We start from the raw sequence: 71,821 nt of genomic DNA on the forward strand, positions 1-71,821 counted from the left end.
TCGGCATTTCAGGAGCTTAAGCGGAGATTCACTTCGGCTCCAGTTTTACGGCAACCTGATGTCTCACTTCCATTTCAGGTGGAGGTAGATGCTTCTGAGATTGGTGCAGGAGCTGTTTTGTCCCCAAAAGATCCTGTGACTTCTAAAATGAATCCCTGTGCCTTCTTTTCTCGAAAGTTCTCCCCATCTGAATGTAACTATGATGTGGGGAATCGGGAATTGTTGGCCATGAAATGGGCATTTGAAGAGCGGAGACATTGGTTGGAGGGAGCTAGACATTAAGTTGTGGTCCTCACTGACCACAAGAATTTGATTTATCTGGTGTCGGCCAAACGCTTGAATCCTAGACAGGCTAGGTGTGGGCCTTGTTTTTTGCGCGTTTTAATTTTGTGGTCTCTTTTCTTCCGGGCACTAAGAATATTAAGGCAGACGCCCTTTCTAGGAGTTTCTTTGCTGATTCTCTTATTGTGACCGAGCCTACTACCATACTAGGTGAGGGGGTAGTTCTTTCTACCATTTTGCCCGATTTGAGATGCGCCCTGGAGGAATTTCAGGAGGATTAACCTGAGTGTTGTCCTATGGGAAAATTGTATGTTCCTGACCAGTGGAGGAAGAGAGTGATGTCTGAAGTTCATTGCTCCACATTGGCTGGTCATCCAGGTATTTTTGGTACCAGAGATTTGGTGAGTCGGTCTTTTTGGTGGCCTGCCTTATCTCGTGATGTCAGGAATTTTGTGCAGTCCTGTGGGATTTGTTCTCGGTCTAAACCGTGTTCTCGTTCTAGGGGGTTGTTGATGCCCCTGCCGGTGCCCAAGAGGCCATGGACCCATATCTCAATGGATTTTATTTCTGAACTTCCTGTCTGTCACAGAATGACTGTTATCTGGGTGATTTGTGATAGATTTTTAAAGATGGTCCATCTTGTACCACCCCCAAAGTTGCCATCTTCCTCAGAGTTGGTGCCCTTGTTTTTACAACAGGTGGTTCGGTTGCATGGGATTCCTGAGAACATTGTGTCGGACAGGAGTCCAGTTTGTTTCCAGATTCTGGAAAGCCTTTTGTTCCAATCTGGGAATTCAGTTATCTTTCTCCTCTGCGTTTCATCCTCAGACCAATGGACAGACTGAGAACAAACCAGACTTTGGAGTCCTATTTGAGATGATTTAAATCTGCTGATCAGGATGACTGGGTCTCATTTTTGCCCTTGGCCGAATTTGCGCTAAACAATAGAGCTAGTTCTGCCACTTTGATGTCGCGCTTTTTCTGTAACTTTGGGTTTCACCCTCGATTTTCTTCAGGGCAAGTGGAATCTTCAACCTGCCCAGGTGTGGACACTGTGGTAGAGAGAATGCAGCAGATTTGGGACCAAGTGGTGGATAAGTTGTCACTCTCTCAGGAAAAGGCCCAGTGGTTTTCCAACCGGCATAGGACCATTGGTCCCCAGTTTAAGGTTGGTGATATGGTGTGGTTATCATCAAAGAATATCTCTATGAAGGTTGCGTCTCCAAAGTTCAAGCCAAGATTTATTGATCCTTATAAGATCTTGGAGATTCTTAATCCTGTTTCTTCCAGTTGTGTTTAAAATCCATAACGTGTTTCATAAGTCTCTGTTGAAGAGGTTTGTTGAGCCAGTAGTTCCTGTGGCGGCGCCTCCAGACCCTGTATTGGTTAAAGGCAATGTGGAATATGAGGTAGAGAAAATATTGAATTCTCGTTTGGTTAGACGGAGACTCCAGTATTTGGTCAAATGGAAGGGTTATGGCCAGGAGGATAATTCTTGGGTCTCTGCCTCTGACATTGATGCCAATAGATTGGTTCGTGCTTTTCACCGGGGCCCATCCTGAACGGCCTGGTGGCATCGATGAGGGTTCGGTGAGCCCTCCTCAAGGGGGGGTACAGTTGCAAACTCATTTTCTGGTCTGCCTCTGGTTTCTGGTGAGGGAGCTGGGTGTGCTGACAGAGGAGTTGTGAGTTCTCTTTCTGGGCTCCCTCTGGTGGTGGCAGGAGGTAATGAAGCTGATCTAATTAAGAGACCTGACACCTGATAATGAGGATGAGGATTGGACATCTGGAGTCTCAGACTGGATTTAAGACAGCCGACTCCCTATTCCCATGCTGGTAATTTTTTTCCTGCCTCCTGAGGTCTTGGTTTCCAGTTCAGTTCCTGCCTTCTCAAGCTAAGTGTTCTCTGCTAATGTTCACATTTGTTTTGGTTTGGTCTATTCAGTTTTTTGTGTGGTCAGCCAGCCCCGGCTGGGGCTGTGCTGAAGTTCCATTCTTTTGTCACTGTATGTGCCAGTTTGCTTTTTGTCCCGTATTAGATTGGCCTCTTTTTGCTCTGTTCTCAGAATATGCCAGAGTGCTGATATAGTGGGAGAAGTCTAGTGACTTCAGGGTATTTTTTGCTATCAGAAGTATTCGACATTTTTGCAGGTTTTTTTTGGCATGAATGTATCTTTCCTTTCCTTTCTAGTTAGTGTGGGCCCCATCATTTGCTCAGCCTATTTTCCTACCTGTTTGTGCTTTCATCTTGTCTCACCGTCAATACATGTGTGGGGGCTGTCTATTCCTTTGGGGCCTGCTCTGGGGCAGTTTAGATTTCCCCTTTTCTTGTTTTTGGCTTATTTAGTCCTCCGGCTGTGATGAGGCATCTAGAATCATTGTAGGTTTGCTCCACGGCTGCTGTTAGTTGTGTGGTTAGGCTCAGGGTTCTGCAATCCGTGTAGTTACCAACCTCTCTGGTTTTCTGTGACTTAGCTTGGTCTTGTTTTCCTCCTCGGTGACCCATTCATAACAGGTACATTCTGTCTCCCATGCAAAAGACTGTGTGTGCTGTTCTGCCAGCACTGGAGAGGGGAGGGCTGTTTTCCTGTACATGTGTGCTGAGCTGAAGCTGCTGCAGGAAGCTGGCATGCCTGGATCTGTGAAAAGACGCGCAGACTGTGTCTGACTAAACTTATGAGATTGTGTAGACTCTTCTGGGGATAACAAAGGTGGCTGTCCTGTGTTATTGTGAGGAGCCACGAAGAAATACAAGAAAGGAATGTCATTTTCAAGGAGCATCTCCAGGACCCTCAAGCAAGTAGACTACGTTTCAGAGTTTCCAGAAAGACGTGCGCACCATCTTACAGTACTGCTGGGGGACCCCGAGACTTGACTGAGGCTTCAACGTTACTGCGAGTTTTAACCCCTTGTGTGTAACCCCTTGTGTGTATATGTTAGGGCTTAGGATAGGCTGCAATAGACAGAGCACGGCAGCTGTGGCCTGCGTAGCAGAGGCCAGTGAGGCTATAGTTAAAGTAGCATCATACTGCGTTTACTGTGTTTTGCCTGTTGGAAAATATATTGTTCTGTAATAATTGGAGCACCATGCTATTTGATGGCCCAAATTGTCTTGTGTCATTGCATACCTCTGCTTACACGTCTCTATCACTTCATTCCTTGCCTGTCCATAAATTAACAGTGTTGTTTGCACATCATCTTGTGTACCGTAGTCTCCCCAGCCATTGCTTCACATACACAACCTCCATATACCAGCTCACTGCTGTATATGCCACGCACAACCTCCATATGCCAGCTCACACCTGTATATGCCACGCACAACCTCCATATACCAGCTCACCCCTGTATATGCCACGCACAACCTCCATATAAAGTAATGAAGATAAATGTCCAGCTCCACGATATAGTGAAATATAATTCTTTATTCACTTAGTCCATACAAGTGAGGTTAAAAGCCAGCATAAATTACAAGGCTTGCGATCAGATCGTCACCTTCTCATTAATCTCATTTCCACCTTGACAGTGACACTCTCTTAGGATACATTTTACTCTATGATGGCACTTTTGCACAGTCACAAGATGGAGCTCCATTTGCCTGTATTTTTATATCTACACATGGTTTACACAAATAATATTTTCTTGTCCTAACTATATACTATTTAACATTAGAAGCTGTTATTTTTGTAATTACTTGTAAGTATACATGTTTACCAAACAATCCCCTTTAACCCCTCTCTGACATCAGGCGTAAATGTACGCCATTGTCAAACTCCCTTCATTTGATGTGGGCTCCAGCGCTGAGCCCACATCTTTTCTGGCACGTCAGCAAGCGTGCCGGAAATCCCGCCCTTCAGTGACCCCGTCATGATTGTGGGTCACCGATGCGTTGGCCTCCAGCAGAAGTCTATGGTTGTCACTGCCGAATTGCTATGAGCGCCCCCACTAGCCGAAAACGCATGGACCATGGATCGTCCTGCCGAACTCCCGCTCTCCTTATAACATGGGCAAAATGTTATTCAGGCAACACAGGGTGAGGGTAAAACAGAGTGGCAATGCTTTATTGTACCACAAAACAGGCAGATAACACATAGAACAGTCCCAGCACAGTACCCAAGATGATGCACATTACTGAGTCTCACCCTTCCACTGACTTGCCATGGTGGTAGCAGCTGTGACTACAGATCTTCCAGGGTCACTACCTCACCTGTGGCACGCACACAAAGAGGAGGTAATGACAAGCGTAGGAAGACGACAGTCCATACAAGGCCAGTTGATTTGAGGATCACAATCTGGCTTCTCCAAATGTATCCAAGGTTCAGTGATGGTCAATGGAGATCTGTATTCTTCCAACTCAGGCTGAAAACCCCTAGGTTGTTTCCTATAGAATGATACATCCGTGTCCCTCGTAATGGAGTCATGCTGTAAAATGGCTGCTGTCCTGTCTCTGGTCCTTTTAAGATGTATGGATGTCTTGGCAGAATCTCTGGCTGTTTCTCTCTCTCAGTCTCTTTATACAGAGGCATGTAACCTATTTTTAGACTTAACAAGTGTCCCTCATTCAGTATTTACATGAAGGGTAAGAATGGAGATGAGATCAAGTAGCATTACTTGATTATTTAAACTATTTGCATAGTTTTTCCCGCTCTGCTTTAGAAGTCAACAAACTGGCTCCATAACACAATGTATAAATTAGCATATCAGCAATCATCACTAGTGATCAAGGATAAGCGCACAATAAAAGTCAATATTACGGGCTTACACAAACAAAAGTCTGTTTTCTTGACCAACCAGAAATCTACACTTACATTTGAAAGCCAACATACAGATAACATTCTACTATTCTTCTTTTGCTAAAAATAGTCATCTGGTTAATTAAGATACAATGCTGTATGTCTTCGCAATGCCAAAAGTTGCAAAAAAGTATTTCGAAATATAGAAAAAAATATATAAAAGTTCAAATCACCCCTCCACCCCATTCAAAATAAAACAATACAAAGAAAATAAAACATGCACATATTAAACCAATCGCTAAACGGCATAATGAGAAAAAGCCAAAACACCAGAATTATGTTTTTTTGATCGCCGCAACATTGCATTAAAATGCAATAACGGGCGATCAAAAGATCTTATTTGCACCAAAATGGTATTCATTAAAAGCGTCAGCTCGGCACACAAAAAATAAGCCCTCACCCAACCCAAAATCATGAAAAATGAAGACGCGACAAGTATCGGAAAATGGCGCAATTCTTTTATACTTTACCTAATAAAGAGGAGTTATTTTTACTGAAAAATATTTGTTTTGGGTCGTTTATTTTCTGTTGATATTTCATTTATGCTATAAAAGTATTAAGTTACGTACCGGTAACGGTATTTTTCAGAAGCCCATGACAGCACCACGAGAGAGGGGATCTGCCCTTCGGGAACACGAAACCTACAGATACAAAAGGGCGGCACCTCTCCCACGCATCAGTTGGATTACAGAGCTTGAGAGGCTACCATGGTTAGTACACCGCATATACACAATATATACAATGACACAAAGCTAGGAGGGATAGCTAATACTAGAGAAGAGAGAGAGAGGATTCAAAAAGATTTAAATAAACTGGAGAAGTGGGCAGCAACTAACAGAATGGTTTTTAACAGGGAGAAATGCAAAGTACTACATCTGGGCAATAAAAATGGAAAAAGCATATATAGAATGGGAGGAATAGGGCTAAGTGACAGCACATGTGAAAAAGACTTGGGTATACTAATAGATCACAGACTGAATATGAGTCAACAGTGTGATGCAGCAGCAAAAAAGGCAAATGCAATTCTAGGATGTATTAACAGAAGCATACAGTCTAGATCACGTGAAGTCATTATTTCCCTCTACTCCTCTTTGGTCAGACCTCATCTGGAATATTGTGTCCAGTTTTGGGCACCACATTTTAAAAAAGACATCAACAAACTGGAGCAAGTTCAGAAAAGAGCGACCAGAATGGTGACCGGTCTGCAAACCCTGTCTTATGAGGAAAGGTTGCAGGATTTGGGAATGTTTAGTTTGCAAAAGAGAAGACTGAGAGGAGACTTAATAGCTGTCTACAAATATCTAAAGGGCTGTCACATTGTAGAAGGATCAACTTTATTCTCATTTGCACAAGGAAAGACTAGAAGCAATGGGATGAAACTGAATGGGAGGAGACACAGATTAGATATTAGAAAAAACTTTTTGACAGTTAGAGTGATCAATGAGTGGAACAGGCTGCCACGAGAAGTGGTGAGTTCTCCTTCAATGGAAGTCTTCAAACAGAGGCTGGACAGACATCTGACTGGGATGATTTAGCGAATCCTGCTTTGAGCAGGGGATTGGACCAGATGGCCCAGGAGGTCCCTTCCAACTCTACGATTCTATGATTCTAACCTATCTATCCTATTTACAATTCTTTAAACCATCTCCCACATAAGGTGAACTCGCGAAAACCATCCTCTAAAGGGGTGCACCCTTATACGTGAACAAGGAGGGAACTAAGGGTGCTGTCATGGGCTTCCGAAAAATACCGTTACGTAACTTAATACTTTATTCGGACTCCCATGACAGCACCACGAGAGAATTACAGAGATGTAAACTAATTTAGGGAGGGACTACAGCCTGCAGCACCCTTAGCCCGAAGGTGAGATCTAAGGAGGCACCCATGTCTAACCGATAGTGGTTAAAAAAGGTGGAAGGAGATGACCAGGTGGCCGCCTTACATATCTGGTCAATTGATACTCCCGATCTCTCTGCCCAGGATGATGCCATGGCACGAGTGGAATGCGCCCTCAGGTTCTGTGGAACCGGACCGCCACCTGCTGTGTAGGCAAGAGAGATAGCCTCCCTAATCCACCTTGCTAACGTGCGCTTTGACACTCTATACCCTTTCCTGGGACCTTGGAAGGATAAAAATAATGCGTTCTCCTTCCTCCAAGGATCTGTGGCTGCTAAATATTTAAGTAGGCATCTCTTAACATCTAGAGCCTGAAGTTTTTGTTCTTTAGGATTGGTTGGATTAGGGAGGAAGGAAGGCAGAACTATCTCTAGTGTCCTATGAAAATGAGATGCTACCTTGGGAAGGTATGTCGGGTCTGGCCTTAGGATTACTCTATCCTGTAAGAATTCTGTGTAAGGGGGCAATCTGGAAAGTGCCTGTATGTCGATTATTCTACGTGCAGATGTTATTGCTACCAAAAAGGCTGTCTTAAGTGATATCATTTTTAGTGAAGCAGAATCCAGAGGTTCAAACGGTTTCTCTGTCATGGCTGTCAAGACTAAATTTAAGTCCCAAGGCATACACCTATCTTTGAGTATGGGTCTCGATCTGGTAACTGCCTTAATGAATCTCGCTACCCAATGGTTACCGGCAATGTCGCATGCAAATAGGGCCCCTAAAGCTGAAACTTGTACTTTCAATGTACTAGTGAAAAGGCCCAACTCGAGACCCCTCTGGAGGAATTCTAGAATCTGTTTTACGGGTATTCCATCCCTGATATTAAACTCACAGGTGAACAGGAATCGCCTTCAGGTTCTAGCATATATACCTGTGGTGGTTTGTTTCCTACTTTTTAGGAGTGTATCGATTACATTTTTTGAGAACCCTCTATCCCTCAATAGTGTCCTCTCAAACACCATGCCGTCAAACGGAGTCCCGCTAATTGTGGGTGGTTGACTGGCCCCTGGTAGAGGAGATCTGGAAGGTTCGGCAGTACTCAAGGATCGCTTACTGACATGGTCCTCAACCATGCAAACCAGGTCCTTCTGGGCCAGAAGGGGGCAATCAATATGACTCTTGCCCTGTCTTCCCTGATCTTCCTCACTACCAGAGGTAGAAGATTCAAAGGCGGAAACGCATAAGCAAGCGAGAAGTCCCATTTTATTAGGAGGGCGTCCACGGCCAGTGGATTTTCCCTGGGATTTAGGGAACAAAGTTTTTCCTTCCTGTTTTCCTTGGTGGCAAAGAGGTCCACCTCCGGTTGACCCCATTTGCGGACAATCTGGTTGTAGATGTCTGAGTTTAAGGCCCATTCTCCCTGCCTTAGGGCCCTGCAGCTTAGAAAGTCTGCCTTCATGCTTTCTTTTCCGCTGATGTGGAGCGCGGTTAAAGATAGAAAATTTCTCTCTGCTATCTGAAGGAGACGTTCCGTTATCCGCATCAGGGCGTTGGAGCGGGTTCCACCTTGGTGGTTGACATAGGCTACCGCTACCTGGTTGTCCGAGAGTACCCTCACATGATGGCCCTGTAGATACATAATGAGTTTTTTAATGGCCAATTCAATCGCCAGCAGCTCCCTCTGGTTAGATTAGATCTCAGCATCAGAGTCCCACTGTCCCTGTACCACTATGTCCCCCATATGGGCCCCCCAACCCCAAGGATTAGCGTCTGTGGTTATTACGCGGGTTATCTGTATCACCCAGGGCACCCCCGAAGCTAAATTTCCGACATCGAGCCACCACCTAAGAGATGTAATAGTTGAGGGGCTTAGCAATACCTGACCCTGCAAGAAGCCCTCTAAGGTTCTGCTATTAACCAGGACGTCATTCTGAAGGGCCCTAGTGTGGAATTGTGCCCACTTGACCGCTGGGATACATGAGGTTAGGGAGCCTAACAGGAACATGGCCTGCCTGGGGGTCATGGAGGGTCTATCGATTGCCCGAAGAACCTGCTGCTGTAATTTATCTACGGGTAACAGACACTGCTGAGTTTCTGAATTTAACAGCAAGCCTAGAAACTTCTGGACCTTTAAGGGCTGAAATCGGGACTTCTCGTAATTTATTATCCATCCGAGGTTCTCTAATCTGGACTTAGCTTTTTTTATCTGAGATAGACAATGGTCCACTGAATTTCCCACAATCAAAAAATCATCCAAGTATGGGATAATTAAGATGTCAACTTCCCGTAAATGAGCCATAACTTCGGCCACTATTTTTGTAAATACCCGGGGAGCTGCTGAGAGACCAAAGGGAAGGGCTCTATATTGATAATGACGGATTATACCGTCTATTGATACCGCCACTCTCAGGAACTGCTGGAAATCTGCGTGGATGGGCACATGATAGTATGCGTCTTTTAAGTCCACTACCACCATAAACCACCCTTCAAACAGCATCTTTATTGTAGAACTAATGGATTCCATTTTAAAGGTGCGTTTAACCAAAAATTCTTTAAGGAAACGCAAATAATCGTTGTGAATGTTTTATCCGGCTCTTGGATTAGGAAGTAAGGGAGAGTAGAATCCTCTTCCTCTCTCAGACTCTGGAACCTCTATCAGAACGTTAAGGGTGTTGGTTTAAAGGTATCCCGTGGGACTTGAGTGAACTCCAACCTGAGTCCGGTGGATATCACATTCCGCACCCAGTCACTATTAGTGACCTGTAGCCATGCTGGGAGGAAGGATGACAGTCTACCCCCCACGGGAATTGCTAGTCATTGGTTCTGTCTTTTTCGCTCTCTCGACGAGCGTCTGAACATGAAGCCCGTACCTCTTCTCCTTCTATCCTCCCATCTGGGACGGTCTCTATTAGGTGAAGGGTTACGCCTTCTCCCTTGACCGAATCTCCTTCTATTAAACGGACGTCGGTAAGATGGGGACAAAAGATTTGGGAATTTCTTTTTATCATCCCCGGCCTTCTCCAGTAGTTCGTCCAGGACTGCTCTGAATAAATATTCCCCCTCACACGGGATAGTAGAGTTTCGCCCTGGACTGAATATCTCCCGGCCAGTACTTCAGCCACAGGGCTCTCCGAGCCGCATTAGAGAGTCCTGCTGCCCTGGCGGCCATTCTGACTGCATCAGCCGAGGCATCTGCTAGGAAGGCTGCGCCATCCTGGATTATTGGTAGGGCCCCAAGGATTTCCTGTCTAGATGTTCCTTGTTTTAACTGCGACTCTAACTGGTCCAACCAGACCATCATGGACCTGGCCGTGCAAGTCGATGCTACTGCTGGTCTTAAGGAACCGGCTGCCATTTCCCAGGTATTTTTAAGGAAGGTATCTGCCTTCCTGTCTAGAGGATCTTTAAGGGACCCCATGTCATCAAAGGGTAGCGAGGATCTTTTTGATGCTTTCACAATAGCTGCATCTAATTTGGGGGCCTTGTCCCAAGTATTCATTGCTGAATCGTCAAAGGGATATCTAAGCTTGAGGGCTGGTGGTAGCGACCCTCTTTTATCTGGCTTTTTCCACTCTCTGCGGATGAGATCCTGGATCTTTTCGTTTAGTGGGAAGACCCTACGCTTCCTCTGCTCCAGCCCCCCCAAACATCACATCCTGCATGGATAATTGAGGCTTCGGCTCCTCCACCTCCATTGTTCCTCTGACCGCTTTTACCAATTTGTCTACTCGGTCGAGCGGCAGGCAAAACCGACCAGAGTCCTCTTCTTCTGAGGACGAGGGAAATGAAATATGGGAGCCCTTACTTCTCCTCCACTCTGTCGAGGAATCCGACTCCACCAGGTCCTCACCCCTTACACTCTCTGGTTGGGACAGGGATTTTAGGGTTTCCTTCATCTCTGCCCTTACTATATCCCTTAAACACGCCGCTACTGCGGGCGACTCCTACGCCACTGTCTGCTGGATACAGGGGGGACATAACTTTTTGGGGCATGAATCTGGTAACGGGCATGCACAGAGTGCGCATTCCCTGTGTCTGGTTTTACTCGTAGCTTTCTTCCCCTAGAATAAAACACAGGAGGCCCCGTCACTGAGTGAACATTCACGAAGATCACTTACCAGTGCCACAATCAAGTACCGGAGAACGAGGGGGATTTTTCTCAGTCGCTGCTCCTGACCGCCTAGAGGAGCTTTTATGACTGGACTGGTCACTTCGTCCTGGATGCTCCTTACTGTCACGAGCCTCTTTCTTCTTCTGTTTGACCTGCCTAAGATCATCCAGGGGCGGCAGTGAAGATTGTCGCTGTTGCCGCCGTTGCTGCTGCTTTTGCTGCTGCTCCTGATTGCTCTCCATTACTAGCTTGCAATAATGTGGCCAAGGCAAGGCACCCATCTAGGGTCCTGCCTATATACCCCTCCTCCGGACAGATTTCCTCTTGCCGTGCCCTCCCCCCTAATAGGGCCCCCCTCCCCAGCTGGCGCCGCTTTGGGCAGGGGAACCGGCGCTTACCGGCGTCCTCCCGATGGGCGCCGCCATCTTGGGTCCCCGCGCCTACGCAGTGGCGCCGCTGACCCGGAAGCGCCCCGAGGCTCCGCCCCGACGTTACCGCGACTCCGACGTGACCTGAAGTCACGCGGGGCGCTCCACCATGGAGCACTCCCCGGCCCCAGCGCCCTGCAGCTGCGCTGGCCCCCCTCAATCCACCGCGATCGCGCCGCCGGAGCTGGGAGCCCCCGGGGGGCATACTTACCGGCGGCGGCGCACATATGGAGACGGACCTCCTCCGGATGCCGCTCCCTGCTGTATCCACTACCGCCGTGCCACCCATCCTGGGCCACAGTGGCGTCCTCCAGGAGCTCCGCACCAGGCCGAGGTAGGAGACCCCCCTCGCTACCTGTACCGGCCGGCCGGCCTGGGATCTGGTCTGTAGGATCCCGTCCCCTCAGGAACAGGAAACCAACTGATGCGTGGGAGAGGTGCCGCCCTTTTGTATCTGTAGGTTTCCTGTTCCCGAAGGGCGGATCCCCTCTCTCGTGGTGCTGTCATGGGAGTCCGAATAAACTCCCATATAATATTCATCCTTGAATTTATCCTATAAAACTTCCATACAATATTCCATCCTTGAACGCACGCCGCGTGCATCATGTTCTTGTACAATTTGTGAATAATATATATAGGTTCTCCTCGTCGGAGTTATTTTTGAAGGTCAACAAAAAATGATTTTCCTGTAATTCATTTCTCACGCTCTAGGTATAATAATGACTTTTCCCTGTGTGGGATTTTTGATAAAGAGGTTGACAACTAGTTGGACAACCCCTTCTCATTCCTCATGTTTGGTCCTGTTACAATAAAAACACTTACACAAACCTCCCATGCTGGCACCGTCTCAGTGGTGTCGGCACTTGTGTTCTTGGGGCTCTTTTGAGGTTTTTACATCATGTGAGCCCTGTGCCCAATCAGCGCTGACGTCACTGTCCCCACCTTCAGACAAATCAAGCATCATGAGGCCGTCAGAGAGCAGCCGCAGCCCTGGCCTCCTGTTGATGTTCAATACGTGTGAAGGAACAGTGAAAGCTGCTGCTGATTGGGTGCAGGGCTCGTGTGATGTGACAACCTCACATAAGCCCCGGGACAGTGAGTCTCGACACCGCTGAAGTGGAGCCGGCACGCCAGCGGAGTATGAGTGTTTTTATTTTAATGAGGCCAAACATGAGGAATGAGTCCTTTGAAAAAAAAAAAAATATATACCGTATTTTTTGGACTAAAAGATGCACCTAGGTTTTAGAGCAGGAAATTAGGAAAAAAATTAACGCAAAAAGTGTGGTCAATTCTGTACTTAATATCCCCTATCCTGGTATGTATGGTCCCCTCACCCCCATCCTGATACACATGGCCATCTCATCCTTACTTAGTATGCATGGATCACTCATCCCTATCCTGGCAGAAATGATCACCCTCATCCCTATGCTAGTATGCGTGGTCACATCCCTATCCTGGTATACAGTGCCCCATCCTTATCCTGGTATGCAGGGCCCCCATCTCGTCCTATTATGCATGGCCCCATCAGAAAATATTAAAAAAAAAAATTACACTTACCTACCCAGGGCTCCCTCACAGCATCCTGCTCCGATGCCAGCAATTGTTTTAGGCTATGTGCCCACGCTGCAGAAATGCTGCAAAATTGTCTGCAGCATTTCCACAACTCCCTGCCGTGGGTAAAATGCATGCGGAATTTGCAAGCGTTTTCCGGCAAAACACAAGCATTTTGCAAGCGTTTTTAGCTTCCATAATGCTAGCGCTTTCCAACCGATTTGAAGCATCGCTTGAAATAGTGATACAGGTTGGTCCCACTTGTCAAGCATAGTGCTTGACAAGTGCGACCAACTTTTTACTATTGATGCTGCCTATGCAGCATCAGTAGTAAAAGATAGAATGTTAAAAATAAAAAAATGTGTATACTTACCCTGTCAGCCCCCAAAGTCCTCCAGGTCCTTAGCGACGCTGCCAGCAACTTCCGTTCACAGAGATGCATTGCGCGAATGACCTCTGATGACGTAGCTGTCACGCAACCGTGACGTCACAAAGCTCATTCGCGCAATGCATCCCTGGGAACGGAAGTTGCTGGCAGCATCGCTGGGGGCCGACAGAGGGTAGATATCCATTTTTTTAATTTTAATTCTATTTTGTACAGAAATATGGTACACAGGGCATGGAGGAAAGTCTCCTCCAGACCCTGGGTACCATCCGCACATGAAGCACTCACTTTACGTATAGTGGGCATAGCCACATGTGTAAAGTGAGCGTTTCAATGCAATCCTATAGCAGCGGAATCGCCGAGATTCCGCAAAATGGACATGGTGCGGATTTTACTGCGATGCGATTCTACAGCGGAAAAATCCACGGCATGGGCACAGCAATTGCGGATTCCCATAGGATTGCATGGGAATGCGTTGTTATAGCGTTATTTGCACAGCTGCCGGAGTGCTCACCGGGACTGTTCATCAGAGATAGCGGTGAGTATTCATTACTCTTCAGTAGCGCGCAGTGTCAGCCACCGGCTTCCTGCTGCTGCTGGCGGTCACGTATGCCGCTACTTAAGAGAAATGAATATTCATTGGATTCATTCATTCATCAGGAGACTATTTGATATTGAACTATATTCAAGCGGGACTAGATGAAGAAAACCCTAAAATCATGTATCATGTTATCCGAAACAGTCAGAAAACTAGCCCCATATTGGCAGATCCCAGACCTCAGACTATATACTTTGTAAGTTTATAAGTCACTCCAGTGTCAGGAATAGATAGTATGTGACAATACAGTATATACCGCTCAGGGAACACTTACCTTTCAGAGATAATTTCCATATTCATACTAAATAATGGCACAGATCCCCCAGACATTATGATTGCACATATCCCTAGTCTTTATAACGATATTGCACTCATTCCCTGACAGACCGCAGCATGGCCATTAGTTAGAAGCTGCTAATGATCTTTGGAGCAGGTAAGTTTTCCCTGAGTGGTACGTATTGGGCCGTCTGAAGACTGAGTTTAGTCTAGGATAATTTGTCTGCACTACTAATTAACAGCAGTTACATTACCAAACTAGGGAAGTCCCTATAGGAGAAAAACACAAGAATTATACTGTATTTTCACATACTATCTATTCCTGACACTGGAGTGACTTATAAACTTACAAAGTATATAGTTTGAGTTCTGGGATCTGCCAATATGGGGCTAGTTTTCTGACTGTTTTGGATAACATGATAAATGATTTTAGTTTTTTTTTTGTCTAGTCTCGTTTGAATATAGGTCAATATTAAATAGTCTCCTGATGAGTCGTCTTTGGTGAGGACGATGAAACCCATAGAAATGAGAGGCTTGGAGAGTGAGTGTGTATACATCACCTCACCCTATGTACTGTACTGAACTGTGGGGTACATGTTTTTTCTATTAGTCACCTATTGACTAACCTTCAGGGGATGAATTATGGGTATAGTTTTATATTTGGAATTAATAAAACTTAGTTTTATCCTTTTGTCAGCAAACATGAGGAATGACAAGAGACAACCCATTTAAGAAGATTCAATTTTGGCTAAAACTATTCCAACAATATGAACATAAAAAAGTCTTCTCTCCTATGTGACATCTCTGATGTTTATTAACAGTTGATTTCCAAGTAAAACATTTCCCACATTAAGAAAATAAAAAAGGTTTCTCCTCTGTGTGACTGCTCTGACGTCTAACAAGAAGCACTTTCTGGTTAAAATATTTCCCACATTAGCAGGAAAAAGGCTTCTCTCCTGTGTGAGTTCCATGGTGATTAACCAATTGTGATTTCTGGTTAAAACATTTCCCACATTCTGAACAGGAAAAAGGCTTCTGTCCTGTGTGGACTCTCTGGTGCTTAACACAATCTGATTTATTGTTAAAACATTTCCCACATTCTGAACAGGAAAAAGGCTTCTCCCCTGTATGAGTTCTATGGTGATCAACCAATTGTGATTTCCGGTTAAAACATTTCCCACATTCTGAACATGAATATGGCTTCTCTGCTGTGTGAATTCTCTGATGTGTAACAAGACTTGAATTTTGAGTAAAACATTTCCCACATTCTAAACATGAAAAAGGCTTCTCTCCTTTGTGAGTTCTTTGGTGTTCATCAAGATTCCTTTTCTGGTTAAAACATTTCCCACATTCTGAACAGGAAAAAGGCTTCTCCCCTGTATGAGTTCTATGGTGATCAACCAAATGTGATTTCCGGTTAAAACATTTCCCACATTCTGAACATGAATATGGCTTCTCTGCTGTGTGAATTCTCTGATGTGTAACAAGATTTGAATTCTGAGTAAAACATTTCCCACATTCTAAACATGAAAAAGGCTTCTCTCCTTTGTGAGTTCCTTGGTGTTCATCAAGATTCCTTTTCTGGTTAAAACATTTCCCACATTCTGAACAGGAAAAAGGCTTCTCCCCTGTGTGAGTTCTGTGGTGACTAATAAGAGTCCCTTTGTGGTTAAAACATTTCCCACATTCTGAACAGGAAAAAGGCTTCTCCCCTGTATGAGTTCTATGGTGATCAACCAAATGTGATTTCCGGTTAAAACATTTCCCACATTCTGAACATGAATATGGCTTCTCTTCTCTGTGAATTCTCTGATGTGTAACAAGACTTGAATTCTGAGTAAAACATTTCCCACATTCTAAACATGAAAAAGGCTTCTCTCCTTTGTGAGTTCTTTGGTGTTCATCAAGATTCCTTTTCTGGTTAAAACATTTCCCACATTCTGAACAGGAAAAAGGCTTCTCCCCTGTGTGAGTTCTGTGGTGACTAATAAGAGTCCCTTTGTGGTTAAAACATTTCCCACATTCTGAACAGGAAAAAGGCTTCTCCCCTGTGTGAGTTCTATGGTGACTAATAAGAGTCCCTTTGTGGTTAAAACATTTCCCACATTCTGAACAGGAAAAAGGCTTCTTCCCTGTGTGAGTTCTATGGTGATTAACCAATTGTGATTTCCATTTAAAACATTTCCCACATTCTGAACATGAATATGGCTTCTCTTCTCTGTGAATTCTCTGATGTGCAATAAGAGTTGAATTCTGAGTAAAACATTTCCCACATTCTGAACATGAATGTGGCTTCTCACCTGTGTGAGTTCTATGGTGATCAACCAATTGTGATTTCCGGTTAAAACATTTCCCACATTCTGAACATGAATATGGCCTCTCTTCTCTGTGAATTCTCTGATGTGTAACAAGACTTGAATTCTGAGTAAAACATTTCCCACATTCTAAACATGAAAAAGGCTTCTCTCCTGTGTGGGTTTTTTGGTGTGCATCAAGATTCCCTTTGTGGTTAAAATATTTCCCACATTCTGAACAGAAAAAAGGCTTCTCCCCTGTGTGAGTTCTATGGTGACTAATAAGATTCCTTTTGTGGTTAAAACATTTCCCACATTCTGAACATGAAAATGGCTTCTTTGCTTTAGGAGCAGTTTGTGTTTTAATGCCTCTTTTGTGACTTTGATTTTCCTTAGTAGTCAGTAATGAATCAGAAGATGGGACCTGTTTCATAGGATCAGATGACAGATCTTTGCTGTGAATGGATGATGATATATCTGGAGTAATGGCATTCACTTCATCTGTCAATAGAAAAACAGATTAGGCAGGTTACAGTTAATACAATAGTTAGGGTTACTGTTAGGCTAAAGTAAGGGTTATTGTTAGGGTTACTGTTAGGCTAAAGTCAGACTAAAGTTAGGGTTACTGTTTGGGTTAAATGGTTAAAATGGTCCGTCAGTATTATAGTGCAGAGGAGGCTTATGCACTTTTATGTTCTGACAGTGAAGAAAGTGCAGTGTCAGATGGCGATGTGGATTTCGAGGGCTTTAGTAGCAGCGACAGTGATAGCTCAGAAATGAGCAGTGATTCTGGTCCATCCTCACACACAAGGACCAGTACAACAAGAAGGACAAATAGCGCTTCTGGAGAAATGTCTCCAACTCAGGGAACAATGCCCAGTACTAGCGCTGTCCCTAGTGCTCTTGAATTGGCGCACACCAATGACAAATTGCACTACAGCTTTTGGGGTCCAATTTCTCCTGTTACCCTTTGGAAAAAAAAATGGAGGGCGAAAAGATCATTTTTTGTGGAAAAAACATGACTTTTTATTTTCACGGCTCTACGTAATTAACTTCTAAGAAGCACTTGGAAGCTCAAAATGCCCATCACACATTTCCTTGGGGGGGGGGTCTAGTTTCCAAAATGGGGTCACTTGTGGGTTTCCACTGTTTAGGCACATCAGGGGCTCTCCAAACACGACATGGCAACCACTAATTATCCCAGCATATTTTACATTCAAAAAGTTAAATGGCGCGCCTTCCCTTCTCAGCCCTGCAGTGTGCCCAAACAGTAGATTTCCCCCACATATGGGGTATCATCGGCATGCTCAGGAGATATTGCAAAACAAAATGTATAATCCATTTTCTCCTGTTACCCTTGCGAAAATAAAAAAAACTAGGTCTAAAGGAAAATTTCTTGTTATAGAAATGTTTATTTTTTCCTTCCACATTCCATTCATTCCTGTGAAGCACCTGAAGGGTTAATAACCTTCTTGAATGTGGTTTTGAGCACCTTGAGGGGTGCAGTTTTTTTTTTGAATGGTGACACTTTTGGGTATTTTCTGTCATATTGACCAGGGCTGTGGAGTCGGAGTCGTGGAGTCGGAGTTAGTTTTGGTTGGAGTCGGAGTCGGTAGAAATGTACCGACTCCAGCTTTAAAAAAAATGTATTAATATTTCATAATTGAACTTTCATATGAATTTTATAAATGTTACTCAAATATATATGTTCTATCAAACTATGAACAACAGTGATAAGCAGTTCTGCTGGAAATAGAGACATTTCTTACTTCTTGTGTGTCACTGTTCTCCACTGCCCTTATCTAATCTTATACTTGGTTAACCTCATGCTGCCCCAACCCCCCTACTTACAATGTATGAAACTGAAAGTGAAAATGTGTTGCAAATTCTTAGTAGTAAAGCTCCTCCTCTAGACTAGATCATACTAGGTGTGCGTCTTCCAAGCATCTCACAGCTGCCTGCTACTCAGAAGAGGAAGACTGTAAGAAGTATTATCCTTTCAACAAACTTTGCATCAGTTAACTGTGAGTACATGAGGAATAATAACAGTATTACTGACCACTATATCAGTTGTACGACCTGGCAATAATTTTGTACAATTGTTTTTAGGAAAAACAATTGTCATTTGGATTGTGAATGCAACATTAAAAACCTGAGAATGTCAAAGAAGCATCACATTAAATCAGCTGTATTTGAACATTTCACCATCACTCAAGATATAAAACATTATGTCTGTCTGTGTATGACAAATGATCCAGACGAAAACAAATGCTGTGAAGCCAAGATGAGTGCATATTCAGGCAAAGATAAAAATGCTCCTACCAGAGCTTCTAATCTAAAGAGACATTTACAGCGCTTTCATCCAGAAGTACTGAAAGCAGTGGATGAGAAAGACTGCAGCCAAACCAATGAACCAGTGCCCAGCTCTTCCAGCCAAACAAAGGAGCAGAGAACTTTGCAGCCATCAGTTGCAAGATATTTTGTCAGTGACAAAGTTACTGTGACAATGACAGTAGATACATTTAAAAAACAGATCATAGAGCTTGTTGTAAAGGATAGTGTGCCTATTTCATTATTTTCACGACCAGCTTTTATGTGTCTGAATGGGGAAATGGCCCGCAAGCTTGGTGTTTCTCTGGAGAGAGAATTAGAAAATTAGTAATCGAAGAAGCTTTTAAACAAAAGGAAGAACTTAAAAAAACTCTCAAGGGACGCTTTCTGTTTCTTAAAATGGATGCCTGCACACGTCACAGAGTGAACTATTTTGCCATCAATGTCCGATTTGTTTGTGACAAAAATGAAATAGTTACCAAGACATTGGCCTTAAAAGACACCAAAGCTCATCACACCAGTGAGTTTCTCCAGGTCTTGGTGAAAAAGGTTCTGCAAGACTATGAACTTAAAAAAGAGCAAGTTCTTTCTGTCGTAACTGACAATGCTTCAAATATGATAAGTACTATTAAGCTAATGAATGAGAGTAATGATGGTGACCAGCAGCTAGAAGAACATTCTGGGTCCACAGACACAGAAATGTTTGAAATAGAGGAACACAGTATTGTAACTGAGGAGCAAACTGAAGTTGCTTCAGATGAACAGCAACATGATAGTTTAGATGATCTTGTTGAAACTGTGTCAATATGTTCTTTCATTCATCACATGCGGTGTTGTGCATACGCTACAGCTGGCTATAAGAGACAGACTGCAAGAAGGACATGCTGCTGCACTGATTGGCAAGGTGAGAAAATTGGCTACTGTTGCCAGAACCCCTAAAGTTGACTCAATTTTGAAGAGACGTGCTGGAAAAGGGGCAATTATTGATCAAGCCACACGATGAGGCAGTACTTACTTAATGATTCAGCGCTTGGTTGAACTGAAAACCTTTCTTGTAGACATGGCTAACCCTTAACTGACGCTAAATGAAAGTCAGTGGAATCATGTGACTGAGCTGGAAAAATTGCTAGAGCACCCATTTACAGTGACTAAAAAATTACAAGCAGAGGACTTAACTCCAGGTATTTTCTTAAAGGAGTGGAAGAACCTGATGTTTCGCCTGTCCCAAAGAGGAGGGTTAATTGCAAGTGGCATTGCTACATCAATGAAACGGAGAGAGGAGCTACTATTACAAAATAACATTCTTTTGGCAGCTGTTTATGTAGACCCAATGCATCGGATTCTTCTAGATGATCAACAGCTAAGTAAAGGAAAAGAAGCTCTGTTTGAAATAGCAGTAAGGATGAAAGGGTTGCAGAACAGTCAGGAGGAACAAGAAGAATTTGGTCGTCCTGCCACATCTTCACCCTCATCATCAACTGATGAAGAATTTAATTTTGAAAAATATTTGGATCACAAGGATCGTGCAAAGCGTTCCCGCATAGAAGAAGAGTCATCCCCATCAAGGAACACAGCCAGTACATTTCAGCAGAATTTTTCATGTGCACTAAAAGAAATTGAGAAATTTGACCGTTCATCAAAAATAACAGTGCAACAAGCGATTCCTCTGTATCCTGACATTGTCAGAGATGTTGCCCGAGTGGTTACTGCTTTGCCACCAACACAAGTTAGTGTACAGAGGTTGTTCTCTGCTCTCAAAATAATTAGATCAGATTTGAGGGCATCCATGAAGGAGGATCTGACAGAGGCAATACTTTTTCTGAGGACAAATTTATAGATTTCTTCGTATTAACTGCATAAAAGTGTTTATTGCATATTTACTTACAGTTTAGAAAAGTTTCTAAAAGTTATTTGCTATATTCTAATTGTATTCTAATAAATGTAGTTTTTGCTCTAAGTGGTCTGATTACTTATATGATGGTGAGAAACTGAATAAGCACGATGTTTAATATTTTACAACAGTAAATTTGTTGTTATGAATTGGCCATTTATGAAGGAGTCGGAGTCGGAGCCTGATAAAATCCAGGAGTCGGAGTCGCAACTGTGGCTTACCGACTCCACAGCCCTGATATTGACCCCCAAACTCACTTCAAATGTGAGGTGGTTCCTAAAAAAATGGTTTTATAAATTTCATATCAAATAAATGTTACCACTATCATAAAGTACAATATGTCACAAGAAAACAATCTCACAATCACCAGGATTCCTTGAAGCATTTTAGAGTTATGACCTCATAGAGTGACACAGGTCAGAGCTGAAAAAATTGGTCACAAAGGCAAAAACAGGTTCTGGCGTGAAAGGATTAATATTTTGTTGCACAACCTTTTGAGGCAATCACTGCGATCAAACGATTCCTGTAACTGTCAATGAGACTTATGTGGTGCTCTGATTACATGTTCATCTGTATTGGCTTATGACAGGTCGCTGATCCCTCACTGACCTGCCCCCATTATTACATAATGCATATAATAGCATTGATATTATTGGTGATAATGCCTATTATATTGTGGCTATTGTGAGGCATAGAAAAAAATTACATCCAGCAAATTGTCACCGGCGATGGCGGCGCCTGCGTAGTAGCATCTATTAGAGACTACACTCATCACTGTCCCCAATCTCCTCTTTTTCCTGTACGGATTTGGCTGTTCATCACTACAATGACACTCTTAGAAGCACCCTTGACCAAGTAGCTCCCCTCACCCTCAGAACCTCCAAGCACAGAGTGAAACAGCCCTGGCTCACATCGCAAACTCAACTTCTCCAGCGATGCTCTAGGAGTGCTGAACGCCTATGGAGAAAAACCTGCACACCAGAAGACTTCATCCACTTCAAATTTATGTTAAGAACCTACAGTGCCTACAAGTAGTATTCAACCCCCTGCAGATTTAGCAGGTTTACACATTCGGAATTAACTTGGCATTGTGACATTTGGACTGTAGATCAGCCTGGAAGTGTGAAATGCACTGCAGCAAAAAAGAATGTTATTTCTTTGTTTAATTTTTTTTTAAATTGTGAAAAGTTTATTCAGAGGGTCATTTATTATTCAACCCCTCAAACCACCAGAATTCTGTTTGGTTCCCCTAAAGTATTAAGAAGTATTTCAGGCACAAAGAACAATGAGCTTCACATGTTTGGATTAATTATCTCTTTTTCCAGCCTTTTCTGACTATTTAAGACCCTCCCCAAACTTGTGAACAGCACTCATACATGATCAACATGGGAAAGACAAAGGAGCATTCCAAGGCCATCAGAGACAAGATCGTGGAGGGTCACAAGGCTGGCAAGGGGTACAAAACCCTTTCCAAGGAGTTGGGCCTACCTGTCTCCACTGTTGGGAGCATCATCCGGAAGTGGAAGGCTTATGGAACTACTGTTAGCCTTCCACGGCCTGGACAGCCTTTGAAAGTTTCCTCCCGTGCCGAGGCCAGGCTTGTCCGAAGAGTCAAGGCTAACCCAAGGACAACAAGGAAGGAGCTCCGGGAAGATCTCATGGCAGTGGGGACATTGGTTTCAGTCAATACCATAAGTAACGTACTCCACCGCAATGGTCTCCGTTCCAGACGAGCCCGTAAGGTACCTTTACTTTCAAAGCGTCATGTCAAGGCTCGTCTACAGTTTGCTCATGATCACTTGGAGGACTCTGAGACAGACTGGTTCAAGGTTCTCTGGTCTGATGAGACCAAGATCGAGATCTTTGGTGCCAACCACACACGTGACGTTTGGAGACTGGATGGCACTGCATACGACCCCAAGAATACCATCCCTACAGTCAAGCATGGTGGTGGCAGCATCATGCTGTGGGGCTGTTTCTCAGCCAAGGGGCCTGGCCATCTGGTCCGCATCCATGGGAAGATGGATAGCACGGCCTACCTGGAGATTTTGGCCAAGAACCTCCGCTCCTCCATCAAGGATCTTAAGATGGGTCGTCATTTCATCTTCCAACAAGACAACGACCCAAAGCACACAGCCAACAAAACCAAGGCCTGGTTCAAGAGGCAAAAAATCAAGGTGTTGGAGTGGCCTAGTCAGTCTCCTGACCTTAACCCAATTGAAAACTTGTGGAAGGAGCTCAAGATTAAAGTCCACATGAGACACCCAAAGAACCTAGATAACTTGGAGAAGATCTGCATGGAGGAGTGGGCCAAGATAACTCCAGAGACCTGTGCCGGCCTGATCAGGTCTTATAAAAGACAATTATTAGCTGTAATTGCAAACAAGGGTTATTCCACAAAATATTAAACCTAGGGGTTGAATAATAATTGACCCACACTTTTATGTTTAAAATTTATTAAAATTTAACTGAGCAACATAACTTTTTGGTTTGTAAGATTTATGCATCTGTTAATAAATCCTGCTCTTGTGTGAAGTTTGAAGGCTCTAACTTATTTGCATCTTATCAAACCTGCTAAATCTGCAGGGGGTTGAATACTACTTGTAGGCACTGTATAACGCTGCCCTTCACCTCGCCAAACAGAGTTACTTCACCACCCTGATCTCCTCACTAGCCAACAACCCCAAGAAACTTTTTGACACCTTTCACTCCCTCCTCAGGCCAAAAGCACAAGCCCCTATCACAGACATTTGTGCTGATGACCTGGCCTCCCACTTTACAGAAAAAATAGATAATATCCGTCAGGAAATCTGCACCCAACCACCAAGTGCTGTGATTCCCATGGCTCACTTTCCACATTTGATCCCATCACAGAAGAAGTCTCCAGACTCCTGTCTTCTTCTCGTCCGACTACATGCACGACCGACCCCATTCCCTCTCTCTCCAGTCATCACAACTCACCTAACTACAATCTTTAACCTCTCCTCGGGCATCTTCCCATTCTCCTTCAAACAAGCCATCGTTACTCCATTACTAAAGAAACCCGCTCTCGACTGGGGCGTGGCCTGGCGCGGATGTGAGAGGACGTGAGGCTGAGGAGCTCCACTGTCATTCTGAAGAATAATCCTTAATAGGCCGACATAACAGAGACCCGTGCACACTTACTGCTGTGGTGGGTGCCCGAGGGCCGAGTGGAGACACCGGGAGTGAAGAAGAGTGCGGAGATGGGGAGGAGGAGGCAGAAAGACGTCGGGGAGGACGGCAGTGTGGCTGCACAAGATGGCGCCGGGAGAGTGGAGGAGGCACAGAGACTGACTGAGAACTATGGCAGAAGGTCACAAATTATCCAGAAGCTGCAGCGCTTTGCAAGGGAAGATGAGGGGGGCACCGGAGAAGGTACTGTGCTGGAGGGAGAGAGAATGAGCAACGAAGCTGCAGGAGAGGCTGAAAGCAGGGAGGAGGGGGGAGGGGGAGTCACTGTCTCTGAGTGTGCATCTTAAGAGGAGGATAGTGAAGCTGACGAGGAGGGCCCTGAAGGGGAACCAACTTTAAAAGATGTCTTTCTGGTGGTATTGTTCTGTAAAAAAACACTAAGTTGAGCAGCCGGGTTGATAATATTAAGGAAGAAATTATTGGAATTAAAGAGGCGCTAAACAAGGCGGATGCTAGGATGGGTGCTGTGGAAGAGAGAGTGAGCACCACTGAGGACACTGTAAATAAAATGCAGAAAACTCAGAACCAGCACACGCAAAAGAATTCAGAAGTGCACTTAAAACAAGATGATCTAGAAAATAGATCTAGGAGAAACAATCTTAGATTTGTGGGATTCCCGGAAAAAGTAGAGGGTAACGACCCCACTGACTTTACTGAGTAATGGATCCTATCTAAAATTGGCAGAGACACACTCTCCAGTGTGTTTGCGGTAGAGAGAGCACACCGCGTTCCCCTGCGACCCCTCCCTCCGGGTAGTGCCCCCCGTACAATGTTGGCCAGGATACTTAACTGCAGAGATAGAGAGACTATCCTCCGGGAGGCTAGGAAGAAGGAGGACCTCATATTTAATGGACGCCGTATTGAAATATATCCGGACTATTCAGCAGAGGTTCAGAAAATGCGGATGAAATTTGGCGAGGTCAAGAAAGGACTGAGAGTGCTGGGAGTGAAGTACTCTCTGTTATATCCCGCCAAACTGAGAGTAGCAGCTTTGGGGTCTGTTCAGTTTTTTCCAACCCCAGAGGAGGCCGTCAAGTGGATGGAAATCAACCACTCCAAACTAAGGGCTGAGAAAGAAGGAAAAGGCTGAAGAAGAAGAATTTTTCGGACATTTTTTCTCTATTTTTGAATCTGTGCCCCGCGACGCCTGGGTACTCAGATCTATTTTTGGGTCGTAGATCCTGGGTTTTTTTTTTTCTTTTATGTTTATTGAATTATCCATGTTAGAAAAAGTTATGTGGCCTATTGGGCATGTTTGTATGTGACGGTGGGAGCGATGTACGCCCAAGTGAAGGAGGTTCAGTGGCTATTCGAGGGCTCACAGTAGCTAGGTGCCAGTTGCACCCTCTCTCGTTGGAGAGAGAGAATCTGTTATACGAGGAAGGAGGGGAGAGGGGGGGCGGGGGGGATATGTTGTGGGAGAGTTTTCATACTGCAATGTGATAAAGGGACTACAAGAGACCGACTAGAACTGATGTTCATAGGACATAATGAGTGGTGATACAAGAATTCTAAGTTGGAATGTGAGGGGGGTTTCAGATCCAAGTAAAAGAGCGGCAGTCATGGCAGAAATTAGAAAGTACAATCCAGCTATTACGTGTTTACTAGAAACTCACTTGATTAAAGGAAAAGAAAAATGGCTGGAGAAAAAATGGATTACCCGGGCCTATCACTCTATGTATTCGGCCTACGCGAGGGGAGTCTCTGTACTGATACATTCTCATGCTCACTACAAGGAAATTGAATCTTACGTAGATAGGGATGGGCAGTTTGTTTCCCTGAGATGCCGAATTTCTGGTGTATGTGTGATTATAGTGGCACTTTATATTCCACCCCCATATTCGAAAAAGAAACTACAAGAGATTTTTGAGTGGACAGGTAGGGGAGGGGAATGTCCGGTGTTAATATTAGGGGACGTTAACAATGTCATGAACGAGTATTGGGATCGTGTGGGAATCGGGGGAATTAACCCCAGGAAGGATAGGATGACTCCATTCGGGACATATGTTAGTGAGATGGGTATGATAGACTTATGGAGAGTGCGGAATGAGGGGAACAAATGCTTTTCGTGTTATTCGTCCTCGTATCATGCCTTATCGCGCATAGACTTAGCATTAGGTAACAGGGGCATGGATGGATTAGTTGGGACGGTGGAATATTTACAGAGAGTTATCTCCGACCATAAGGCAATTGAAGTTAGTTTGAGACTGGGAGTGGGAAAAAGGAGGAGAGTAGGGGGGACAACACATCCGGAATGGCTCAAATGTCTTAATATGGAAATTATTAAAAAAGATCTTATTGAATTCTTCCAATTACATGAAGGTTCTGCTGACTCACTTATAGTGTGGGATACCATGAAAGCATATTTAAGGGGACTATTCATACGAGATATTTCGAGACGTAAGACACAAACGAGACAGGTAAACCAAGAGACTACAGACAGATTGAGCAGGGCAGAGGAGGAAATGATATGTAGGCCCAGTATCGCCACTAAAAAGGCATTAAAAGAAGCACAAGAAGAAGTAAATAAGTTATATTTACAAGGGATAGACAAGAAAAGGGCATTCCAGAGAGCACTGTTCTATGACGAAGGGGAAAAGGTGGGACACTTACTGTCAGTGATATCTGCGGCGCAGAAAGGGTCCACACAGATATATAAAATTGTCAAGGAGGATGGGGTAACTCATAACGCCACCTCTGGGATATTGGAATGTTTCCGGGAATACTATGTAAAATTATATACCTCAGAATTGGGGGTTAGAGAACAAGAAATGGATAGATACTTACAAGAGATAGAGATACCCAAGTTAGATGATACTGATAAACAGAATCTGGAAGAATTATTTACTGTAGAGGAAGTGGAGAAGGCTATTCTGTCATTGGCAAATAATAGGTCACCTGGCTCTGACGGTATCCCGGGAGAAGCATATAAGGAACTAATAGAGGTCGTAGCACCTAAACTTAAGGAGGTATTTGAAGATGCAGAGGAGAGAGGGGCTTTGCCGAGGTCTATGAGGGAGGCCGTAATTGTGGTTATTCCTAAGGAGGGGAAAGATGCCTCATCCGTTGAATCCTATAGACCCATCTCGTTATTGACGTCAGACGTTAAAATATTAGCTAAAATGTTGGCGATAAGAATGTCTGGGGTTGTTCAAAAATTGATACATCCAGACCAATCGGGTTTTTTACAAAATAGATCTACCGCCATTAACCTACGTAGACTCTTTCTTAATGTACAACTCCCGGCAGATAATGTAGGGGAAAGGGTGGTGGCCTCGCTGGATGCACGAAAGGCATTTGATAGGGTAGAGTGGAATTATCTATGGGCAGTATTGAAGTTAATGGGATTCGGACATAGATTTATTTCCTGGATTAAATTATTATACGCGGATCCAAAGGGGTACATTAGGATTAACGGGGAGACCTCGGAGTCGTTTGGGTTGTTCAGAGGAACTCGTCAGGGATGCCCCTTATCGCCGTTGCTATTTGCTACTCTGCAAGGAGTTTGTATGTTCTCCCCGTGTTTGCGTGGGTTTCCTCCCACATTCCAAAGATAGAGAATTTACATTGTGAGCCCCATTGGGGACAGTGATGATAATGTGTGCAAACTGTAAAGCGCTGCGGAATATGTTAGCGCTATATAAAAATAAAGATTATTATTACTGCAATGCTCTATTAATTGGCCTCTCAGTTACTCGACTATCCCCTCTCCAGTCCATCCTCAATGCAGCAGCCAGGGTCATCCATCTGGCTAATCGGTACTCGCCCGCTCTTCGCCAATCCTTACATTGGCTGCCCATTCATTATAGGATCCAATTCAAAGTACTTGTTCTCACCCACAAAGCTCTCCACAGTGCGGCACTCCCCTACATATCCTCCCTAATTTCTGTCTATCGGCCTGACTGTTGCGCTCTGCAAACGACTTTCGACTAGCATCTGCACTAATCAGTACCTCCCACTCCTGACTCCAACACTTCTCCCGCGCTGCGCCAATCTTTTGGAATGCTCTACCCCAAGAAATGACTATCCACAATTTGCATAGTCTCAGGCGTTCCTTTAAAACACATTTGTTCAGAGCGGCCTATCACGTTCACTACTCAAAGTCATTGTATGTGTAAGTGTGCGTGTGTATCCCATTCACTATCTCCATCCATTCCTCACTCCCACAAGATGGTTGGACCATCATTGTAAATACACCATTGTAAATACACACCAGTACTTTGTATCTCCCCCACCTCATTGTAGATTGTAAGCTCTCACCAGCAGGGGTGCCTTATTTTGCTTTAATTATTGTATTGTTAACATTGTTACTTATGACTTGTGTTTTGAAACTGTTAAACTGTAAAGCGCTGAGGAATATGTTGGCGCTATATAAAGATTATTATATAAAAATGGGGGGCAGGTCAGTGAGGGATCAGTGACCTGTCATAAGCCAATACAGATGAATATGTAATCAGAGCACCACATGAAGCCCCGCCCACAGCCCCACCACAGAGCACGAGAATCTCATTAACTGAAAGCTACAAATACAGATTAAACAGTAAACCAGAGTTGCCCTCATTTATGGTGGACCATTGGAGCTACTATGGATCCTGAGCAGAAGATTAGAGAAAATAATATTGCTCCCCATTTCAGGAGAGATTGTGCAGTAATCTGAATTCCTTAGGATCAAAAACAATGTAATGTATGACGTGGAGTGAATCCATGACACCAGGGCTGGAGCCAACACATCTCCTGCAGGCGGGAATAAATGTATATTACAGCCCTCAGCCACGCACAGCTTAGAGATCTATCAGGGCACAGGTGGAATGTTTGTCCTGTAGATTATCACAATCCTCCCTGAAGTTAGTTGGTTTTAATACAAACTGAAATGTCAGGATAAAGGGAAACTCTGCTGTTATTGGACAGAAATTCACACTTGGCCTCACTGCACATTTACTGTTGTCGCTCATAAAAGGGAAGTTTGGCCAGAAAGACTGGACCTGGTCTTGTAGGGACCATGAGACATTCAGCAGCACAGAAGGGAGAGAAGATTCATCCGATAAGATCTCAGTGATCTAGGAAGCCAGCAGCATCATTACCCTCCACTTTCTCTTACAGGCCCAGCATAAGATTTTTCTTCAAGTGATTTTCTATCTTGTCAGCACATTCTACGTACGCTGTCATTTGGCTTTATAGTTACAGATCTGGGCAGGTAACGGTCACCGTCTCCTAATGTGAAGGAGAGAATGGCTAATGAAATCAATTATTAACCCTTATACAAGTCAGTTCACATATGGTGTACCAAGATGGCGTCTGTGTCTTCAGACAACACCCTGGAAGGAATCCTTAGAATGCAGAAGCTGAGATACTGGATACCATATATGGAAGTGAAGCTGAAATGGACCTATCATAGACTGACACTGGCTCCTCAGAAGATTGTGCGACACCCATTTCCTGTCTCTCTGTCATAAGAATAAACTTCAGTTGTGTAGAAGCCTTTGCTGAGAAAGGAGTAGACATCTAAATCTGTGTTCGGTGTGACTCTTGAAGCGCACACTCAGCCTATATTGGGTCAGGTACAAGCAATCATATAGATCTCGCTTTAAGGGATCACCTTCACACTAATCCCAGGGGGTAGGATGATCCTCCAGGTTGTAAGTTCTATTGAAAAGGGCTTTCAATGCCCAAAGTCATTTGAACAGTTTTGGGTGAATGTTGTGGTCTAGAGGCAAAATGGTGATCATGGTAATACGGCCGGACTACACCACCGATAAAGCAGCCACAGCCGGTGACTGAGAGGAATCTGTGACGTCTCTGCATTCAGTGGTTACTACTCACCTGGGTAGTCATATGTGGGAATCTCCTCTTTACACCACTCATCTTCTCTCACATATGTCTCTGTAGTATTAATATGGGTCAGATCTTCACACTGAAACAAATATTGTAAAAGTCACAGACAGATGGAGAAGTCCCATCTATGATCAGCTCTAATCCTGCCATCTCCACCGTTCTCATTACACAAGTATAAAACATATAATACTGGAGGATAAAACAAGACTGAGCACAAGACCTTCACAGCCGTCTACACATCATAGGGGAGATCTCCTGACACCTTCTCTCCATCTACCTGATGATCCTGAGGAGCACTGGGATCTTCTTGGTTACAGTCCTGTGGAAGAAGAGGATGGGGACATCTCTCTGGTGTTGTTCTCTTACTGGATAGATCTGGAGGAAACACATACAGGGACTGAATTCATTCTCTACATACAGATAATTATAGGCCGTGTGTATTTAGTCCTGTCTATTACCTGGAGATGTGAGGGGCTGGGGAACCTCCATTATGACGTTCTTGTACAGATAGCTGTGTCCTTCTAAATACTCCCACTCCTCCATGGAGAAATAGACAGCGACATCCTGACACCTTACAGGAACCTGACACATACAATGATACCGTCATCCCCCCGATCCCTTCATAGTGTTACTGTATAATGTCCCAGCATTCCCAGCAGTGTCACCTCTCCAGTCAGCAGCTCAATCATCTTGTAGAGGAGTTCTAGGATCTTCTGGTCATTGATGGCCTCATGGATCAGGGGGTGAGGTGGAGGCCCCGTGATTGGGCTCAGGGGTCTTCCCCATCCCTCAGACACAGGGTCCTGACAGCGATCACTAGAGGTCTTCTTCACCACTGTGTAATCCTGGTAATGGAGGGACACATTAATAAATCTCACTACAGACATTTCCAGAGTCCTCACCTCTCCAGTTCTGTCCATCTGTTATTCCCATAGATGAGAATAATGTAATGTGACGTCATCAGAATCTCTCACCTCTCCAGTGAGACGGAAGAGGATCTCTAGGGTGAGGTGTAACATCCTCTCCGCCATCTTGTCTCTGTCCATATCCATCCTTGATGGGTAAATCAGGAAAATTCTCTTCTGTAGAAGATCTTCCCTGAGAGGATCCGATATTGTAGAGACCTGAATGAGAAGAAGATGATCCAATGTAACATCATAATAATCCTGTGTAATAATACAATTACTGGAGATAATAAGGGAAACATATGAGGAGATTTATTATCTTACAGGGTTTAGTTTTCTTCCCTGACATCTACTAATAAAACCTATATATTTAGGCCACAGACAACAAGCAGTTTCCTCCTCGGAGTCGGCAGCTGAACACGTTCCTCATAGACTCATCTTCCATAACGCTAATTCTCGTCTCATTACCAACACTGGAATCGGCATTAGCAATACTGCAGGAGATATTCATTACACGTGACATGAGAAATAACTCCTTCATGGTGAGGACGACATCTTCATCTTCTACTGCGGCTCTAGAAACAGATTTGGCCAGTCGGTCACTGCCTCCATCCCCACCGGCCGTCTATATGAAGGTTTCCCGTCTTCCCCGCACTGGAATCTTCTATCACGTTAGATCTCAGCTCTGAGTCATACACAGAAGTTTGAAGCTTTTAGAAAAGATTTTTTTGTTTCCACAAACACAACGGACAGAAATGATCTGATCCCAAAGTCTCCATGTACAGTGATTTATGGGGTTTATTTCTGGCCTTAGACTTTCCTATATAACAAGAAAAACTCAAGAAAAAGCCGACATTAAAACGTTTCTAATGAAAAATTGGCTCCAATAATTCTTGTAAAAAGAAAAACAAAGCAGAAGACACGTTTTACTATTTTTTAACAAGTGAAACATTTTTTTTTTTTTACAAATTAACTCTTTTTGGAACCATAAGGCTGAGTTCACACGTGGCGTTTTTCCGCGTTTCCGCGGCGGTTTTAACCGCGCGATTTTGCCGCAAAAACGCGAAAAATAAGCATCCCATGCATTCCTATGGGATTCCGCAATGCTGTGCTAATGCTGCGGTTTTTACCGCGGCGGAATCGCTTTGCGGTAAAAACCGCAGCATGCTCATTAATTTGCGGAATCGCGGCGATCCCGCACCCATAGGAATGCATTGTTCCGCTTATTTCCCGCATGTGGCTGTGCACACCATGCGGAAAGTAAGCAGAACAATTACGGATGGTACCCATGGTCCGGAGGAGAGGAGACTGTCCTCCGGGCTTTGGGTACCATATCCCTGTAAAAAATAGAATTTAAAATAAAAAATATTGTTATTCTCACCCTCCGACGTCCCGCGCAGCCTTCCCGCTTCTCTTCACGCTCTCGTTCCCAGTAGTCCTTTGCGAAAATGCTCGCGATGACGTCCGTTCTCGCGGGATCGCGAAGTCTCGCGGTCATTCGCGCGACGTCATCGCGAATTACCGCGAGACGTCGCGATCCCGCGAGAACTGACGTCATCGCGGGCATTTTCGCAAAGGATTACTGGGAACGGATGCGCGGGACGTCGGAGGGTGAGAATAACACCGTTTTTTATTTTTTTTTTACATTCTATATTTTACTACTGATGCCGCATAGGCAGCCTCAGTAGTAAAAAGTTGGTCACACTCATCAAACACTATGTTTGATGAGTGTGACCAACCTGTCAATCAGTTCTCCAAGCGATGCTACAGATCGCTTGGAAAACGCTAGCTTTTTTCAAGCTAATTACGCTTGCAAACTGCTAGTTTTTCCGCGGGAAAATCGCGGGAATTTAAAATGTGATTTTCCCGCGGACTGGAATTCCGGAATTCTCGCGGTAATTTCCGCGAGAGTTCCGGTACGTGTGCACTTAGCCTAACAGATGTACACCGCAGGGACGGCACAGGAGCGGCTGCAAAAAAAAACCAAGGCAGTTTAAAGGGAAGATGCCATCAAAGCCGGATGTGGCGTTGGCGTGCGTTCCACATGCCGCATGTGGCATTAGCGTGCGTTCCACATGCCGGAAATAAAAGGCTGTGGACCGCGCGTCATCAAGCCAAATCGGTTGCATATTCTACTTCTATGTGGTTCAAGAAACCACAAGTTATTTTGGCTTGCGTTCCACTTACTGGAAACACTAGGTTGTGGAGTGCACGCCTCTGCCTCATGGGACACAATTAGTAGTCTGCCTTCATTTGAGTGTCGCAGATTTTTTCCTTGCGGCTCACGCACCTTTATGGCATCCTGGCGTGCGTTTCAACCACCGGAAGTACTATGGTATGTATTTCATACCCCCCCTTTAGCTCAGCACTATGGCACCTCACCTCCTATCACAAGGATAAAGGGGGTTTTACACTAAGCGATATCGCTAGCAATATCGCTAAAACGTCACTGATTTTGTGACGTTATAGCGATATTGCTAGTGATATCGCTATGTGTGATACTTACCAACGACCGGCTCCCCCGCTGTCCATCGCTGATCGCGCGAGAATGTCCGGCTCCATTTCTCGTCGCCTGCTTCCTGCTGAGACTTCCTGCTGTGACGTCCAGCGACGCGTGGAGGCGGGCGGGAGGACGCAGGATCGCTGTGTGAATGGTAAGTATCGTGCGCTGCGTCGCTGCTGCATCGCTGTGAGATCTTTCTGTATGAAAGCTCACTAGCGATCATTTAGCGATGCACCAGCGATCCTGACCGGGTCGGATCGCTGGTTGGATCGCTGGTGCATCGCTAAATGTAAAAGGGCCTTAAGTCCCCTGATGACTCAGCTTGGAAGAAACGCTTTGGGCCCTTCCATGGGGGGTGCAGGGCTTGTTTAGCACAGGGGGAGCTGTGGACGGTCAGGGGGGAGTCTTGGGGATAGATTACTGTTAGCCATTTAGGGTCTTGTAGGGCATTTTCTTCCCCTTGTCCTATATGGAGCATCCTGGACCCAGGATCTCCTTTTCCTCCCGCACCCCCTTCATGAATTGCTGAGCTTGTGCCTTTCCTCACTTATTGCTCTGGCATATTTCGGGTGGTAACTCTATTAATGTCATCCAGATTCCAGTCATTACTGTTATATGCAGCCAGAATCTGTCAGTCGTTGTTTGCGGGGTTCTGTGGGATTCTCCCAGATCCACAACGTGAGATTCTGGGACTTGCTGATTGCAGTTCAGCCATTGCAAGTGGGAATCATTCCTCCTGATCGGGCTGTGCTCCTCACGCCCCTTTATTTGTGACTTCACCCAAACATTTATATTCACTCACTCTGGGGGACACAAAGTTGTTTTTATCCTACTATCTTACTAAAGGTTATGTTTTATCTCCTGTCCACCACACTCCAGCTGTGATGGAAATATATACATTTCATACAGATCTCACTTGCATATATCCTTATATACTGATAGACACATTTTCATAGCTATCTTGAACCTTATAATCAATTGCTGAAAATGACCTACTAACCCCATGAGCCAGTCTGGAGAACCAGCATAGTCTCGTGGTAGCATTGTCTTGTGATATATCAGCCAGCCATGGGAAAGGAGGAAGTTGGACCAGATGCACTAGCTGATATCGGAGGTTTGCTGACATTGCAAGACAATGCATAAGAGTAAACCATATGATGCTAAATCACCCTCATGTCGGACACTGCCATATAAGTTCATTTACTCAAATAGCCAATAGCATTAAAACACAAGCCTTATGTTAATTGACTAACCACTCCTTTCTGTATGTAATGAAAAAACCATATATGTGCAATAAACCAGCAGACTGGAGATACTGCTAACAAGGTGTTTAGGGTGTCTTTTCTGTTGAGCGCTCAATGAGACTGTTCTAATTAGGACAGGCCGCAGCACACAGAGATATATCTATCCAAATTTCCATATCATCTGGCGCAGAGACGCGGGGCTGTGGACAAAACGCACGGGGACCCTGTTGACCAGAGAGACGGAGGTGCCGACTAAGGCCTTGACTCATGGGGACGGAGATTTGCGCAACTCCATAAGGTAAGAAAATCTGGTTATCTTACATGAATGTCCCCTGTGCCCAGTCCGGGTCTGTACCTCTAGCGGGTCAGGTGTGGTCACCACCGCATTCCCAGGTAGTGTAAAAGTCCACACCCTTATCCAAACCCTGGGATAAGCCAAGGTGTCTGCTTTGTGTCCTGTTTGTGTCTAGATCCGGGAGAAAGCTGGTGGAACGGTGATTGATTGTGCATGTGGTTGCTGGGAAACCGATATCTGAGAGATTCGACTTCCCCTGCTAAGTCCTCACAAATAAACCTGTACACAGGGAGGACAGGAGAGGCCTATCCAGGTATGAGTTGTGGGGGCTTAGAGAGATATCACTAGTCGAGTCTCCTATCAAGCTATCACATATACACCCATGCATCGGAAGGGACAGGAGCACCCAGATCGCCAGGCACGTGGCGGTGTTTAGTTTGGGGGAGATATCGCAAGCCAAATCACTTGACAGGTTGCCACCGATTCACCTGTACATCGGAAGGACAGGAGAGGCCGGCCAGGTACAGATGGTGGCAATTTTGTGGGAGTTATCACTGATTCCTGTTACCGGCGGGACGAGTGTGTTAACATTCCCGGGTGACCGAGAGCAGTACACCCAGTGTGATTGGCAGTTGTCGGTTACCAGAGCTGCTTGTGCTACGTGTCACTAAAGAGGGCCTCGATTTCTCCCCGGACGTCTACATGTGCATCAACCTATAAATTCACTGCTGTTCTCCATGAAGATCTGAAGCAGAAAGTTTTTTTCCTTTCCTTTTACACTTCCTCTTTTGCCCGTGGGGTGCGTCTCTGATATTTTTCATATTGTCACATTTGTTCTGTACTCTGCTTTTCCCTTGTTTTATCTTGCATTTGGTGGAAGTTTTTTTTACTGTAGTGTGAGAATTTTTGGGAATGCTGGGTTGTTGAATATATACCATTGTCTCAGTTTGCTCTTTTGTTTCCATTGTTCTCAGAAGATTTTACTGAGAGACGCAGGCAGAGGAAAGGGGAAGTGTGTGTATCCTCCATTTGTGCACGGACATTTTATTGTTGGAAGTTTTACTGAATTTTGGATTTTTTATTTCTTTTTGGAGTGTTCTTTCCAAGTTTTACCAACTTCCTGATTATTCTTTTTGTTTTCTTTTTTCTCCATTTTCTGAGTTTTTATTAGTTTTCCATTTCCTTTTGAAGTTTTTATAAATATTTTGGGTTTTTTTTTTTGCTTTTTTCCTTTCCTTTTTAAGCAAGTTTAAAAAGGGTTATGAAGTTTTAATCACCTTTTTTTTAAGTTTTTGGAATAGACATAGTAAGTGTTATTCAGAAAGTTAAGTATGTAGATTTACAGGGGCAGCTTTTAAGCTGCAGCATGGCATAATGTATTGAGAAGAAAAAAGGGAAGTTAGTTAGTTGAGCTGAATTGAAGTCCGCGTTTTATAAAGTGGCAGCGGATTTACAGCATAGAAGTACTGAGAGTTAAGTGAACAGGAAAGGATTATTTTTACGTGTACAAGAGAGAAAAAAGTGTTTTCAGCGGAATTCTAAGCTGTGCCGTCTGTGAGGCACCCCGCTCCCCCCCCCCCCGGGAGAAGGCACAAGTCCAAGCATGCCTTCTCTGACTGCAGAAAAGGGGAAGGAGTCCGCTGCTCCTTCCCTCTCCACTCCTCCCTCTCTTACCTCCCCTCCCTCATCTATTTTTCCTCCTCCCTCATCTTTTCCCTGTCTTTCATCCTCCTTCATCCCCCTCGTCTTCTCTCTCCCCTCCTCTTCTATCACCTTCCTCCTCTCCTCCCTCTTTCTTTTTTCATCTCCCCACCTTTCCACTCTCTCCTCTACCCCTCCCTGCTCCTCACCCTCTCTCCCACCTCTCAGTTCATTGTCACCAGCTGGGCCAGTGTCAAATCCAGAAAATGAGGTGTCCTTATCGCCACAGGGCACCCTCTCTAAAGAGCCAGCTGATACCAGGATAAGATAGTGAAACACTCCCTACACATAACACCACAGGTGCCCCCCCAATACAACAGCTAGCAGAAGGGAGGTGCAAGTCATCAGCGTCTGCAGCTGCTGGGTCTTACAATGAGGATCCTAAGTGCCAGGCAGACCTGCAACCTCAGAAGGGGGGAGCACCCACACAATGTCACAGTTTCTCCTCTGATGAATATGAAGAGGGGACATCATACATGCTGCCCAGTACTAGGCGAATAAACCCACAGACACCAAGTAGGCAGGGGCAGATAGAGCCAGAACTCTTACACTATGTGCCCTTCACCCCTAGTCAGGTGTTCAGTATTCTGAAAAATCTGCCAGACCCAGATATGGACCCCATGCCATTTTACTGAAGAATGCAGCAGAGCCAGCAAACATATCTGCAATCTGGATTGATCTCTGGTCCATAATGGAATTAAAAGCAGGTGAAACACTCTGGCCAATCATGAAGGAACACTTCAAGCTTCCATCAGAATTAGATGTGCACTCCTGGAAGTCAGGATCAAAGCTAATTGAGCTGCTCAGAGAGTAGGCCAAAGCCAGACAAGCACTTAGCCTACATAACATGAGCCAGGCCGAGACAGAGTCTGTAGACAAGTTTCATGGCAGAGCGAGGCAAGTATTCCAAGACTTAGGCTTCACTATTCATGATCAGATACACAGACAAATGTTGGCAGAGGCTTTTAGCCTTGGACGAAGAGAACCAATCAAGAAGCTGCTGATAGTGACCAGGCCTGAGTACAGGTCAATAGCCGTAGATGCCCTGCTCGCAGTAGCCAGAAGAATTCAGTCCCACCCAGGAGTGCGGAAGACAGCCCCTCCTATGGTGGCCACCGATGTGGAAGAGCACCCACCCTGCAGGGACGGGAGACCCATCAGGTGTTACAACTGTGGCAACCTTGGTCATTTCCGGAACCAGTGCACAGCACCCCGGCAGCCCAGGACAAAACGCAGGGGAATAGGCCAAGCAAGAAACACAGAAAACAGTGAAGAACCCTGTCTATAGGACAGAGGCAAGCCAGGTCCACAAGACATCACGCCCCTGACATGTAAAACTCCATCAGCGGACCCAATACCTCAAATCTCCGGGGGTTGTCATATCTTTCCTTGTGGACACTGGTGCAGTCTGATGAGGCATGTGGAACTCCCCGACCCCACCAGAACACTGTCTTGTGTGGGGATTGAAGGTCAAGTCAGACATTCCCAGCTTAGGGCCCCGTCACACATAGCGACTCACCAGCGATCCCGACAACGATATCACCTTGTCAGGATCGCTGGTGTGTCGCTACATGATCGCTGGTGAGCTGTCAGGCAGCTTCACCAGCGATCAGTACCAGCGACACACGGGTAACAAGCGACGCACGTGGCTTAGTTACCCGCATTGTATCTTAGTTACCAGCGTGCTGATGCAGGCAGCGGGTAACCAAGGTTGTGACTCAGCAGCGATCTCGCTATGTGTGATGGGGGCTTTACAAGCCCCTGAGCGTGTGGACACAGCCAGGACACTCCATCCTGTTTCAGTTTATGGTGGAGACCAGCCCACCCCACCTGATGAGACAAATTGACATGACATTTTCTCCACCTCTGACCCAAGAAGAATCCATCATGCTGGCTGCCCTTCAAGAGCCTCGAACAACCGGTGCAAGCCTACTCAAGGAGGTGCTGGATATAGTACCCAATAGCCTGTGGCCCAAGGGAGACTTCAAGTTGCGCCAGGGTGGGTGTCACTCAAGTCTGAAACCCCGTACCCTCTGCCCCCGTCCGCCACGCGCCAGCTCCGGCCCTGCCCCCGTCCGCCACGCGCCAGCTCCGGCCCTGCCCCCGTCCGCCACGCGCCAGCTCCGGCCCCCAACGCGCCAGCTCCGGCCCTGCCCCCGTCCGCCACGCGCCAGCTCCGGCCCTGCCCCCGTCCGCCACGCGCCAGCTCCGGCCCCCAACGCGCCAGCCCCCGTCCGCCACGCGCCAGCTCCGGCCCCCAACGCGCCAGCCCCCGTCCGCCACGCGCCAGCTCCGGCCCCCAACGCGCCAGCCCCCGTCCGCCACGCGCCAGCTCCGGCCCCCAACGCGCCAGCTCCGGCCCTGCCCCCGTCCGCCACGCGCCAGCTCCGGCCCTGCCCCCGTCCGCCACGCGCCAGCTCCGGCCCTGCCCCCCTCCAGCTCCGGCCCTGCCCCCGTCCGCCCCCCGCCAGCTCCGGCCCTGCCCCCGTCCGCCCCCCGCCAGCTCCGGCTCTGCCCCCCCACACACCGTCTCCCTTCTGTCCTCTGCGGGGTGTCGGCTGCTCCCTCCTCCGATGACAGCTCTGCTCCTGTCGCTCCACAAGATCGATACCGGAAGTGAGCCGCTTCTACTTCCGGTTGCAGCTGTTTAAAAAAAAAAAAAAAGGTAGAGGGCGGCTAAATCCAAGTCGCCATGGAGCTGTGCTGACGTCATGCCCATGTGACCAGAAGGGGCGGGGCCTCCTCCTCCTCCATAGAGCAGAGCAGCAGACAGGAAGCTGCCGGTGTCATGGCAGGTAAATGGATGTTCATGCACGAGCTGGAGGAGGGGTGATGTTTGCTTGCATGGGGCTACGTGTGCATGCTGGAGGGGGGTCTGCCTGGGGAGAAGGAGGTGATGTTGCTTGCATGGGGCTGCGTGTGCATGCTGGAGGGGGGGTCTGCCTGGGGAGAAGGGGGTGATGTTGCTTGCATGGGGCTGCATGCTGGAGGGGGGTCTGCCTGGGGAGAAGGGGGTGATGTTGCTTGCATGGGGCTGCGTGTGCCTGCTGGAGAGGGGTCTGCCTGAGAAGGGGGTGATGTTGCTTGCATGGGGCTGCATGTGCGTGCTGGAGGGGGGGGGTCTGCCTGGGGAGAAGGGGGTGATGTGGCTTGCATGGGGCTGCGTGTGCATGCTGGAGGGGGGGCTGCTTGGGGAGAAGGGGGTGATGTTTCTTGCATGGGGCTGCGTGTGCATGCTGGAGGGGGGGTCTGCCTGTGGAGAAGGGGGTGATGTTGCTTGCATGGGGCTGCGTGTGCCTGCTGGAGAGGGGTCTGCCTGTGGAGAAGGAGGTGATGTTGCTTGCATGGGGCTTCATGCTGGAGGGGGGTCTGCCTGAGAAGGGGGTGATGTTGCTTGCATGGGGCTGCATGTGCGTGCTGGAGGGGGGTCTGCCTGGGGAGAAGGGGGTGATGTTGCTTGCATGGGGCTGCGTGTGCATGCTGGAGGGGGGGCTGCTTGGGGAGAAGGGGGTGATGTTTCTTGCATGGGGCTGCGTGTGCATGCTGGAGGGGGGCTGCTTGGGGAGAAAGGGGTGATGTTGCTTGCATGGGGCTGCGTGTTCATGCTGGAGGGGGGGTCTGCCTGTGGAGAAGGGGGTGATGTTGCTTGCATGGGGCTGCGTGTGCCTGCTGGAGAGGGGTCTGCCTGTGGAGAAGGAGGTGATGTTGCTTGCATGGGGCTTCATGCTGGAGGGGGGTCTGCCTGAGAAGGGGGTGATGTTGCTTGCATGGGGCTGCATGTGCGTGCTGGAGGGGGGGGTCTGCCTGGGGAGAAGGGGGTGATGTTGCTTGCATGGGGCTGCGTGTGCATGCTGGAGGGGGGGCTGCTTGGGGAGAAGGGGGTGATGTTTCTTGCATGGGGCTGCGTGTGCATGCTGGAGGGGGGCTGCTTGGGGAGAAGGGGGTGATGTTGCTTGCATGGGGCTGCGTGTGCATTTTGGAGGGGGCGTCTGACTGGGGAGAAGGGGGTTATGTTGCTTTCATGGGGCTGCGTGTGCATGCAGGAGCGGGGGGGGGGGGGGGGGGGTTGCCTGGGGAGAAGGAGGTGATGTTGCTTGCATGGGGCTACATGTGCATGCTGGAGGGGGGTCTGCCTGGGGAGCAGGGGGTGATGGTTACATGGGGCTGGATGCTGGAGGGGGGTCTTACTGTAGAGCAGGGTGTGATGCTTGCATGGGGCTGGACTGGATGCTGGAGGGGGGGTTTGCCTGGGGAGAAGGGGGTGATGTTGCTTGCATGGGGCTGCATGTGCATGCTGGAGGGTGTCTGCCTGGGAGAAAGAGGTGATGTTGCTTGCATGGGGCTGCGTGTGCATGCTGGAGGGAGTCTGCCTGGGGAGAAGGGGGTGATGTTGCTTGCATGGGGCTGCTTGGGGAGAAAGGGGTGATGTTGCTTGCATGGGGCTGCATGTTCATGCTGGAGGGGGGGTCTGCCTGTGGAGAAGGAGGTGATGTTGCTTGCATGGGGCTGCGTGTGCCTGCTGGAGGGGGGTCTGCCTGTGGAGAAGGGGGTGATGTTGCTTGCATGGGGCTTCATGCTGGAGGGGGGGTCTGCCTGAGGAGAAGGGGGTGATGTTGCTTGCATGGGGCTGCATGTGCGTGCTGGAGGGGGGGGGGTCTGCCTGGGGAGAAGGGGGTGATGTTGCTTGCATGGGGCTGCGTGTGCATGCTGGAGGGGGGGCTGCTTGGGGAGAAGGGGGTGATGTTTCTTGCATGGGGCTGCGTGTGCATGCTGGAGGGGGGCTGCTTGGGGAGAAGGGGGTGATGTTGCTTGCATGGGGCTGCGTGTGCATGCTGGAGGGAGTCTGCCTGGGGAGAAGGGGGTGATGATGCTTGCATGGGGCTGCTTGGGGAGAAAGGGGTGATGTTGCTTGCATGGGGCTGCATGTTCATGCTGGAGGGGGGGTCTGCCTGTGGAGAAGGAGGTGATGTTGCTTGCATGGGGCTGCGTGTGCCTGCTGGAGGGGGGTCTGCCTGTGGAGAAGGGGGTGATGTTGCTTGCATGGGGCTTCATGCTGGAGGGGGGGTCTGCCTGAGGAGAAGGGGGTGATGTTGCTTGCATGGGGCTGCATGTGCGTGCTGGAGGGGGGGGGGTCTGCCTGGGGAGAAGGGGGTGATGTTGCTTGCATGGGGCTGCGTGTGCATGCTGGAGGGGGGGCTGCTTGGGGAGAAGGGGGTGATGTTTCTTGCATGGGGCTGCGTGTGCATGCTGGAGGGGGGCTGCTTGGGGAGAAGGGGGTGATGTTGCTTGCATGGGGCTGCGTGTGCATGCTGGAGGGAGTCTGCCTGGGGAGAAGGGGGTGATGTTGCTTGCATGGGGCTGCTTGGGGAGAAAGGGGTGATGTTGCTTGCATGGGGCTGCATGTTCATGCTGGAGGGTGGGTCTGCCTGTGGAGAAGGAGGTGATGTTGCTTGCATGGGGCTGCGTGTGCCTGCTGGAGGGGGGTCTGCCTGTGGAGAAGGGGGTGATGTTGCTTGCATGGGGCTTCATGCTGGAGGGGGGGTCTGCCTGAGGAGAAGGGGGTGATGTTGCTTGCATGGGGCTGCATGTGCGTGCTGGAGGGGGGGGGTCTGCCTGGGGAGAAGGGGGTGATGTTGCTTGCATGGGGCTGCGTGTGCATGCTGGAGGGGGGGCTGCTTGGGGAGAAGGGGGTGATGTTTCTTGCATGGGGCTGCGTGTGCATGCTGGAGGGGGGGCTGCTTGGGGAGAAGGGGGTGATGTTGCTTGCATGGGGCTGCGTGTGCATTTTGGAGGGGGCGTCTGACTGGGGAGAAGGGGGGTTATGTTGCTTTCATGGGGCTGCGTGTGCATGCAGGAGCGGGGGGGGGGTTGCCTGGGGAGAAGGAGGTGATGTTGCTTGCATGGGGCTACATGTGCATGCTGGAGGGGGGTCTGCCTGGGGAGCAGGGGGTGATGGTTACATGGGGCTGGATGCTGGAGGGGGGTCTTACTGTAGAGCAGGGTGTGATGCTTGCATGGGGCTGGACTGGATGCTGGAGGGGGGGTTTGCCTGGGGAGAAGGGGGTGATGTTGCTTGCATGGGGCTGCATGTGCATGCTGGAGGGTGTCTGCCTGGGAGAAAGAGGTGATGTTGCTTGCATGGGGCTGCGTGTGCATGCTGGAGGGAGTCTGCCTGGGGAGAAGGAGGTGATGTTGCTTGCATGGGGCTTCATGCTGGAGGGGGGTCTGCCTGAGAAGGGGGTGATGTTGCTTGCATGGGGCTGCATGTGCGTGCTGGAGGGGGGGGTCTGCCTGGGGAGAAGGGGGTGATGTTGCTTGCATGGGGCTGCGTGTGCATGCTGGAGGGGGGGCTGCTTGGGGAGAAGGGGGTGATGTTTCTTGCATGGGGCTGCGTGTGCATGCTGGAGGGGGGCTGCTTGGGGAGAAAGGGGTGATGTTGCTTGCATGGGGCTGCGTGTTCATGCTGGAGGGGGGGTCTGCCTGTGGAGAAGGGGGTGATGTTGCTTGCATGGGGCTGCGTGTGCCTGCTGGAGAGGGGTCTGCCTGTGGAGAAGGAGGTGATGTTGCTTGCATGGGGCTTCATGCTGGAGGGGGGTCTGCCTGAGAAGGGGGTGATGTTGCTTGCATGGGGCTGCATGTGCGTGCTGGAGGGGGGGTCTGCCTGGGGAGAAGGGGGTGATGTTGCTTGCATGGGGCTGCATGTGCGTGCTGGAGGGGGGGTCTGCCTGGGGAGAAGGGGGTGATGTTGCTTGCATGGGGCTGCGTGTGCATGCTGGAGGGGGGGCTGCTTGGGGAGAAGGGGGTGATGTTTCTTGCATGGGGCTGCGTGTGCATGCTGGAGGGGGGCTGCTTGGGGAGAAGGGGGTGATGTTGCTTGCATGGGGCTGCGTGTGCATTTTGGAGGGGGCGTCTGACTGGGGAGAAGGGGGTTATGTTGCTTTCATGGGGCTGCGTGTGCATGCAGGAGCGGGGGGGGGGGGGGTTGCCTGGGGAGAAGGAGGTGATGTTGCTTGCATGGGGCTACATGTGCATGCTGGAGGGGGGGTCTGCCTGGGGAGCAGGGGGTGATGGTTACATGGGGCTGGATGCTGGAGGGGGGTCTTACTGTAGAGCAGGGTGTGATGCTTGCATGGGGCTGGACTGGATGCTGGAGGGGGGGTTTGCCTGGGGAGAAGGGGGTGATGTTGCTTGCATGGGGCTGCATGTGCATGCTGGAGGGTGTCTGCCTGGGAGAAAGAGGTGATGTTGCTTGCATGGGGCTGCGTGTGCATGCTGGAGGGAGTCTGCCTGGGGAGAAGGGGGTGATGTTGCTTGCATGGGGCTGCTTGGGGAGAAAGGGGTGATGTTGCTTGCATGGGGCTGCATGTTCATGCTGGAGGGGGGGTCTGCCTGTGGAGAAGGAGGTGATGTTGCTTGCATGGGGCTGCGTGTGCCTGCTGGAGGGGGGTCTGCCTGTGGAGAAGGGGGTGATGTTGCTTGCATGGGGCTTCATGCTGGAGGGGGGGTCTGCCTGAGGAGAAGGGGGTGATGTTGCTTGCATGGGGCTGCATGTGCGTGCTGGAGGGGGGGGGGTCTGCCTGGGGAGAAGGGGGTGATGTTGCTTGCATGGGGCTGCGTGTGCATGCTGGAGGGGGGGCTGCTTGGGGAGAAGGGGGTGATGTTTCTTGCATGGGGCTGCGTGTGCATGCTGGAGGGGGGCTGCTTGGGGAGAAGGGGGTGATGTTGCTTGCATGGGGCTGCGTGTGCATGCTGGAGGGAGTCTGCCTGGGGAGAAGGGGGTGATGTTGCTTGCATGGGGCTGCTTGGGGAGAAAGGGGTGATGTTGCTTGCATGGGGCTGCATGTTCATGCTGGAGGGGGCGTCTGCCTGTGGAGAAGGAGGTGATGTTGCTTGCATGGGGCTGCGTGTGCCTGCTGGAGGGGGGTCTGCCTGTGGAGAAGGGGGTGATGTTGCTTGCATGGGGCTTCATGCTGGAGGGGGGGTCTGCCTGAGGAGAAGGGGGTGATGTTGCTTGCATGGGGCTGCATGTGCGTGCTGGAGTGGGGGGGGTCTGCCTGGGGAGAAGGGGGTGATGTTGCTTGCATGGGGCTGCGTGTGCATGCTGGAGGGGGGGCTGCTTGGGGAGAAGGGGGTGATGTTGCTTGCATGGGGCTGCGTGTGCATTTTGGAGGGGGCGTCTGACTGGGGAGAAGGGGGGTTATGTTGCTTTCATGGGGCTGCGTGTGCATGCAGGAGCGGGGGGGGGTTGCCTGGGGAGAAGGAGGTGATGTTGCTTGCATGGGGCTACATGTGCATGCTGGAGGGGGGTCTGCCTGGGGAGCAGGGGGTGATGGTTACATGGGGCTGGATGCTGGAGGGGGGTCTTACTGTAGAGCAGGGTGTGATGCTTGCATGGGGCTGGACTGGATGCTGGAGGGGGGGTTTGCCTGGGGAGAAGGGGGTGATGTTGCTTGCATGGGGCTGCATGTGCATGCTGGAGGGTGTCTGCCTGGGAGAAAGAGGTGATGTTGCTTGCATGGGGCTGCGTGTGCATGCTGGAGGGAGTCTGCCTGGGGAGAAGGAGGTGATGTTGCTTGCATGGGGGTGCGTGTGCATGCTGGAGTGGGGTCTGCCTGGGGAGAAGGAGGTTATGTTGCTTGCATGGGGCTGCGTGTGCATGCTGGAGGGGGGTCTGCCTGGGGAGAAGGGGGTGATGTTGCTTGTATGGGGCTGCTTGGGGAGAAAGGGGTGATGTTGCTTGCATGGGGCTGCATGTTCATGCTGGAGGGGGGGTCTGCCTGTGGAGAAGGAGGTGATGTTGCTTGCATGGGGCTGCGTGTGCCTGCTGGAGGGGGGTCTGCCTGTGGAGAAGGGGGTGATGTTGCTTGCATGGGGCTTCATGCTGGAGGGGGGGTCTGCCTGAGGAGAAGGGGGTGATGTTGCTTGCATGGGGCTGCATGTGCGTGCTGGAGGGGGGGGTCTGCCTGGGGAGAAGGGGGTGATGTTGCTTGCATGGGGCTGCGTGTGCATGCTGGAGGGGGGGCTGCTTGGGGAGAAGGGGGTGATGTTTCTTGCATGGGGCTGCGTGTGCATGCTGGAGGGGGGGCTGCTTGGGGAGAAGGGGGTGATGTTGCTTGCATGGGGCTGCGTGTGCATTTTGGAGGGGGCGTCTGACTGGGGAGAAGGGGGTTATGTTGCTTTCATGGGGCTGCGTGTGCATGCAGGAGCGGGGGGGGGGGGTTGCCTGGGGAGAAGGAGGTGATGTTGCTTGCATGGGGCTACATGTGCATGCTGGAGGGGGGTCTGCCTGGGGAGCAGGGGGTGATGGTTACATGGGGCTGGATGCTGGAGGGGGGTCTTACTGTAGAGCAGGGTGTGATGCTTGCATGGGGCTGGACTGGATGCTGGAGGGGGGGTTTGCCTGGGGAGAAGGGGGTGATGTTGCTTGCATGGGGCTGCATGTGCATGCTGGAGGGTGTCTGCCTGGGAGAAAGAGGTGATGTTGCTTGCATGGGGCTGCGTGTGCATGCTGGAGGGAGTCTGCCTGGGGAGAAGGAGGTGATGTTGCTTGCATGGGGCTGCGTGTGCATGCAGGAGCGGGGGGGTGCCTGGGGAGAAGGGGGTGATGTTGCTTGCATGGGGCTGCATGTGCATGCAGGAGCGGGGGGGTTGCCTGGGGAGAAGGGGGTGATGTTGCTTGCATGGGGCTGCATGTGCATGCAGGAGCGGGGGGGGGTCTGCCTGGGGAGCAGGGGGTGATGTTGCTTGCATGGAGCTGCGTGTGCATGCTGGAGGGGGGTCTGCCTGGGGAGAAGGGGGTGATGTTGCTTGCATGGGGCTGCTTGGGGAGAAGGGGGTGATGTTGCTTGCATGGGGCTGCATGTTCATGCTGGAGGGGGGGTCTGCCTGTGGAGAAGGAGGTGATGTTGCTTGCATGGGGCTGCGTGTGCATGCTGGAGGGGGGTCTGCCTGTGGAGAAGGGGGTGATGTTGCTTGCATGGGGCTGCGTGTGCATGCTGGAGGGTGGGCTGCCTGGGGAGAAGGGGGTGATGTTGCTTGCATGGGGCTTCATGCTGGAGGGGGGGTCTGCCTGAGGAGAAGGGGGTGATGTTGCTTGCATGGGGCTGCATGTGCATGCTGGAGGGGGGGGTCTGCCTGGGGAGAAGGGGGTGATGTTGCTTGCATGGGGCTGCGTGTGCATGCTGGAGGGGGGCTGCTTGGGGAGAAGGGGGTGATGTTTCTTGCATGGGGCTGCGTGTGCATGCTGGAGGGTGGGCTGCTTGGGGAGAAGGGGGTGATGTTGCTTGCATGGGGCTGCGTGTGCATTTTGGAGGGGGCGTCTGACTGGGGAGAAGGGGGTTATGTTGCTTTCATGGGGCTGCGTGTGTATGCAGGAGCCGGGGGGGGGTTGCCTGGGGAGAAGGAGGTGATGTTGCTTGCATGGGGCTACATGTGCATGCTGGAGGGGGGTCTGCCTGGGGAGCAGGGGGTGATGGTTACATGGGGCTGGATGCTGGAGGGGGGTCTTACTGTAGAGCAGGGTGTGATGCTTGCATGGGGCTGGACTGGATGCTGGAGGGGGGGTTTGCCTGGGGAGAAGGGGGTGATGTTGCTTGCATGGGGCTGCATGTGCATGCTGGAGGGTGTCTGCCTGGGAGAAAGAGGTGATGTTGCTTGCATTGGGCTGCGTGTGCATGCTGGAGGGAGTCTGCCTGGGGAGAAGGAGGTGATGTTGCTTGCATGGGGCTGTGTGTGCATGCTGGAGGGGGGGTCTGCCTGGGGAGAAGGGGGTGATGTTGCTTTCATGGGGCTGCGTGTGCATGCAGGAGCGGGGGGGTGCCTGGGGAGAAGGGGGTGATGTTGCTTGCATGGGGCTGCATGTGCATGCAGGAGCAGGGGGGTTGCCTGGGGAGAAGGGGGTGATGTTGCTTGCATGGGGCTGCATGTGCATGCAGGAGCGGGGGGGGGTCTGCCTGGGGAGCAGGGGGTGATGTTGGTTACATGGGGCTGGATGCTGGAGGGGGTCTTACTGTAGAGCAGGGCGTGATGCTTGCATGGGGCTGGATGCTGGAGGGGGGTCTGCCTGGGGAGAAGGAGGTGATGTAGCTTGCATGGGGCTACATGTGCATGCTGGAGGGGGGTCTGCCTGGGGAGCAGGGGGTGATGGTTACATGGGGCTGGATGCTGGAGGGGGGTCTTACTGTAGAGCAGGGTGTGATGCTTGCATGGGGCTGGACTGGATGCTGGAGGGGGGGTTTGCCTGGGGAGAAGGGGGTGATGTTGCTTGCATGGGGCTGCATGTGCATGCTGGAGGGTGGCTGCCTGGGAGAAAGAGGTGATGTTGCTTGCATGGGGCTGCGTGTGCATGCTGGAGGGAGTCTGCCTGGGGAGAAGGAGGTGATGTTGCTTGCATGGGGCTGCGTGTGCATGCTGGAGGGGGGGTCTGCCTGGGGAGAAGGGGGTGATGTTGCTTTCATGGGGCTGCGTGTGCATGCAGGAGCGGGGGGGTGCCTGGGGAGAAGGGGGTGATGTTGCTTGCATGGGGCTGCATGTGCATGCAGGAGCGGGGGGGTTGCCTGGGGAGAAGGGGGTGATGTTGCTTGCATGGGGCTGCATGTGCATGCAGGAGCGGGGGGGGTCTGCCTGGGGAGCAGGGGGTGATGGTTACATGGGGCTGGATGCTGGAGGGGGTCTTACTGTAGAGCAGGGCGTGATACTTGCATGGGGCTGGATGCTGGAGGGGGGTCTGCCTGGGGAGAAGGGGGTGATGTTGCTTGCATGGGGCTGTGTGCGCATGCTGGAGGGGGGTATGCCTGTGGAGAAGGGGGTGATGTTGCTTGGATGGGGCTGCGTGTGCATGCTGAAGGGGGGGGTCTGCCTCGGGAGAAGGGGGTGATGTTGCTTGCATGGGGCTGCGTGTGCATGCTGAAGGGGGAGTCTGCCTCGGGAGAAGGGGGTAATGTTGCTTGCATGGGGCTGCATGTTCATGCTGGAGAGGGGGGTCTGCCTGGGGTGAAGGGGGTGAATGCTGGAGGTTGGTCTGCCTGGGGAGCAGGGGGTGATGCTTGCATGGGGCTGCATGTGCATGCTTGAGGGGGTCTGCCTGGTGAGAAAGGGGTGATGTTGCTGGAGGTGGGTCTGCCTGGGGAGAAGGGGTTGATGTTGGTTGCATGGGGCTGCATGTGCATGCTGGAGGGGGGTCTGCCTGGGTAGAAGGTGGTGATGTTGGTCGCATGGGGCTGGATGCTGGAGGGGGGTGTCTGCCTGGGGAGAAGGGAGTGATGCTTACATGAGGCTGGATGCTGAAGGGGGGGGTCTGCCTGGGGAGAAGGGGGATGTTGCTTGCATGGGGCTGGAGGGGGGGTCTGCCTGGGGAGAAGGGGGTGATGTTGCTTGCATGGGGCTGCATGCGCATGCTGGAGGGGTGTCTACCTCGGGAGAAGGGGGTATTATTGCTTGCATGGGACTGCGTGCTTGGAGTCTGCCTAGGGAAGGAAGTGCGCTACCGCTCTTCCTGCCAGGGGCGCTGCCACTGTAACCAAGGTCGCACCTTTAAAAGATTCTGTAATGCTGTAGATAAGCCCCGGATGTAACCTGAAAGATAAGAAAAACAAGTTATATTATACTCACCGGGGGCGGTTAGTGTCGCGGTCCGGTCCGGGTCCTCCCATCTTCATGTGATCACGTTCCCCTTCTTACTTCTGCTGCGGCTCCTGCGCAGGCGTACTGCTCTGCCCTGTTGAGGGCAGAGTAAATTACTGCAGTGCGCAGGCGCTGGGAAAGGTCAGAGAGGGCCTGCGCTGCTGCAGCAGTAAGAAGGAGGACGGCATCACATGAAGATGGGAGGACCCGGACCGAACCGCCACACCCATCGGACCGGATCCCGGGGTGAGTATAATCTGACTTTTTTTCTTATCTTTCAGGTTACATCCGGGGCTCATCTACAGCATTACAGAATGCATTACAGAATGTTGTAGATAAGCCCCTGATGCCGGTGGCCGCAGCTTATAGGCCAAAAATGGGAACACAGATTCCCTTCAAAGCTAGGGCCCCCTGTTTTGGGAACTGTGACGTGGTAGTGGGCTTCATACAGGCTTATCAGAATGTAAAGTAATAACCTCATGTTCAGGTTGTACATTGTTGCTGATGGGCATTAGATCACGGTGTGAATATTGGGAGGGGCGGCCATGGCTTTTTGTACAATTTAGGCAGGATTTTTCTTATATAAATTTCTTTGTTTTCTTCTAGGTGTTGGGGGTTTCCTCCATCTTCTTTCACCGTGCCCTCCACAGTAGTGACCTCTTTAGATGGCAATTCATCATGTGCCCTCTCTCCACCAAGTGGAGTGCTGGTGCCTCCACCATCCGTGTTCTGCCAAAATTGGTGTGACCCAGCACCCCTCCGATGTCAGATAGATGAGTCTAAGATCTCCGAAGTTCCCGTCCCCTCTTTCCACTTCTTGTGGCTTGCTAGGGTTGGTCCTTTGGGGGTCTACCACCTTTTCATTTCCTTTGTCCAATATTTATTTCTCACCTTTACCTTATCTGCTGTACATACTCTCTGTACTGTCATGCTTCTCTCTATTTTTTCGGGGCTTTGTTTTATGGGGTTTTTTTGGGGTCATCCTAGGACTTGTTATATATGGCACAGGGCCCACCTAGGTCCTTGATAAAATTTAGTCACCGAGGAGGATAGCAGGCCCAGGCTAAGCCACAGAAAACCAGAGAGGTTGGTAACTAAGCGGATGCAAACCCCTGATCCTGTCCACACAACTAGCAGTAGCCGTGGGGCGTACCTACGATGATCCTAGATGCCTCGGCACAGCCGGAGAGCTAACTAAGCCTAAAGCAAGAAAGGGGAAATCTAAACTGCCCCAGAGCAGACCTCAAAGGAATAGCTAGCCCCCAAACATATACTGTTGGTGAGACAAGATGAAAACACAAACGCAGGCAGAAAAATAGACTGAGCAAACGATGGGGCCCACACTGACTAGACAGGAAAGGAAAGACACTGTCTGCAATCACGCAAAAAACCCTGCAAAAATCCGTCACGTCTGATGCACAAAAACACTGAAGTCGCACAACTTCGCCCAGCACTCTGGTATATTCTGAAAGCAAAGCAAAAAGAGACCAATATAAAAGGGGACAAAACAAACTGGCACGTGCAGTAACATATGGGCGGTGATACAGCCCCAGGCAGAGCTAGCTGACCCGCATAAAGCAGAGACAAAACGAGATCAAATGCAAACAGAATAGCAAATGTTCCACTTAGCTGAACATGCAGGGAAAGAGCAGGAGCCATCAGACCTCAGGAGGCACAGGAAGAAAATCACCAGCAGGGATAGAGGGAGTCAGCTGTCTTAAATCCTAATCAGAAACCCCAGATCTCCAATCGTCTTCCTCATTATCAGGTGGCAAGCCTCTGTCAATCAGATCAGCTCCACTACCTCCAGTAACCACCAGAGGGAGCCCAGAAAGAGAACTCTCAATCTGACCCGCTCCACTATCTTCAGTAATCACCAGAGAGAGAATTCACAACAGTACCCCCCCTTGAGGAGGAGTCACCGAACCCTCATCCACGCCACCCGGCCGGTCAGGATGGGCCCGGTGAAAAGCACAAACCAATCTTTCGGCATGAATGTCAGAAGCAGAGACCCAATAATTATCCTCCTGGCCATAACCCTTTCATTTGACCAGGTACTGGAGTCTCCGTCTAGCAAACGAGAATACAATATTTTCTCTACCTCATACTCCAAATTACCTTTAACCAATACAGGGTCAGGAGGTGCCACCATTGGAACTACTGGCTCTACAAACCTCTTCAACAAGGATTTATGGAACACGTTATGAATCTTAAACGTAACTGGAAGAGCCAAACGGGATTAAGGATTTCCAAAATCTTATAAGGTCCAATGAATCTTGGCTTGAATTTTGGAGACGCAACCTTCATAGGAATATTCTTTGAAGACAACTAAACCATATCACCCACTTTAAACCTGGGACCAAAAGTCCTATGCCAGTTGGAAAACCGTTGGCCTTTTTCTTGAGTGGGACAACTTATCCACCACTTGGTCCCAAATCTGCTGCATTCTCTCTACCACAGAATCCACACTTGGCCGAAGATTCCACCTTCCCTGACGAAAATCGAGGATGAAACCCAAAGTTACAGAAAAAGGGCGACATCAAAGTGGCAGTACTAGCCCTATTGTTTAGCGCAAATTCGGCCAAGCGCAAAAATGAGACCCAGTCATCCTGATCAGCATATAGGAAACATCTCAAATAGGATTCCAAAGTCTGGTTTGTGTTCTCAGTTTGCCCATTGGTCTGAGGATGAAATGCAGAGGAAAAAGATAACTGAATTCCCAGTTTGGAACAAAAAGCTCTCCAAAATCTGGAAACAAACTGGACTCCTCTGTCCGACACAATGTTCTCAGAAATCCTGTGCAACCGAACCCACCTGTTGTAAAAACAAGGGCACCAACTCAGAAGAAGATGGCAACTTTGGGAGTGGTACAAGATGGACCATCTTAGAAAATCTATCACAGATGACCCAGATAACAGTCATTCTCTGAGAGACAGGAAGATTAGAAATAATATCCATTGAGATATGAGTCCATGGCCTCCTGGGCACCGGCAGGGGCATCAACAACCCACTAGAATGAGAACAGGTCTTGGACCGAGAACAAGTCCCACAGGACTGCACAAAATTCCTGAAAGACCGACTCACCAAATCTCTGGTACCAAAAATACCTGAATGACCAGCCAATGCGGAGCAATGAATTTCAGACATTACTCTTTTCCTCCACTGGTCAGGGACATACAATTTCCCCATAGGGCAACGTTCAGGTTTGTTCTCCTGAAATTCCTCCAGGGCACGTCTCAAATCGGGTGAGATGGCGGAAAGAACTACACCCTCATTTAGAATGGTAGTAGGCTCGGTCACATCAAAAGAATCTGCAAAGAAACTCCTAGAAAGGTCGTCCGCTTTAACATTCTTAGTGCCCGGAAGAAAAGAGACCACAAAATTAAAACGCGTGAAAAACAAGGCCCACCTAGCCTGTCTAGGATTCAAGCGTTTGGCTGATTCAAGATAAATCAAATTCTTGTGGTCAGTGAGGACCACAACTTGATGTCTAGCTCCCTCCAGCCAATGTCTCCACTCTTGAAATGCCCATTTCATGGCCAACAATTTCCGATTCCCCACGTCATAGTTGCGTTCAGATGGGGAGAACTTTCGAGAAAATAAGGCACAGGGATTCATCTTAGAAGTCACCGGATCTCTTTGGGACAAAACGGCTCCTGCACCAATCTCAGAAGCATCTACCTCCACCTGAAATGGGAGTGAGGCATCAGGTTGCCGTAGAACTGGAGCCGAAGTGAATCTCCGCTTAAGCTTCTGAAATGCCAAAACTGCCTCTGGAGACCAATTCACCACATCAGCGCCCTTTTTGGTCAAATCAGTCAGTGGTTTAACAATACCAGAAAAATTACTTATAAATTTACTGTAGAAATTAGCAAAACCCAAAAACTTCAGGAGAGCCTTCAAAGAAGTAGGCTGAACGCAATCATAAATGGCCTGTATCTTGGCCGGGTCCATTTCAATAGCAGACTGGTACAAAATGAATCCCAAAAATGAAATCCTCTGTACACCAAAGAGGCACTTTGATCCCTTAACATACAGAGAATTTTCCCTCAAAATCCGGAACACCATCTGGACATGTTCCACATGAGAATCCCAATCACTGGAAAAGATCAAAATATCATTCAGACAAATGATCAAAAACTTATCCACAAGGTCCCGGAAAATATCATTCATAAAAGACTGGAAGACAGAAGGGGCATTAGCCCAAAAGGCATCACCAGGTACTCAAAATGTCCCTCTGGAGTATTAAATGCTGTCTTCCATTCATCCCCGTGCTTTATGCGAATAAGATTATACGCCCCCCTGAGGTCAAGCTTGGCAAACCAACAGGCACTTTAACTCTGGAAAATAAATCAGAAATCAGGGGTAACGGGTACTGATATTTAAAAGTGATCTTGTTAAGGGAACGATAGTCCATACATGGCCTTAATGAACCATCTTTCTTGGCCACAAAAAAAAGCCAGCACCTAAAGGTGAAGAGGATGGTCTAATATGACCCTTCTCCAACGACTCCTTGATATAAGATCGTATAGCATCATGTTCGGGTACCGATAGTTGAAAAGCCGACCTTTGGGAAATTTAGACCCGGGCATTAACTCAATTGCACAGTCATAACTCCTGTGAGGAGGCAAACACGCAGACTTAAGGCCCTTTTACATTTAGCGATGCACCAGCGATCCGACCCGGTCAGGATCGCTGGTGCATCGCTAAATGATCGCTAGTGAGCTTTCATACAGAAAGATCTCACAGCGATGCAGCAGCGACGCAGCGCACGATACTTACCATTCACACACAGCGATCCTGCGTCCTCCCGCCCGCCTCCACGCGTCGCTGGACGTCACAGCAGGAAGCCCAGCAGGAAGCGCCCGACGAGAAATGGAGCCGGACATTCTCGCGCGATCAGCGATGAGCAGCGGGGGAGCCGGTCGCTGGTAAGTATCACACATAGCGATATCGCTAGCAATATCGCTAGCAATATCGCTATAACGTCACAAAACCAGTGACAATTTAGCGATATTGCTAGCGATATTGCTTAGTGTAAAACCCCCTTTACTCTCACTGAATACATCAGAAAAATCAGCCAAATAGGAATATCATGAGACTGGGGAGAGGTGGAGAAAACAGGAGTGTCACTAAGAACACATTGGCAACCCCAACTCACCACAGACACAGATTTCCAATCTAAAACAGGATTATGAGTTTGCAACCAAGGGAAACCCAGAACAATAGTGTCATGCAAATTGTGCAACACCAAAAATTTTCAATTTTCTTGGTGGTCTGGGACGACCCGCATTATCACCTGGGTCCAAAACTGAGGTTTATTCTCCGCCAAAGGAGTAGCATCAATACCCCTCAAAGGGATAGGAGTCCACAGGGGTATCATGGGAAAACCACAACGCTTAGCAAAGTCTAAATCCAGCAGATTCAAAGCTGCTCCTGAATCTACAAAAGCCTTAGCGGAAAATGTAGACAAGGAGCTGATCAGGGTAATCGCCAAAAGGAACTTAGGTTGTACACTGCCCACCGCAAATGTGTGAGCAAAACGCTTTTCTCGTTTAGGGCAGACAGCAATAGTATGAGAGGCGTGACCGCAGAAAAAACACAACTTATTACACCTTCTAAACTCCTGACGTTGCGCCCTAGGCAAAACCCTATCACATTGCATGGGTTCAGAAGTTCGTTCGAAAGGCGGCAACGCCTCTCGTGTAGTTTTATGTTCACGTAAATGCCGATCAATTTGAATGGCCAATGACATGGAGTCAAGACCAGAGGGGACAGGAAATCCCACCATAACATCTTTTACGGTTTCTGCCAAACCCTTCCGAAAGAGAGCCGCTAGGGCATCGTCATTCCATTTAGTAAGGACCGCCCACTTTTGGAATTTTTGACAATATAACTCTGCAGAATCCTGACCCTGGTTCAATGCCAATAAGGTTTTCTCAGCTTGATCAACAGCATTAGGTTCATCATACAACAACTCCAAGGCTTGAAAAAATGTATCCACATTAGCCAGAATAGGATCTCCAGGTGTCAGAAAAAGCCCAATCCTAGGGATCGCCGCGCAGCAGGGAGATGACAATTTTAACCTGCTGCACCGAGCTCCCCGAGGAGTTAGGCTTCAAGGCAAGAAATAATTTACAATTATTTTTAAAATTCAGGAATTTAGACCGCTCCCCAGAAAACACATCAGGAGTAGGGATTTTTGGTTCAACAGCAGAAGATTGAGCGAGATAGGCAGAAATTCCCCGCACTTCAGCAGCGAGCTGCTCAACATGATAGGACAATTGCTTAGTCTCCATTGAGACAAAAAATATCCTCTTACGGCCCAGAAAAAAAGGAAAAAATATATGAAAAAAAAATTCTGACACTTTTTTTTTTTTAATTCTTTCCTTCTTTAGAGTACCATAGAGTCTACAGTTAGGCTGGTGATTCTGTTATGAATGGGTCACCGAGGAGGATAGCAGGCCCAGGCTAAACCACAGAAAACCAGAGAGGTTGGTAACTAAGCGGATTGCAGACCCCTGATCCTATCCACACAACTAGCAGTAGCCGTGGAGCGTACCTACGATGATCCTAGACGCCTCAGCACAGCCGGAGAGCTAACTAAGCCTAAAGCAAGAAAGGGGAAATCTAAACTGCCCTGGAGCAGACCCCAAAGGAATAGCTAGCCCCCAAACATATATTGTTGATGACACAAGATGAAAACACAAACGCAGGCAGAAAAATAGACTGTGCAAACGATGGGGCCCACACTGACTAGACAGGAAAGACCCTGTCTGAAATCACGCAAAAAACCCTGCAAAAAGTCCAACACTTCTGATGCACAAAAACACTGAAGTTGCACAACTTCGCCCCCACTATATCAGCACTCTGGTATATTCTGAAAGCAAAGCAAAAGAGACCTGGCACATGCAGTAACATATGGGCGGTGATTCAGCACAGCCCCAGCCGGAGCTGGCTGACCCACACAAAACTGAGATAGACAAAACCAGATCAAATGTAAACAGAATAGCATATAAACCACTTGGCTGAACATGCAGGGAAAGAGCAGGAGACATCAGACCTCAGGAGGCACAGGAAGAAAATCACCAGCAGGGATAGAGGGAGTCAGCTATCTTAAATCCCAATCAGAAACTCCAGATCTCTAGTCGTCTTCCTCATTATCAGGTGGCAAGCCTCTGTCAATCAGATCAGCTCCACTACCTCCAGAAACCACCAGAGGGAATCCAGAAAGAACTCGCAACCCCTCTGTCAATCTGACCAGCTCCACTATCTTCAGTAATCACCAGAGGGAAGCCAGAGAGAGAATTCACAACAGGTCCTCTTCCCTTTACCCATCCTCGTGTCCTATAGTGGATTCAATGAGAGAGGAATTTTGTGTTAAGTACCTCAATACATTTTTTGCAGCTAAAGAACAGGGGACTTTGGTACAAAACGTTTTTTTTTTCTCATTAATCTCTAATGTGCCTTAACCCCTTTCCTACATTAGATGTACTATTCCGTCCATCTGACCTGGGACTTACAGTAAGTCCCAAGGATGGAATAGTACATTTAACGCGATCAGCAGCACTCACGGGGGGAGCGCCGTTTATGGCGGCCGGGTGTCAGCTGATTATCACAGCTGACACTCGGCACTGTGTCAGGGGTGGTCACGGACCGCCTCCGGCACATTAACCCCTGGCACACTGTGATTAAACATGATCGCAGTTTACTGGGACATAGGAGAGAAGCGTGCAGGGAGAGGGCTCCATCCGTGCTTCCCTGAGACCCCCGGAGCGATGCTATGTTCTGCGTCGCTCCGAGGGTCCTCCTCCCTGCAAGCCTCCAGATCCGATATGGCCGCGGGGGCCTGCAGGGAGGCGGCTTCCTCAGTGCCTGCGGAGTGCAGGCACGGAGGAAGCCTGCAGCAGTGCCTGTCAGATCAGTGATCAGACACATGACAGTGATGTCCCCCCGGGACAATGTAATAAAGTTAAAAAAAAAAAGTGTAAAATTAATTTATAAAAAAAAAATCCCTAATAAATTCACTTTTTGGGAAAAAAAAGCAATAAAAATACACACATTTAGTATCGCTGCGTCCGTAACGACCCGCCCTATAAAACTGTCCCCCTAGTTAACCCCCTTGGTAAACCCCTTTAAAAAAAAAAGAAACAAAGCAAAAAAACAATGCTTTATCATCATACCACTGAACAAACAGTTCAATAACGTGCGATAAAGAAAGTATATGAATAAACATGGTTCCGCTGAAAACGTCATCTTGTTCCGCAAAAAACGAGCCGCCATACGGCGTCATCAGCGAAAAAATAATAAAATTATAGCTCGCAGAATAAAGCGATGCAAAAACAATTATTTTTTTATATAAAATTGGTTTTATTACATAAAAGCGCCAAAACATAAAAAAAGACAAATGAGGTATCGCTGTAATCGTACTGACCCGAAGAAAAAAACGCTTTATCAATTTTACCGCACGTGGAACGGTGTAAACGCACCCCCCCAAAAGAAATTCATGAAATGCTGGTTTTTGTTCATTCTGGGTCCCAAAAATCAGAATAAAAAGCGATCAAAAGATGTCACATGCCCGAACATGATACCAATAAAAACGTCAACTCGTCCCGCAAAAAATAAGACCTCACATGACTCAGTGGGTCAAAATATGGAAAAATGATAGCTCTCAAAATGTGGTGATGCAAAAACTATTTTTACAATAAAAAGCGTCTTTTAGCGTGCGACAGCTGCCAAAAATAAAAACCGCCATAAATAGTAAATCAAACCCCCCGCTATCACCCCCTTAGGGAAAAATAATATTAAAAAATGTATTTCCATTTTCCGGTTAGAGCTGGGGTTAGGGGTGTGTTGGGGTTAGGGTTGGAGTTAGAATTGGGGGTTTCCACTGTTTGGGCACATTAGGGGCTCTCCAAACGCAACATGGCGTCTGATCTCAATTGCAGCCAATTCTTCCCTGAAAAAGTCAAATGGTGCTCCTTCCCTTCCGAGCTCTGCCATGCGCACAAACAGTGGTTTACCCCTACATATGGGGTACCAGTCTACTCGGGACAAATTGGACAACTTTTGGGGTCCAGTTTCTCCTGTTACCCTTGGAAAAATAAAAATATTGGGGACTAAAAGATCATGTTTGTGGAAAAAATATAATTTTTTTATTTTCACACCCAGGTGTTATAAACTTCTGTGAAGCACTTGGGGGTTCAAAGGGCTCACCAGACATCTAAATAAGTTCCTTGGGGGGTCTAGTTTCCAAAATACTGTCATTTGTGGGGGTTTCCACTGTTTAGGCACAAAAGAGGCTCTCCAAATGCAACATGGGGTCCGATCTCCATTCCAGCCAAAAAAAGTCAAATGGAGCTGCTTCCCTTCTGAACTCTGCCATGCGCCCAAATAGTGGTTTACCCCCACATATGGGGTATCAGCATACTCAGGGCAAATTGCACAATAACTATTGGTGTCCTGTTTCCTTTGGGAAAATAAAAATTGGGGGTGAAAAGAATTTTAATTTTATGGCTGTACGTTATAAACTTATGTGAAGCCCATGGGGGTTCAAAGTTCTCACCACACATCTAGATAAGTTCCTTGGGGGGTCTAGTTTCCAAAATGGGGTCACTTGTGGGGCGTTCGCACTTTTTAGGCACATCAGGGGCTCTCCAAATGTGACATGGCGCCCCATCTCAATTCCATCCAATTTTGCGTTGAGAAAGTCAAACGGTGCTCCTTGCCTTCTGAGTTCTGCCATGCGCCAAAACAGTGGTTCCCCCCCACATATCACTTATCAGCGTACTCAGGACAAATTGCCCAATAACTTTTGCAGTCCAATTTCTCCTGTTACCCTTGGGAAAATTAAAAAAATTGGACCTAAAGTAATTTTTTTTGTGAAAAAGTTAAATGTTTTTTTGTTTTTTTTTTAAACATTCAAAAAATTCCTGTGAAGCACCTGAAGGGTTAATAATCTTCTTGAAGGTGGTTTTGAGCACCTTGATGGGTGCAGTTTTTAGAAAATACCCAAAAGTGACACCATTCTATCATATAGACCCCTCAAAGTGACATCAAATGTGATGTGGTCCCTAAAAATAAAATGGTGTTGTAAAAGTGAAAAATCGCTGGTCAACTTTTAACCCTTATAACTTCATAACAAAAAACATTTTTGGTTCCAAAATTGTGCTGATGTAAAGTAAACATGTGGGAAATGTTACTTATTAAGAAAATTCCAAGTTGGAAAATTGCGAAATTTTCACCAAATTTCATATCAAAGAGATTTTGCCACTAACATGAAGTACAATGTCAGAATCACCGGGATCCATGGAAGCGTTCCAGAGTTATTACCTCATAAAGGGACAGTGGTCAGAATTGTAAAAATTGGCCCGGGCATTAACATGTAAACCACCCTTGGGGGTAAAGGGGTTAATTCATTGTTTTGATTTCTAAAAAACTCATTATCATTCATTTGTATGTATGCATAGATTTAAATATTTTAGTTCTAACTATTTGACTTGTAATAAAATAGTGTGACAGATACGAGTTGAATTTTCATTTCTAGAATGATAAAGCTCGGTGTGACATTAGTCTTTGTAAGATGCACTTTTTCCCCAAAAAAATTTTGGGAAAAATGGGGGTGCGTCTTACAAAGCGTACATGCTTTACCGATGCTGTGGGTGTTGGCCGCAAGCTGGGATGAGGGGGGTGTCCGGGTGCCTGGCGGTTGCTGGATGCTGCTGTGGGTGTCTCCGGTGCCTAGCGGTACTGCGTGGGTGTCCGGTGTTCTGCCGACATTTTGCGACATGCCAGAGCCCCAGTACTTCCATGTTTCCCTGTGCGTGTGCTGTGTACTCCGGGAATATAGCCGGCGGCGGCGCATGCGCAGAAAATGATCTCAGGACCAAGATCTCGAGAGATGAGCTCTCAGCGCTGAAATCTCTCTCAAGATATTGGTCCCGAGATCACCGTCTGCGCATGCGCCGCCACTGCGGCGGCATACAAATTATCGGAGTCCACTGCCCACGCACAGGGAAACGTGGAAGTATCGGGGCTCTGGCATGTCGCAAAGTGTTGGCAGAACTCCGGGCAACGCTGGACTCCCACGCAGCACCGCTGGGCACTGGAGAGACCAGCAGCAGCGGCCAGCAACCACCGGAGACCCCCGCACCAGCGCCGCACATCGGAGCACCCCCTCATCCCTGCCTGCGATCTGCAGAATCACCCCACTCCTGCCTCCTCCAGCAGTGACCCTGGGACACCGCTTCATCGCAGCCACCACCCCCCGATAAGCAATAAGACGCATGGATTTTAAGAAGCACCACCATTTTATTAAAAAATATTTTTTCCTTATTTTTCTCCGAAAAATCCAGTAACCGCAGTTGGATCTGTATCGGGCTGTGTCCACACCTTGCGGTTTATTGGGGGAACTACCTGCAGGGAAGTCCTCACCAGTAGACCAGACCCGCACTTCCATGGAGCCCGTACAGCCGGACCAGCTGTATGTCTTGTATTTTTTTGTCTATAATTGTTTTTTCTTTCTTAAGCTGCTCCGCGCTGAGGGTCAGACTGCTGCTGTCACCACTGATGGGACAGGCGATGGTAGATTTTCCAGAGGAAAAATATCTTTGTAATGTTAGGCAATATTCACGGTTTATTTTTTAGATACTAATGGCTTACAAAATTCTGACGACCTGTGACAGAGCTGGAATGAATGTGTCGCGTGGATTTATGTCTTGCTCCATCAATGAAGGAATGTGCTCCTCAGACCTCCTGAAGACCACAACCCTGGATCAGACCTAACATCACAGGACAACAATGGGATGTGCACACGTTGCGGAATTTTCCGTGGGGAATCTGCATCTTTTGGCAGAATCCGCAGGTCAAAATCCTTGCGTTTTTTATGCTGATTTAGTGCGGATTTGGCCTGCGTTTTTACAGCTGTGGATTCCTATAATGGAATGGGTGTAAAAACGCTGCGGAATCCGCACAAATAATTGACATCCTGCGGTTCCGCGCAGATTTTTCCGCAGCATGTGCACAGCGGGTTTTTTTTTCTCCGTAGAACAACATTGTACTGTAAACCACTTGTGGATCTGCAGGAAATCCGCAACGTGTGCACAGACCCTAAAACCTCCCCCTCCTTATCTATGAACTGCCCCAATATTTCTAGCCACAGCTGTGTATCACTCTCCCATATTGATAGTTCTGCTTCCCTTATTTCCTGCCTGTTCTGTAGAATATGTGACTTCACATTCTGAGTCTCGCTCTTGCTGGCATAATAATCAGCTGAATGCGATCCTCTGCATATTGGCCTGCACTCGGAGCAATGTTCTTCTATCAGGCCGGGCAGATCGGGGGGGTTTTCTCATCTGGACTCGCAATGTGACTGAACTCAGATGGGTCTGAGCAGAAAACATTGGCTGCCATCCGGCCCATCAGTGCGACATTTATAAAGTTACAATTCTGTAATATGGAAAGTGGTCCTGTAAAAGATTAATAGCTCATGATTAACAAAAACTGGGCTAGCACAATAATGAGAAGTGAGAACAATTCCTCCCTGTGGAGATCTGAGGTTGTGGGGTGTAATAATCACCGAGGCAGGTCACCGATGCAACTATTCTTATTCCATAAATCCAGCGTTGTACAACAAATCCATGTAGATGGCCGACATGTAATGTCCTCAGTCCACAATGTCCCCATCTTACATCTCCAAAACTCCATAGTCCATGGGGTCCATTAAACGATGGTCCGTCTTCTGGTGGCAGCGGTCGGTCTCCGGCACCTTCCGCTGAGCCTCTAGTCCATAAACACATGCAGCCGAAACAAAACCGCAGCGCTCCCAGAGTGAAGCGTAAAAGGCCGTGCAGCAAGTGGCAGGGAAGGCCGCAAGTGACTGTCCAGTGCTCAGCTTTCCCTGCTCTGCACGTGTGCGGTACTCACAGTCACGGTGTGCACAGCACCTTTCTCTGTTTCTGTCATGGGGCCCAAGGCACCTTTATCTCCCGCGGTCCCGCTGTGGACAGCGAACGCAGCCTGCCGCAGCGCCGATACTCGGTAGACGGAGTGAGCTGCTCTCAGCTGTGCGCTGCTGCTGGTTATCGCCAAACTGACTGCTGTAGCGCGCGCTTTTCCTTTTATCCTGGGTCATGAGGTCGGTCCAGCTCCTCATTACGGCCCCATGCAACATGGGAGGCAGCCTCAACAGTTCTGGACCAGGCTCGGTACAGGTACCTGCAGCCCAGTCTTCGTCCGTACAACAGCACCACCACCAGCAGTGTCACCGAGCATCTGCACCCCGTCCCATGGAAGTGTCCAGCTCTCCGTCACCCAAACCCTAGACAGAAAGAGGAAATACACTACTCACCCACTGGCCCTGAATAACAGCATGTACAGATTCCTGGCCTTTGAAACGCTGCCATTCCATCTAATGGAGAAAAACAGTTTTAAAAAAGTGATTGTGGTGGCTGTTGTGCAGTACGTGGTTCCCATGCACCACTAATTTTTCAAGCGGGGCCATCAGTGTCCAGCACACACATGTTGCAGCCAAAATCAGGTGTGCAACACCATCAGTGGCAAGGTCCAGATAACTACCGATAGGCGGAACAGTAAGCACGGGCAGGGACGTTACTGCGCAGGAGCTGTGGACAGTGACTAAACAAGAGACCGATGAGTGGTTGGGGCTGCTGAACATAAGTCTTGGCCTGGTGGGGTGCGATAAGGGCTCATGCTCACTTGCGGTGAAATCGGACAAATTCAATCCAATAAAAAAATCAAATTGAATTTGTACCAATGTTACTCTATGATGGTGTGCTCATCTGCGTATTTTTCCAGCTCAGATCGGATCAAGATCAGGCTGGAGAAAAAAATCGCAGCATGCTGCAATTGTAATCACAAATCGGATCGCATCCTGCAATAGAAGTCAATGGGTACGATAAAAAAATCGGACAGCACTCGGACCATGCGAATGCTGTCCGATTTATACGCACCGCTGTCCTTTGAAAAGCCAGCAATTCATGTCCAGCTATTGTAAAATCACACTGACAGCTCAGAAAAGAATAGATAGAATAGATACAGTATATACACATAGAATACCGTATTTTTCCGACCATAAGACGCACTTTTTCCCCCCAAAATTTTGGGGGAAAGTGGGGGGTGCGTCTTATGGTCGCAATACAAGAAACTAACCTAGCTGGTGGCAGCGGGCGGGGCTCTGCGGTGCGGTGGTGGCAGCGGGCAGTGCTCCGGTGCAGGGGTGGCGGCTCCGCCGGCATTTCTTCGCACCCCGGAGGCCCCCGCAGATCCCTTGCTGGCCGCCGCCATGTTGCCCCTGCACCGGAGCACTGCCCGCTGCCACCACCGCACCGCCGAGGGCCGCGCGCTGCCACCACCGCACCGCAGAGCCCACCTGCCCCTACCCCAGCACAGAGCCGCCCGCTGCCACCACCACAGAGCCCACCTGCCCCAGCACAGCTGCCCCAGCCCAGCTGCCCCAGCACAGAGCCGCCCGCTGCCACCACCACCACAGAGCCCACCTGCCCCAGCAGTTGCCCCAGCGCAGCTGCCCCTACCCCAGCACAGCTGCCCCAGCACAGAGCCGCCCGCTGCCACCTCCGCAGAGCCCACCTGCCCCAGCAGTTGCCCCAGCGCAGCTGCCCCTACCCCAGCACAGAGCCGCCCGCTGCCACCACCGCAGAGCCCACCTGCCCCAGCACAGCTGCCCCAGCACAACCAACCTGCCCCAGCACAGAGCCGCCACCGCACGAGCCTGGACCACTGAGTGACCCCTGTGACTACTTCTCCACCTGTGCCGGATCCCTTCCCAGGTAAGCTGAATTCGGACTGTAAGACGGACCCCCATTTGACACATTATTATTTTTTTCCCTATTTTCCTTCTGAAAATTGGGGTGCGTCTTATGGTCCGGTGCGTCTTATAGTCCGAAAAATACGGTACATAAATATATATACATGTCAGTGACACAAACACAGTGCCTTGCGAAAGTATTCGGCCCTCCGGAACTTTTCAACCTTTTCCCACATATCATGCTTCAAACATAAAGATACCAAATGTAAATTTTTGGTGAAGAATCAACAAGTGGGACACAATTGTGAAGTAGAATGAAATTTATTGGTTATTTTAAATTTTTGTGGAAAGTCAAAAACTGAAAAGTGGGGCGTGCAATATTATTCGGCCCCTTTAGCGTAATACTTTGTCGCGCCACCTTTTGCTGCGATTACAGCTGCAAGTCGCTTGGGGTATGTCTCTATCAGTTTTGTACATCGAGAGACTGAAATTCTTGCCCATTCTTGCTTGGCAAACAGCTCGAGCTCAGTGAGGTTGGATGGAGATCGTTTCTGAACAGCAGTTTTCAGCTCTTTCCACAGGATGCCGTCAATCACCACTGGGAGGACCGGTCGCCCTCCAACATACTTGGCTCGCCACTTCTTTGGGCCTTGTGGTCCTACTCCTGGGGGGATGGTCCTCTGCCCCAGGGGTTGCTCATTTAAATAACAGAATCTTGCGATGTGGCCTGCCTTGCAGCAGTGACGACAGATGGGACGTCCATCCTGGTCATAGCGATCGTTGTCACTCCCCTCGGAGTGGCAGGATCCTCTTCTTCCGTAGCCACGGGACATCCTCTGGAGTGGAGGCCAGCTGGATCTTCTCCTTTGAGGACATCTGTATGGACTGCACAGTTTTGGCGAGTGCAGCCATATTTTTGGTCAGCTCTTGGACCTGAAGGCGCAGTTCTGTAGATGGATCATTATCCAAAGTCTGTGCGTCAGCCTCCGAGGGAAAGATGCTGCTTCTTGGTGGTATGTGATTGCTGGGCGCCTAGGGGGTGCTGGACGGCTGACATTTGGTTCATTCAGCACCCGGTTAGCCCTGTCTTTAAAGTCTGCAAAGTCTAGATCAGGGGTTTGTAGGGCTATGATGCGCAGCTGTGCTCTGGGTGCTGGATAGGAGTCCCTCAGTAAATTGGTCCTTTAACAACCTGTCTCCATCTTTCACACTGTCTGAGTCAATCTGCTTTATGGCTCGCAGCGCCTCATGCAAGTTAAGAGCATAGTCCCATATACTGTCCTGCACTCTTTGCTTACACCCAAAGAATCTCATTTTTATTTCAGCTGCAAAGCAGGTGTCAAAGGTGCTTCTTAGCTTAGCCAGAATCTTTTTAACAGGCTCTTTATCAGTGTCCTGCCAGGACTTTACTTCTCTTTGCGCTGCACCAGTTAGCTGCCCAATAAGGATGTTCACTTTTTGGTTTTCAGACAGAGGATACACCTCAAACATGCTGCACAGTCTCTTTGAATTCACTCAGGGTATGTGACTCCCCTGAGTACTGCGGTAACCAGGCCACTCCCGGTATATAGGGCATGGACAGCGGCATTATGGGGACTGCTGCGCTGGTTCTTGAGGTGCTCTGGAGGCGGTGCTGGATTCTGCGGTGCCATTGAAGCCGCAGCTGCGCTGGCCCCTGCACCTTGCGGCGCTGTGGGGGGTGCAGTGGCGTCCACCGCTGCATCTTCTCTTCCCCCCTAGTTAACGTTTGCCAGGCCCCGTGTTTCACTGGCTTACCGTTTGCCGCTCCAGAGGCTGGATGATCGGGGATGCCAGGACTGCAGGCCTCAGTTCCTCACATCCCGCCCGCTGGTCTCTTCCCGCGCAGCACTTCACTTTTCGCGCTCTCTTGCAGGCTCCACCCATGAAGGCACACCCCTTTGGCTTCCCGCACACGCCAAATGGGGTAATGGCGGCAATTGCAAAATAAGTCTATGGCACACAATACAGTCTCTGGCACACAGGACCTGGTAGCACTGGACTTCGTAAATCCTGTTCGTGACGCCAAAATGGATCGCCTGCCAGGGCAGTGGGGTTACTCGGTACCGGGCCGGTGTCTCAGAGGGACGTGTCACGGTGGCGGTGACCCGGTCTGTGGCCCTAGGAGTCCATGCAAAAGGGGTGAAATGTGGCTGAATAAAGTTTATAGGTGGATGATACGTGACGCCACCTGTGGTGCTCGGCAATGAAGGGGCTAAGCCGACACTGCAGGCAGATCCTCTGGGACAGATGGTATAAGGCAGCAACGTGTAAGAGCTCCCCACAGGTAGAGCTGTAGTCCCAGGGCAGTGGTAATAGGTGTTGAGGGAGAGGGTGCAGTGTTAGGCACAGAGATGTAGCAGTGCTGAAGGGGTTGCAGGAAGGAGGCAATGGCACAACAGGGTGCTGTTTCCTTTACCTTTACTTTGCTTTGTAAGTGCAGTCGAGGATCCAGATTACAGATGGAACAGGAGTTAATCAGCCTGGAAGCAACTTAGGAATCTCTTTATGCAGATGGGTTGTGTAGTCTCCTTCCTAGCGCTTATCTGAGGTACTTGCAGTACTGAGTTACACTGAAGTTCCCCTTGCTTGCTCTCTTTTAGAACTACCCTTGTATGGCAGACAGCCGTAGCCTCCTCTGTTGTGAGTTCATTCTCCCCTTCGTCACTGAGGTCTGGTGAACTCCCTTATCTGGTAAAGGAAGGTAATGAGCCTGATTATCAGGCACCTGAGTCTAATGATGATGACTGGCTGAGTGGAGTCACGGACTGGATATAAGGCTGCCGATGCCCTTCTGCCCTGCGGGTGATTTCTCTGTGGACTTCTAGGAAACCAGTCAGATTCCTGCTCCTCTAAAGCTAAGTTTTCTGCTTTGCCTTTTAGCATTTGTGTTTTGTTTTTGTTTGCCTTGCTTTTCTGGATTCTGCCATTCCCTGCTGGGGTGAGCTGATTCTTCTTTTGCCTGTTGCTCTGTCTTCAGAATATTCCTGAGTACTGACATAGTCTTTTTGAAGCCTAGCGTCTTCAGGGCCTTTTTCACTGTCAGTCTGTTGGCTCTTATTTTCATAGGGTTTTTCACGGATTGCAGACAGCAGCCTTCCTGTCCTTTCCTATCTAGTTAGCTTGGGCCCCGTCTTTGCTCAGTCTATCTTTCTGTCTGTGTTGTGTTCTTTCTTCTTGCTTCACCGTCATTATATGTGGGGGGCTTCCTTTTGCTTTGGGGTCTGCTCTGGGGCAGTTTAGATTTCCCTTTCTGTCTTTAGGCTATTTAATTCTCCGGCTGTGATCGAGGGGTCTAGGGCATCGTAGGAACCCCCCACGGCTACTGCTAGTTGTGTTGATAGGTTCAGGGGTCTGCAATCCGATAGCTTCCAACCTCTCTGGTTTTCTGGACTTAGCTGCATTTCTGTTTTTGCCTCCTACGGTGACTCAATCATAACACTCCTCCTTCTATGGCTCACACTCGTTGCTGCTGTGCCTCCGAGTCTTATGTGGGAACAGAGCATTTACAGCCTCCTGTTCCTCCGGTTTCTGTTGCAGGAACATCAGCATCCATACAACCTCGGAGACCAGACTCCGGACCATGCGCTACAGCTAGAAGTGAGCCTGAATTCCGCTCAATCCTCCAGCTCATCTCTCCCACATCCACACACTTTGCCATCTCCACACGAACTCACTAACTTCCCTTTCCTGGCCACAGAGAGCAGCTCCTCAGCAGTTTGGGTTCAGAGCTCCCTGTGCTGGCCTGGAGTGGAAACTGTGCTGTGTGCTGGATTTACCTGCTAGAGAGATCCTTCATTGCTTCCAAGCAAGACATCACACTCCCTAGGAGGAAGGTAATGCCACTGTGGCGACCATACTCCAGGGGGTGCCACAGAAGCACTTGGCTGAGTGGTTCTGTTCTGAATTTAGACGTTGGGCAGCTGGGATTTCTTGGAGTGATGCCGCCCTTTGGGGGTTGTTCCGTAGAGGCCTGTGTGAATGTCTGAAGGATGCCCTGCACTTCATCCTCCACCTGACTCCCTGGAGGATGCCATGACCCAAGCTGTTTGTATGGATAGCAGACTGTGGTCAAGAGGCGTTATGCAACTCAAAACATCGTTATTCTCCAGTCGAGGTGATACCCGGACTCCTCCTGTGGCTATGGAGGTGAGTGCTGTCACCTGTGAGGAGAAGGAAATAAGATGCCGCCGGGAGAAGCAGTTGTGCTTCTATTGTTGGGAATCTGGATATTGGAAGAAGGACTGCCCTTCCTGTCCGTCGTCCTCCAAGGTGGCGGGAAATGACTAAGTCTGGGTAGTAGTCGAGGAGGCTACCAAGACATTCAGGTACACTTTTCCTCACTTGCAAAAATTGTGCTTCAGTTGAAACTGGAACTTGATGGTCCTGTTCAGACTACCGCCTTTGTTGACTGTGGTTCTGTTGTTAACCTGATTGATACCCATATTATGACTCTTAATAAGATAGGGACAGTCAGCAGGATCCTGTTAAACTTGTGACAATTGACTCGTCCCTTCTTACCCAGTATGGTATCTGTTTCAGGTCTGAACTTTTTTCTCTGAAAGTGGGTCCCACTCATGTGGAAAAACTAAGTTGTCTTGTGTTAGATAACTTGCCTGTGGGACTGGTACTGGGGATGCCTTTGCTTCAATGCCATAATCCTACCATTGATTGGGTAACGGGGGAGCTCACTCAATGGGGATGCAAGGATAAATGTTATAACCTGAGACCTCTTGTTAACTTTGTTAAATCCATATCTGTGTCATCTGTCGGTCTGGAAGGTATTACGGAATACCTGAAGAATTTCGAAGATGTGTTTTCCAAAAGCAAAGCTGAGGCGCTGTCACCACATAGACCATACGATTGTGCCATTGATTTACTACCTGGAGCCAAGTTACCTAAGGCTCGGTTGTTCAATTTGTCTGGGCCAGAGTGCCAAGCCGTGAAGGAGTACATAGCTGAGAGTCTCCGCAAAGGGCATATCAGGCCTTCTGTTTCACCCGTGACAGCAGGGTTCTTTGTGAAGAAGAAAGATGGTGGTTTGCAGCCGTGCCTTGACTTTCAGGAACTTAACAAGATAACGGTTAGGAACACTTACCCGCTTCCCCTCATCCCAGACTTAAGGCTCCGTCACACACAGCGATCTTGCTAGCGAGATCGCTGATTTTGTGACACATCAGTGATCTCTCCAGCAAGATCGCTGTGTGTGACGGGGATCAGCGACCGGCCCCCCTGCTCGTTATCGCTGATCGTCGTCGAATGTCCCGGGCCATTTTTTGAATGCTGGTCTCCCGCTGCCCAGCGCGCATCGCTGCATGTGGCAGCGAGAGACCAGCGATCAGTGACGCTGGTTTCTAATGTAAACGTCAGGTAACTAGGAGCCCAACGGCTCTTGGATACCGGCTGTTTACCTTGGAAATGAGCGTGCACGCTGGTTTCCAGGGTAAACAGCGGGTATGTAGGAGCCGTGGGGCTACTAAAAAGAGAAGCAGCATGGATTGTGGATTGCGATGCACAAGTTCCCCTTGGCCTCAATGATAAATTGAATATGTCCGTGTGGCTATGATCTATATTTCTTTTAATTTTTTATATTAGTCATTTCTCTGTACTCGCTGTAAATGTTTTGCACTTCTCAGTTAACCATTCCCTAACCCTTGTTAAAACGAAGTGGTGTAACCCCCTGACAAGCATGGACCGGCAGAAGTGCTAAGCAAGAGCGAAACGGCCATAGTCCGTCAGGCTCTCTAATCTGTATAGCTCCCTGCTACCTGCACGCCACACTCTAATATGGTTTCATGTCTCGTTTCACCATGGAATAAAATTGCAAGAAGGATCTGGGTGACAATTCTTTCAATTTCTTATGATTACTCTTATACGTATACGCAATGGTGATGAATGGAAGGCCGCATTCAATACACCGGAGGGTCATACTGAAAATTTGGTGATGCCATTCAGAATAAACAATGCTCCGGCAGTCTTTGAAAATGTCATTTTTTTTTTTCTCACCGATGGGTAGATTTGCGGTAGTTTACCTGGATGATATATTGAGTTACTCACGTCCTCTGCAGGAGCATCAAGAGCATGTCAGACAGCTGGAGTGGGAAAAACATTACCCAGCAATCCCTTTTTGACATTTTGAAGACCTCCATAATTGAAAAATGTCCTAGCACCAAGAAACAAAAAAGAGAAGAAGGAAGATTTGCTAAAAATTGCCTGTCTCCCGAATAAACTCATTACATGCAATCTGAAAACTTGCCTCTGCTGTGACTCGATCTGCCATGGTCTCTCTGAATTCACCCTTATTTCTACTGGTGAAATTTTCCCGATCAAAACTCCCATGTCATGTTCCACCAGTTATGTTACACACGTGATTATATGCTCATACCAGACATTATATGTGGGAAGGACGACCCAACCCCTCCACAAAAGGCTGAACTCACACCGTTCCAATACTCCATAGGGTTTTCTCCAACATGGGCTTTCACGTCACTGCACCATCAAACACAAGAAAGATTCCACACAACTGAGAATATTCCCCACAGAGGAGATTCCCCCACAGGGTCAGAATCGCATTGGATATCTACATCGGGAAGAAATCTTCTGGATTTATAAACTAAACCCCCTTACTCCAAATGGCCTCAGTGAGATTACAGATGTTACAGAGGCTCCTGCTGCACCAGCCTGGGATAAGTCAGATCATCAACGAACACCTCCTGTGACCCGGCTCCACCAGCGCTGCCGATCCCCCCCCCGGGTTTACTGAATTCAGACTGTGGGACAGACCCCCATTTGACACATTAACTTTTGCCCTATTATCCTTCTGAAAATTTGGGGTGCGTCTTATAGTCTAGTGCGGCTTATAGTCCGAAAGATACAGTATATCTTTATTCATTCTTTTAGGTGACCGCACTTCATTCATAGGCACTTTATAATATAATTATTGTATGTAAGTGTGTTCTGTTTTCTCATGAACTATAATTTATCTTTGTGTGACGGACTTTCTCATGAACTTTGACATTTTGTGATTTGTTGGCATTTTTTCATTTCAAAGACATACTGATAGGGAATTTAGATTGTGAGCCCCATCGGGGACAGCGATGATAATGTGTGCAACCTGTAAAGCGCTGCGGAATATAAGTAAATAAACATTTTTAATGAAAATCTCCATCTCCGATCGTCTCCATCAGCAGCGCAGGTACAGACACATTATACCCGGATCAGCTCTTCTGCTCGGTCTTTGGCCCCGGGTCCTGCAGCAGCTGATTTATGCATTGAGCATAGTGTAAAGGCGCCACTCCATCAGGTGAGTGTAATACTCCCCTACTCTCATTATATCTGGTTATCAGGTAAGACCCTATTTTTCGCTTGTTTGTTCCTCAGTATCTCGACTACAAGAAATCTCTGTAACACTTTCAGGTTACTTGGATAAAACCAATGAAGGGACTGCTGGGACCGTAACGGGGTCCATCTGAACCCCCAATGCAGAAGCCACATGTCCTGAGAACTGGACCTGCTGGACCACAAATTGTCATTTCTCCAGGTTACCAAATAAATAGTTGTCACGTAGAACCTGGAGAACCTGTCTGACATGCTCAGCATGCTCCTCCAGAGGACGGGAGTAACTCACTATATCATCCAGGAAAATTACCACAAATCTACCAATCAGTGAGAAAAAATAATTACTGACATTGTCACAGACTGCCGGAGCATTGGTTACCCCGAATGGCGGCATCAGGTTGGGTTTTCTTACCACGAATATTGGATTTATGTTGGGGCCCCCTGTCCCTGACAGCCGGTGTCGTTTCCCCTACAGAGGCTAATCCACAAGGGCCCTGAGGAGCGAGACTCGGGCGAGTTTCTCCCAAGTGTGACCCCGGCCTCAGCCGGACTCTGGAAGGAGGAAATAACCGAGATTTGGGCATTTCAGCTCC

The 71,821-nt window shown here is 48.5% G+C and overlaps 1 protein-coding gene and 1 long non-coding RNA gene across 2 annotated transcripts; one reads left to right on the forward strand and one right to left on the reverse strand.

Annotated features, from left to right (window-relative positions):
* Positions 1-15,053: 15,053 nt before the first annotated feature.
* Positions 15,054-30,675, reverse strand: LOC141060202 (uncharacterized). The gene is made up of 5 exons (XM_073556448.1): positions 30,484-30,675; positions 30,277-30,400; positions 30,096-30,193; positions 29,807-29,897; positions 15,054-17,052 (listed from the first exon to the last, which is right to left on the reverse strand). Exons 1-5 carry the CDS (start codon positions 30,505-30,507, stop codon positions 15,191-15,193), a joined length of 2,199 nt encoding a protein of 732 aa, XP_073412549.1. The 5' UTR covers positions 30,508-30,675; the 3' UTR covers positions 15,054-15,190.
* An 8,489-nt stretch (positions 30,676-39,164) lies between these two features.
* Positions 39,165-49,999, forward strand: LOC141060206 (uncharacterized). Its single transcript, XR_012222677.1, has 2 exons — positions 39,165-39,261; positions 49,694-49,999. It is a non-coding gene; the product is annotated as an uncharacterized lncRNA (long non-coding RNA).
* The last annotated feature ends 21,822 nt before the right edge of the window (positions 50,000-71,821 follow it).

The sequence above is a fragment of the Dendrobates tinctorius genome, unplaced genomic scaffold, assembly GCF_039654945.1.
Source record: "Dendrobates tinctorius isolate UK_male_01 unplaced genomic scaffold, ASM3965494v1 ptg000233l, whole genome shotgun sequence".
Lineage (NCBI taxonomy): Eukaryota > Metazoa > Chordata > Amphibia > Anura > Dendrobatidae > Dendrobates > Dendrobates tinctorius.

Bases quoted from the DNA above. Each gene is read 5' to 3' on its own strand.
- LOC141060202 (XM_073556448.1), bottom strand. From the start codon at position 30,507: ATGATTGAGCTGCTGACTGGAGAG. The intron at 30,401-30,483 runs GTGACACTGCTG...TGTATGTGTCAG, and splicing joins TTGAGCTGCTGACTGGAGAG to GTTCCTGTAAGGTGTCAGGA. The intron at 29,898-30,095 runs GTAGATGGAGAG...TATTTGTTTCAG, and splicing joins GTGCTCCTCAGGATCATCAG to TGTGAAGATCTGACCCATAT.